Here is a 68,575-nt window from a genome sequence, read left to right on the forward strand (position 1 = left end):
AAATGGTGATGTGATGTGAACCCATGTTGCATAAGGTAGTGGAAAGAACCTCAACCACCAGAAACTGGTGGTGAATGAAACACATGATCTGGGTTTGGAAGAAATAACTCCTCAAGTCGCTTAGGTAGTTGTGATGGGACCCCAGGGGTGGGCTCAGGTAATGAAGAATGTTGCTAAACTCTCTTCCAAGGAGGCCAGACTGTTAATCGGAGGCTCCTGGGTGCAGCAGTCAGGGATGAGTCTGGGTTGACTCAACTCTGGAAGGTGCCAGAATTACCTGGGAAGCTTTTTACTAACACTTGCCCATACCCCACACTAGACCATTTGGTTCCAAATCCTGGAGAGTGTGGAGACACCTGTGCACCATAGGTTTTTAAGTGTCCCCATGTGACTCTGGTGTGCCAACAGGTAGCTAGTTAGTAGAGCTAAACCGCTAACATAAACGGCTCTTTTGTCAAACCAGAACCAGACAGGAGAAGAGAAGTTGTGGGGTGGGTGATGGGGAGCAATAGGAAGTCTCCTTGGGATGTGTGGGGGAGAAGGAACTTCAGAGAAAACACTTTTTTATAAATGAAAATTCAAAAATACAGAAAAGTGGAGAGGACAGTACCATGATGCTATTACCCATTACCAGCTTCATCGGTTTCCAACACTGAGTCCTTCCTATGTAGGGGGTTTTAAGTGTGGGCCACAGGGAGGTGATGGGCCCCAGTGTCCCTGGGAACCTCCTGTAAAGCTCATGCTACTCCCCAGTGACTCTGTGACATTGGATCCTTGGCAGGAACACAGAGAGCCAGCGCCAAGCTCTCAGGGTAGGACAAGCTTTGACAGGAGAGCCAACAGCTGGGACACAAGGACTTTTGTAGTAAGGGGAAAAAAGTTATATTTGAAAAAAAATCCCCACCTATTTGGACTGATGCCTCCTTGACTAATCTCCTTCGTTCTCATGTGTTGGGACAGGACATTGGGGCTTATTCCTAAAAAGATCAAGGAAGCAGGGAGGTAGCCTGGGAACACCCAGAGGGTGGCAGCTGGGCCGGAATGTCTCCAGGAGTCAAGTTCTCTGTGTGCTTCTGTTTTTCATCTGACAAAGCTTCCCTGTGCACCTACCATATGCCCGAAGTTGTGTTCTCGTTATGGGGACACAATGTAAACACAGCAGCAAAAGATGCTTCCCCACTCACAGCTCACTCTCTAGTGCCAGAGATGGACAGTTAAGAGGAAGTAAAATATAAGGTTGGTGCAAAAATAATGTCCGATTTCGAGGTCTGTTTAAAAACTGAAAAAGCCCATGATTATGAAAATATTTATTTGTTAACATAACCTTTGTTTTCTAGAACCTCATTCCATCTGTCAACTAGCTTATAAATGCCATGCTTGTAAAATTCTTTAGGTTTTGAGGCAAAATATGAATCCAACTCATTTTCAACCTCTTCTCTTGATGTCAACCTAAGACCATCAAAATGGTTCTGTAGTCCCTGAAACAAGTGATAATCAGAAGGAGCAAGGTCAGGAGAATATGGAGGATGGAGCGATATTTTCCAACCAAGCTTTTTCAAGAAATTTTTGGTGAGTTGAACTGTGTGAGGACGAGCATTATCGTGATGGAAGATGACACCCTTTCTGTTGACTAAGGAGGGTCGCTTTTGGTTCAAAGCTGCTTTCAAATGACGAAGTTTTTCACAGTAAAGATTAGCAGTAATTGTTCGATTGTTGTCTAACAGTTCGTAATGGACAATTCCTTCCATATCCCACCATACACTCAGCATGATCTTCTTTGGGTGAAGTCCTCCTCTTGGTTGTTGAGCTCTTCTTCCTCCTCGACTGATCCATGATTGGCGGCATTTAATGTTATGGTAAAGGATCCACTTCTCAGCACCTGTAACAAGCCTACCTAAAAACGGTGCCTGAAGGTGTCACGAAAGCAATGATTCACAACAAGCAACAGACTGCTGCAGATTCTCTGGAGACAGTTCGTGTGGGACCCATTTTCCAACTACTGAAACCTTTCCAATCTTTTTCAGTTGGCATAGCACGGTTGTATGGGCTACGTTACATTGTTCTGCAAGTTTCCTAGAGGTAATGGTGGGGTTTCCTGTGACAACAGCTTCCAACACTTCGGAATCAAGTTTTTTTTGACGACCCTCTTTTGGCTCGTTTTTCAAATTGAAATCCCCACTTCGGAAATGGGAAAATCACCTCCTGCAACTTCTTTCAGTCCTGCATCGTCCCCACAGGTGCTCTGAATAGACTTTGCTGCTGTGCTTGCATTGGCGCCTTTATGAAACTCAGAGAGTAAAACGTTTCTAGTGTGGTCTTTAGATGGGACGAACATGGGTGCAAATATTGCGGACGATTATGAACAATACTTCGATAATCTGAAAAAATAAGGTATAAATTAGTCACTGTGACATCAAAAAATTATAAGAAGAGGCACAAATTTAATGAATACTATCTAAAACTTTCTTTGAACAAAGTAGGACATTACTTTTGCACCAACCTCTGTCAGATCACCTTATGTGCTTAAAGCAGAGAAGCAGAGACTGGAGTGGGTGCCAATTGCTAACACTCCAGGCAGAGGGGACAGTAAATGCAAAGGCCTGGGGAGTCAGAGTGCTCCTCCCAGGAACAGCAAATGCTTTGTGTGGCTGGAGCAGAGGGACAGTGGGGGACAGAGCTGGCAGGGGAGGTCAGAAAGGTGGATCTGTGGGGAACTGGTGAGACCAGGCCATCAAAACCTATATAAAGACCTTTATTTTTCCTCTGAATGAGAAGGGGAGTGACTGGCAGGTCTTGAGCTAGAGAATTGAAAGGTCCGGTTTATGGGTTTATAGGACCAACCAGTCTGGCTGTTTGCTGAGTGCAGAACAGTTGTAGGAGTTGAGGACAGAAGCAGGAGAAGGCTGTTGCAGTCATCTCAAATGACAGAGGATGGCAGTTCAGACAAAGGCGGTCATGGGGGCATGGTCAGACGTGGTTAGCTTATGGATGCTTGGAAAGTAGAGCCAACAGGATTTGTTGGCTGAATGTTGGAGCATGAGAGGAGGAGAGATGTCAGGAATGACACCAGTTAGCAGGTGGGCTGGCATTTCCTGGAATGGAAATCCTACAGGAGGGTCATTTTGGAGGGATGGTTGGGAATTCTGTTTTGAACAGGTCAGATTTGAGATGCCTGGGCAACATAAAATGCCAATGTCAAGTCATCCACTGGACACATGAGTCTGGAGGGCAGGGGAGAGGCCTGGCCCAGAGTCGTCCCAGGTGGTCATGAGATCACTAAAGGTGTGATCACAGACGCAGAAGTGGATCAAGGGCTGACCTGGGGTTCTGGTGTATCAGGGATGGAGCCAGACTGTTTCTCCTGGCCTCCTCCGGCCAGTGGTCAGCCCTGGGGTTTGCTTGGAGGGTCCTAGTGCTATTCCTACTATCCATTTGCCACTTTAAATTCTTAGCATTTATCATGCTGATAAAGGTGAAAGCTGAGCTAGCCTCATTTTAGTTGAAAAGAGCAGAAACTCTCAGGTTCACTTGAGCCATGGGGATTGTAGTAAAGCTACAGGCAGGGATTGGAAGGCAGGGATTTTGATCATGCCCCACAGAGTGCAGGTTAACCACTGGAAAACCATTCAGGACCCATCCATGCTTCAGGGACTGAGCTGGTTCATGGCCTGCTCAGCTCAGGGGCCTGATGGTATTCATTCACCTCCTCCTCCTCTCTGCTCCCTTTCTGTCTCCCCGAGGTTTTGGCTTACTCATTGCCCTTGTGCCTCTGCATCATCTTCACATGATCTGATCTTGTTAGGTCTTTCAGCTTTGATGCATTTTATGTCCTAACTCTCTGTCATCCAAATTCAAAGCAGCAGCCCTGATGGGTGATTTGTTTAGTTAATTGCACTCAGCCCTGCTGGGCGGAGCTTTTATACTAGGCTTTCTCATTGGCTGCTGGCCAGCCTATAACTTTGCAGCCTTTGGGTCAGGTGACTTCTACTCCCATCAGCTGTTGCAACAGTTGTGGAGGTGCTATTGGGTACATTATATAAGGGCCACAATAGTAATAGGCAGCAGTGTTGACCAAGGTGGACTCTGAATCAGACAGCCTGGTTCAAACCCAACCTTCACCACTTACTGAAACCTTGGAGCTTATTTAACCTAACTATACTTCTATCTCTACATCTCTAAGTGGAGAATAGTTAACTACATCTTAGGGTTGTGATGATGAGTACATAAGCTAATCAATGAAACACTTATAGCACAATATTTAATCAGGGCTCAAAAAATGTTAATCCTTATTGTCCTGACTACCAATGGGTAGTTCATCTCACTAAGTTAGGTTTTTTTAAGGAATATTCTCATTCAGTTCTTCACAAAATGCTGATGAGATAGGTTGTCTTTTCAGTCCCATCATACAGATGTGGAAAGAAAGGTAAGGAGGTTACCTTGCTTGTCCGAGAACCCTCAGCTAGTAAGAGATGGAGTCAGGATTCAGACACAGGTTTGTCTGGCTCCAGACCGTTGCTCCGAATCACTGTGCTACTAATAGGGCAACCTCTGCGTAAATGCCCACCCTGGGCCACTTCCTCTGTGAGGCTGTGGGCAGGAGCCCCTCAGGAGGTGCAGTACGCTTCCAGCCCCTGCCCCTGCCCACCGGCTCTCCCTGTCCTATAAGGAGATCATGCCTAGTTCCCTAAATGCAAGCTGCTGAAGCAGGGACTGTGTGCCTCACTGACTCTGGTCTGCAAAGGCAATTCCTCTCTTGTCCTATATGGTCAACACCTATATAAGTTAGCAGAGTATGGCTCATTCCTCCCATTTTACAGATGCAGAAACTGAGACTCAACAAAAAGATAGAACCAGGATTTGAACTCAGAGCTCTCTGTCCCTTTCCCCTCCTCCTCCTTCTTCCCTTGCAGGCTAAAACTGATCTGGGAGCCCTGTAAGTCCTTGAACAAGGTAAAGTACAGGCTAGAGAACCTGGGTCAGAACAAAGAAACTCAGAGCTGGAAGGTGCCACATTTAAGGCCAGGAGGTCATTGGGCCTTACTCTGACCACTGCTTAGTAATGTAGCCTGTTCTGCAAAGTCTCATACTCATGGCATGAGCTTCATTCAGGCTTTAAAGGAAACAAAATGACATGCATTCCTGGCGGCAGTTTAATTTCATGAAATATGCCTGTCTGACCCTGGGATCTGGTGCAGGCTTCCCAATTGAAGGAGCACAGGGAGGACAGGTCATCTGCAAGCTCCTGGCTCACATTTGCCTCACCTAACACTCACACACCATGAAGAGCCTTGTCGTACTCCAGGGTGGTTACCAGTAACAGCCTCTGGGCTTCACATGTGGGAACCTCAGCACATCCCTGGAATCTGGCAGATAAGGATTTGAATCTCCACACTCATTATGTGGCTTGGGGCAAGTCACTTAGCCTCTCTGAGCTTCCGTTCTCATGTGTGATTCTCTTTCACGGGGTTACTGTGAGGATGAAGTAAGATATGTTCACATAGTGTTTATTGCAGAGTCTGGTGTGTGGCAAGTACTACTATTGTTATTTTTGTCATTAAAACCAAAAATAAACTTCACACACTTGCTGTTGGCATGGGAATGACTAAAAGAATCACCTTTTAGGAACATAACAAAAAATTAGAAAGGAAGTTTATTTTGGTGATAGTGTGGAGGACACATTAGGAGGGACATGATTAGAGAGAAAACATGTCCATTAGGAATATGTTCGGTTGTTGGTGGCAAAAATCCAACCATGTTGTAGTTGTTCCTTAATATCACTCTCCTCTTCTTCCTTACTCAACAGAATCCTTAAATTTCAGCTGGGCACATGGCAGCTCAGAATCAAGATTATATATTCCCTCTCACATCCTAAGTATGGACATGTGAGTTCTTACTAACAAGAAATATTTTGTGCGACTTCTGAAAAATCTCTTAAAAGGAAGGGTATATACCTTACTCCTCTCCTTCTCCTTGCTGGCTGGAATTTGAGATGTGATGACTGGGTCTCAAGTAGCCATCTTGGGCCATGGGGTGAATTGAAGATGGGTGCTAATTCTTTGACTCCTTCAGGAGGAAAATTCTATTTAGAAGAGTCTATTTCCACTGCACTTGAATCTGGGCTGGGTTGTGACTTCTTGGACCAACAGAGTATAGTAAAAATAATGCTCTGCCAATTTTGGGTCTAGCCCTTAAGAGGACTGGCAGCTTCTGCCATGGCTTCTTGGATCCATGAGCTGACATGGAAAAGGTCAATCACTCTGCTGGAGTGACCACCTGGAGAGGCCCCAAGACTACATGGAGAGGGAGAGGGACCCCTTTGAGCTCAGTGTCACAATCATCTTCACCAAAGCACCAGGCATCCCAGGGTAACCATCTTGATCCTCCAGATGAGCCCAGTAGAATACAACCTAGTGACTAGTCAATGCTTATGGATCAATGAGAAGGATCCTTGTTTAAATTTCTGATCTACAAAATTGTAGAAAATAACAAAATGGCTGTTGTTTTGGGGTAGTTTGCTATATAGGAATAAATAACCAGAACCGAACATAAGGTGGAAGCTGTTTGCTGAGGATGTTGCAACAATTATACCTGCTCTGATCTGGCCACATCCAGATTTCTTGTTACATGATACCTTGGGCTACTGCTCAGGGCCTCAGTTTCCCCACAATTGTTAAATGGAGCATTAGCTCCTGCCCTATTACCTCCCAAAGTACCTGAGAGAACAAAGAATCAAGAAGAGAAAGCCTTTCTTGTGTAATAAAGAGTACTTGTATCCAAAGAGACTGAATGACATGCTCCAGCTGTTATAATATATTTAATGTGTTCATAATGGCTGTGAACTTGTCATGAGACAATTGTAAAAGATTTTGGAATCAGATACATTAGGGCTCAAGGCTCATCTCTGCTACTTTCTAACATGACAAATTGGGTCAGTCACTACATCTCTCCAAGCCTTAGTTTCCTCATCAATAAAACACAGACGACGCTATTTCCCTTGTAGAGTCTGCGTGAAGATTAAATTAAATGAGATTAATCCATCTATGTGATAAATATTAAATATCTCTTATGTGCCTGGCCAGACCCACTCCTGATATTGGTGGGATTTGGGGGCCACTCACCTCTCAGATCTAAATATTTAAAAGCTATAAATCAAGCTAATACATTGTTTTAAAAATGTTCTCTTTCTTGTAAATGAATGTAACTTCAGAACAACCTGGAAGGCCAGGTTCAATTTGGAAAGCTCAGATTCCTCAGACAGCTTCGCTTAAATGTAGAGTCCTGGTGACCAGGAGAGCTGGCCCATCCACCCCTCCCCCAGCCTGTTCCCTTCCCTTCTTATCCTCAGCTCCGCCCACACTGTGAAGATTCCACAGGCCACCTGTCCAATTTCCCTTCACCCGCGTGCTCCACCTTGCCCTTTGTCTACATCCTGGGCCTAGTGTTTTGCCTCCAGAGAACAGGCCCTGAAAGCAGGCCTGGGACCTTTGGGCAGGGAAGTCAGAGATCCTGGGAACCGGAAATATGTCTGGGGGGTAGGGGAACAAAAGCTCTGGTGGGTATGTCCCCTTGGCCTTGTAGGGACATATGCAGCTGGAGGAGTGCCAAAGAGAGGCCCATAAAAGCATGAAACAAGGGCAGGGTCCCCGTTGCCTGGATCTAAGGGTGAGCCTGGTTAGGCCTGTGCTCCTGTGGGGTACATCAGTGAATAAAGCAGATTCCATTCTTGATCCCTGGACAGAAGGGACTCACTCCTTCAGTCTGGGCCTCAGTCTCACCCCAGTCTGTAACAGGAGGACTTAACTGATCTGGCATCTCTGAGTCTGTCTTGGAGACTGAGGGCTGGGACTTGGTGAATGCCAACGTAAGTTTCTTAAAGGCCAAGAGATCAGATGGGAGGGGGCATGTTTAAGACCTGAGTGACAAACTTCCTCCTCCAACCCAAGTCCAGCTCAGCTGAAAAGGCCTCCACCATCTATTCATCCACACAACCACTTCAGATGTCATAATAACAACCTGGCTTCCTATGACACCTGGAATAAAAAGCCCCTTGCCAAGACCTGCAAAGCTGCTTCATCAGCTTCTGTCATCTCCAACCTCCTCGCCCATCTCTCTTGCCATTGTTCACTGAGCTCCAGCGCCCTTTAACTTCCTTGTGTTTATGAAGTACATGGGGTCCACGCCCACCTCTCTGCCTGGATCACCCAACTGGTTGCATGGCTGGATCCTCTTCTCATTCAAGCCTCAGCTTAAACGGCCCCATGACATAGAGATGGTCACAGACACCCTCTTGGGAATAGCTGTCTTCTAGGCCCAGTGCTCTCTTTATAATATCACCATTTTACATTTTTCCTAGCTCAGCCAGAAATGGTAGGTAGAGTGATTAAGAGGCCTCTCTTGGAGCCCAATTGTCTGAGTTCAAATCTGGTCTTCTCCTTCTATTGGACATTGGGTAAATTGTTCAACCTGTTTTTCCATGAATACAGATGCTCCTCAACTTACAGTGGGGTTATACCCTGATAAACTCATCTTAATTTGAAAGTATTGTTAAGTCAAAAATGCATTTAACACATCTCACCTACTGAACATCAGAGCTTTGTCTAGCCTACCTTAAACATGCTCAGAACACTTACATTAGCCTACAGTTGGGCAGTTATGTTGAGTTTCATCTACTTGCTTCTTTTCCCCAGAAGCGGGAGACACTGATGGGCATTTTATAGGCAGGATGGGATGTGAAAACACAATATCCAAAACCGCTGCTAACACGGTAGACTGCAGAGGATCAGTTGTTTAGCCTCATGATCGGGTGGCTAACTGGAAGCAGAGAGTATTATCCCTGGCCTGGAGAAAAAAAATCAAAATTCAAAATCCTAAGTATGGTTTCTACTGAGTGCATATCACTTTCACACGATGGTAAGTGAAACTATCATAAGTTGAAACCATTGTAAGTGGAGATCGTCTGTGTATTATTCAGCTTCTCATGTCTCTTGAATAGATGACTCGACCTCTATTTTTCCATCTGTGAAAGGGGGTGGTAATTATCTGACAGGTTTATTGTTGTGAGATTAAAAGAGCCAACGCACATATTTATAGCATTGAGAACAGAGCCTGGCACAAGCAGTGCATTTGTTTGCCATTATATTAACACTTGTTGTTTGAAATTATCTTGTCTATTTCTTTACTTGTCTCCTTTCTCTCTCTGAAAGGCAAATTCCCACAGCAGCCTCTTTGTCTGCCCTGCGCCAGGCTACCTCCCACGGTGCCTGGGGAAACGAATGCCATTAAGGAGCTAACGCTGGGCTGGGTGAGCCCTTATATACATCTCCCTATGCAGATGGGGAAACTGAGGCAGGGGCGGACTAGCCAGGAGCGAGGGTCTGCATGAACCATCCAGCCTCAAGCCAGGCACCGCCTGTCACAGGCGGGCCCAGAGTCCCCGCTCCAGCGCGGGTTTCCCGCGGCGCCGGGGTTTTTTGTTCCTGCGCATTTGTCTTTCAAGGCTCCCAGCAGAAGCCTCGGAGGCAGCGGCAAAAAGGCCCGCAGCCCGCGGCAGCTGCAGCATCGGCCTCTCGGTCCCCGGCGCGCGAACAAAGGCATTTACATGAAAACAGGAACTTCATTTGCAGAAAGGACCCGTTCCGGGGTGCATGGCGCGCTTCAGCGCCCCACAGCTGTGCGCCCCTCCCGGGACGGGGAAGGCAGCGGAGAGCGGGGGAGAACCGGGCCCCCGAGCGCCCCCGCACACCGCCTCCTCCCCCGGCCTGCGGAAAAGGCCGTCTGGGCTCGCGCTTCTGCCGACTCATCACACTATTTACGGAGGCGTGGGAGCGGAGCCTAAGGACACCAAACTCTCCCGAAGGAGCAGCGGAAGGAGCCGGGCAGTGCTGACTCCCGGCCTCAGGTCCCAGCCTTCTCTTGCGGAGCCAAGGACCCCGGTCTCCTCACTTGCCCAATGCGGGGAGCATGAATGTCACCAGTCCTATCTCCGCAGCTTCCCCAGGGGTGCGTGCCCCGCACGCAGAAGGGGCTCAGTGAATGTGGCCTCTGTTGCCCCTTTCCAGCGCTTTCCCTCAGCCACCCTCTTTTAGAATCCCTCCCAGCAGTCACTGGAGGCAGGATAAGCTAAGTGGTAAGTAAGAGCAGGGGTTCAGGAGCCAGGGAAACCTGGATTCAAATCCTGCGCTGCCTCTTGTCAGCTGTCACTCTGCCTCCCGTCACTCTGCCTCCCGTGGCCTCAGCATCCACATCTGTAAAACGGGGATGAAAGGGTCCATAAGGTGGATAGTTTCCTCAGTGTCGCAAACCAAGTGCTTAATTTATTCTTACAATCACAGATGTGAAACACACTCAAGGAAGGGGCTTTTTCGAGGTTGCAGAGAGGGTCAATGGCAAACCCTCTAGGTCTCCTGAGTGTAAGGATTGTTAGTCTTCAGCAGCTTGAAGGGTGAGTTTCCCAAATAGTTTCGTAGAGCCCGGTAGAGGTGAGGGGCAAGGAGCTAGCACTCATTTCCCCTCTCTTCCCCTATGCTCCCTGCCCTCCTCCCCGAAAATGCACAGTCTCCCCCTGGGGACAGGAGGAATAATAGCTGGCTGCTCCAGTGCCTGGAACGGGGTCCTGGGATGAGGTTTTCTCCCAAGTTGAAACCCTTTATTATTATTTTATTTTAATTTTATTTTTTAGCATGTTTAATACAGAAAGCCCAAACCCTTTCTACAGGAACCCGCCTGCTATTCGGGGCAGACCGAATCTCTCTGCAGTTACTTGCTGGGAAGGAAGCCTCACGCTGCCCTCCAGTGGCAAGAGAGGTTGTTCCACCCCGCGAAGCTGACAAACAAGGGAACCAGAGAAGAGAGCTTCACTTAGCACATGGTTGGGGCTGTCTGGAAGAGGGAGGGAGAAACTACAGTTTATCCCACCCCCCCCCCCGCCCCCCGCCCGTGCCTTGCTATTCAGTGTTCCAGGTGGATCTTGGGAATCATGGGAATAGAGAATAATAGACTGAATTTGAAAGGCACAGCAGTTTTTTCATTCTGCTTTTATTTATTTCTGAATAGATAACATATTTACGTGATTCAAAAGATTAAAAAGATGATAGAGTGAAAAGGAAGGCTTCTTTCCACTCTTGTTCCCAGGCTCCCGGTTCCCCATCCTAGATAGAAGCAGCCCTTGTCACATGCTTCTTGTATATCATCCAGTGGAAAGTCCATGCAAATAAAAATATTTTACAGGATCAGTAGTTTCCTCCATCTACTCTGGTGTATCTCGTTGCTTCACTTGAAAATGTATCATGAAATTTGTTCCATATCGATTCACATTGAGCTGCCTCATTCTTTTGAAGAGCTGCATAATATTCCATTGTACGAACCTCATAATTATTTGATCAGTCTTCTATTGATTAGCCTTTAGGTGGTACCTAATCTTTTGTAATCATAATGTTACAGCAAATAACCTGTATGTACACCGTTATGTCCAGGTGGGAGTGATTCACTTAGCTATTGGTTTATAATGAACAAAAGGCTTTAAACAAAAAGCTTTTGTTATTGCTCATATGAATCACTGGTGGCCCTGCTGATCTGGGCCAGGCTGGGCTCATTTTCCCTTGGCTCCCTGTGTCTGGACCGGAGGGGAGGGCAGCTGGGAGCTGACTTGTCTAGGAAGAATGGGTCAGTCACCTGTCTGGGAGTTGACAGGCTATCTGCTGGGGTAAGAAGGGAGCCTGGGCCATGTCTCTCATCATCCAGCAACATACACGACCTTTTCAAACTCCATGGCTAGCATCATATTTCATCACATTCTGTTGGTCTAAGCTAGGAATGAGCTAGCCCAGATTCAAGAGGTGGGGAAATGGAAAAACCCCTCTCCAAGGGAGGAGTGGCAAAATCATATTGTCAAGGGCATGATGCAGAGGACATGACCTACTGTGGTCATTAAAAAATATATTGTTTTTATTTTTTAACAACTAGATTTATAGAAAAGTTACAAAGACTGTACAGAGGTCCTATATACCCTTGTACCCAGTTTCCCTCATTGTTAATATTTTATATTACTGTGATTCATTTGTCACAACTAAAGAACCAACAGTAATATGTTACTGTTAGCTAACCTCCATACTTTATTCATTAGTTTTTCCTTAATGTCTGTTCTCTGTTCCAGGACCCCATCCAGAATACCACATTGCATTTAGTCATCAGGATCCCATCCAGAATACAGTATATTACATGTAATCATCAGAGCTCCTTAGGCTCCTCTTGACTGTAACAGTTGCTTAATTTCCTTGTTTATGACAACCTTGACAGATGATCCTCACTCCTCAGATAATCAAGTTTTCTGTGGAAGGTTCCTCAATTTAGTTTGTCCAGTGTTTTTCTCATGATTAAACTAGAGTTATGAGTTTTGAGGAAGACCACAGAGGTAAGTGTCATTGCCAACACATTATATCAAGAAGCTACGCCGTCAACATCACTTATCATCATTCATGTTAATCTCAATCACCTAGATAAGATGGTGTTTGCCAGGTTTCTCCAGTGGAATGGTACTCGTTTCCCCCGTTTTCATATTGTTCTCTGTAAAAGGAAGTCACTATGCGTAGCCCACACTCAAGAGATAGAGCGTTGTTCTTTACCTCCTTGAGGGGGCAGTATCTACATCACTTATTTGGGAATTTTTCTGTTATTTGGTTATTCTATCATTTATTATATCAATGTGGACTCATGGATAATTGTTTTTTATTTTGCATCATCATCAAAATGCTATGCTATTTATTTTGTTGCCCAAATTGTTCCAGTTTTGACTATTGGGACAAATGTTGGTTCCTGTGTGTCTTTGTTATATCCTCATCACTTCCTTGCTTTTCTGACACTATACGATGGTCCAAGCTCATCTAATATATTTTCTATCTCAGCCCTAGCATCAGCCATTTCTCCCTCATTTCTCTTATTAGATAGTAGTATTAGAAACCAAGATCTGGGTGCTGGGTATGCTCATTGCTACTGGGGTCCAGTCTCAGTGGACTGAACTAAGAATTATATATATGTACACTAGCCTACATATACACATAACTATAATTATTTCTGTATATATCCATTAATATTTATATGATGCTAAACATGAGTTCATGCTGATGCCTCCAACTCAAATCCACTCACATAGTTCATTTTTCCCCTCTCTCCTTGTTTATCTATCACCTCTCACTTCAACAATGAGAAACTGACTCTTACCATTGACCATCCACTTACTTCATTGTTCAATTCTAGTTCTCATGTGCAGGAGTTTCAGAATTGTCAACCCACAGTCCTTTGAGATGGAACTTTACCAGTTAGAATACAGAGCTTATGGACAGTTCTTTTGGTCTTCAGTCTTACTGTTTCCAGTTCTTTCTAAAGTTATACCCTTCAGTGAGATTATATCATACATGTGTAATATAGTTAGATTCTTTTATAACATCTGCGTACATTAAGATGCATTCTTTGTGCTGTAGAGTTCTATGAGTTTTGACAAATGGGTAGTCATGTTATTTATCACTACAGTGCCATGCAGAATAGTTTCATTGTTTTAAAATATTCAGCGCTTCACCTAGCCAACCATCTCCCTCTCTTCAAATCCATGCCCCCACCCCCGATCTGTTATTTATTTCTTTTTCTTAATTATATAAATGGAATCAAACAATATGAAGCCTTTTGAGGCTGGCTTCTTTCACTCAGCAATTTGCATTTAAGAGGCATTCATGCTGTTGTGTGGATTAATTGCTTGCTCCTTTTGATCGATTGCTGAATAGTATTTTATAGTATGGATGTAACATTGTTTATTCATTCACTTATCAAAGGACATCTTAGTTGCTTCCAGCTTTATTAGGAATATAAAGAAAGCTGTTACAAGTATCTGTGTGCCAGCTTTTGTGTGGACATAGTATTTCTCATCAGTTGGGTAAACACCTAGAAGAATGTTGCAAGGTCATATGGCAAATCTATTATTAGCTTTATAAGAAACTGTCAAACTGTTTTTTCAACAGTTTTTCATTCTCAGCAGCAATGAATAAGAGTTCCTTTTCCCTCTGCATCTTCATCAACACTTGGTATTGCCACTTTTTTTTGGCGTTTGTTCATTTTAATAGGTATGTAGTCATATTTATTTATTTATTAAAAAATTTTTTTGGTTGTCAAATGATCTTTAACTGAAATATTTCCCTTTGCAGTTCTTAACTAGCCGGACATTCCACTGCCCCACTGCTGATGTCATCTACGGTATTATGGGGGTGCCGGCCGGCAACATGGCAGCCCACAGACTGGCCAGTTCCCAGGATCTCTCTAACGGTTCCAGAGAGTTCTCTAGCTAAAGATCAGTGCTGCATCTGTCAGGCAATATTGACAATCTCATTAAAAGTGATACTTCCACTGTGTTTCCTATTTTTTTTTTTTGTTTCTTTCTGTGTCATGGTGGTTCTTTGAGGACTTTGATGATCAGGCAAGAGGCAGGAGGCACTACCTCAATCAGGGCCTTTCTGTTCTGTTTGATGTCATCACCAAACTTTTTTTGGAGACAGGCCCAGGGGGCTGATCTTGGGGGACAGGGCAGACATGGCACCATGTCACCAAGGTACCAACTTCCCTGCCAGTGCACTGCAGGTATAAGACTTTGATCTTGTTGGGGTCAAACTTTGGTGGCATGGTGGAGGCGGCTGGTGTCAGATGAACCCTGATTTGGGGTGACCAAAGAAAGTTGCACCTTCACCTCCTCTGGGCTGAAATGTGAAAGACCGGAAGGGCCTTCAACTACGCCAGATATCAGTAGTTGTTTTTAATTTCCATTTCCCTAATGACAAATGATGTTGAGATTTTTTTTATATGCTAATTTGCCATTTGTATATCTTCTTTGTAGAGGTGTCTTCATATATTTTGCCCACTTTTAAATTGGTTTGTTTGTTTTTCTGTTTTTGAGTTTTAGAAATTCTGTGCATATACTGGCTATAATCTTTTATCAGATATGCCTTTTGCCAATATTTACTCTCATTTTGTGGTCAGTCTCTAACAGTGTTTTTTATAAAACAAAAGTTTAATGAAGTCCAGCTTATCAATTTTTTCTTTTATGGACTGCATTTTTGATAGGGGATCTAAAACTCATCACCAAACCCAAACTCAGGCAGGTTTTTCTCCTACCTTTTCTTCTAGAGTTTCATTGTTTTGTGCTTTACATTAAGGTCTATGAGCTATTTTGAGTTTATTTTAGTTACTTTTCATATAAGATATAAGATCTACATTGAGGATCTTTTTCTTCTTTTTTGTATATGGACATCAAATTGTTCCAGCACTAATTGTTAAAATAGTATCAGCGAAAGATCATTTGACAACCAAAAAATATTTTTTTCTCCATGTAATTTCAATTTTTAAAAATTGACTAAGACTTGTTTTGTGGCCTAACATAGGATATCCTGAAGAATTTTTTTCCATTACAATTCTTAACATATTATAGTATAGTCATTTTAAATTCCATGTCTGTTAATTCCAACATTAGTGTTATATCTGAGTCTGCTTCTGATGAGCGTTTTGTCTCTTATGGCTATATTTGGTCTTGCCTTTTAGCATGTATGGAAGGCTGGATAATGGATCTTGAGATGGGAAGATTATCCTGGATTATCCAGGTGAACTCTAAATGCAACACATGTGTCTTTGTAAGAGGGAGGCAGAAGGAGCTATGACACACAGACAAGACGGTAATGTGACCGTGGGGAAAACAATTGGGGTAGTTCAACCACAAGCCAAGGAATGCTGGCAGCTACCAGAAGAGGCCAGGAGGGAAGAGGAGTGCAGCTCTGTATACACTTTGGTTTCAGCCTAGTGGTACCAACTGATTTTGGATTTCTGACCTCCAGAACAGTAAGAGAATACATTTTTTGTTGTTTTAAGCCACCAAGCTTTGTGGGAATTTGTTACAGTAGCCTAGGGAAACTAATATAGCATGCCTTGTAAATTTTTCTTGAAAGCTGGACATTTTGTATAGGATAATAAATACTGAAAGAAACAGGCCTTTAATGTGAGGATTGATGTTAACCTTGCTAGGAGTTGGACTGCATTTAATGCTTGTTGTAGCTTTTGGTGCCTTGGGCTTCAAATTCCTTTGTATCCTTGTTTTTTCCTCCCATTTTAGCTCTGGAGCTTCGCTTTGTGCTGTCCTCAGAGAGTCCACGTCTTGCACCTCTTTCGGCTGGAATTACTGTTATTATACTGGAGATTTATCAGTGTGGTGGTCCGGTGGGGAAGAGGGAAGGCATTCTCTAATCTTCTAATTACATTTCAGGCTTTTAGTGGGCTTGTCTCTCAGCTCAGGGGTGTGGCTTTTTGGAAGAGTTTCTAGTCCTCCTCCAGGGGTAGAGCTAACCCCTATCTCCTCTTCTGGTCTCTTCCCCAGCTACAATATTCTGCTCAATTTCCTCTTTTGTCTATGGCTTTTATTTTTTCCTGCCCTGGGTGAAATAGGAAGTCTAGAGAGGTTCCAGTTTCTTTTGCCTTAGCTGCCGTGAAGTCTCAGAATTGCCCTCTGGCGATGTCCTATCCATGGGAGTTTAGGGAGAAGGGCTATGCTTAGTCTGTCTCTGCTCAAGGTACACGGGGAGCTCTGTGAGATCCTCCACAGTGGAACTCTGGAGGTTCCTGGAGGAAAAATCTGCAAACATATAAGGTCTTCCCCACTCACCCATGACTGGGGACCCACGGAGCCCCTGACTCTTATGCTAGTCCCCACTCAGCCTTCAGCAATTCATCGGAATTACGTCTTAAGTGTTCCCACCAATTTATGGCACTGCTACAGAGAAGCCAATCTTGGTGTCGTATCTCTTTGGACGCCGCTGACTCCCCCGATTTCTGGATGGCAGTTTGCCTTGCAACCTCAGTTCTCTGATGGATTCAAGGAAAGTCATTGATTTTCAGCCTGTCCAAATTTTTCTTGCTGTAAAAACAGAAATAATGGCTTTCAAGCTCTTTATGTGTTGGAGTTGAAACCAGAAGTCCCTATTGTGACCATTTTTTTATATCAATCTACCACAGCAAGTACGAAATATTAAGGGTCACAAAATCACAGGACTATAATCTTGGAATCATAAAGACTCAGAGTTTTGCAACTGAGAAAGCATAAATTTAAGAATAAAAATTCGCCAGATTGAATTTATTCATGGACTCTCCACTTCTTCCGGGCTGACATGACATGAAATGTTTTTCATTATCTGCCCTGTTCCACCTCCCCAGCCTCACCTTTTCACCACCCAACTCACCTCCCACCCAAATCCTGCTCCCCTCCCTAGAAAATGAACTTGACATCATACTCAGGGTTCCAGCCAAATATTAAACTAATTGAAATTCCCTGATGCACCTCGGACATTGCATAGAACATGGCAAAGCCTCAACAATCTTTTGTTACTCTAATTAATGAATAAAATTATAAAGCTCATATCATAGCATGTAACACATAGAAGTATTAACAGTGGCCAGTCTCCATCATGCACCTGATTTGTGCCTGATACTCTTCTAAGCACTTCATTTTTATTAATTTATTTTCATAACTTTATGTGGTATGGTGGTAGGTATCATTATTATTCCAATTTTAAAGATGAGGAAACTGAGGCATAGAGAGGTTAGCAACTTGCCCACAGTTGCCCAGATGCTAAGTGTCAGAGCTGGTCAAACTCAGGGAAGGAACCTCATCAATGGGTTGTCATAACCATGAAGCTCATACTATTTGCCAGAAGCTCTGCTAATACTAGATGCATTATGTACACAATCTCCAATCTCATGATAATAAACATTTAACACGTGAAGAAACGGAGGCCCAGAAAGATTAGGTGACTTTCCCAGGGTCACACAGCTAGTAAAAGCTGAAGCTAAAGTTCAAGTCAGGTCTGCTTGTTCTAAATTCCACAGTCTCTCTTATTTTCAGCATGGTTTCGAGGCTGTCCAATGAGGAAAGAAATGCTTTAGCCCCCTCATCAAGCCATCAGACTCCTAGTCTTCTTTCAAGACATAGTTCAAGGGTTCCTTCTGCTGTGATGATTTCCCTGCCCTTTCTTCACCCCACCCCAGCTACCCCAGTCAGTCCTTTCCTTGTTGCGACTCCACCCCCAACCCTGACCTCAGATGGTCTTGGGTTCAATCATGACTCTGCTGGGGGACCTTGATGAGCCCCTTGTGTCCCCATTGGAGCCATGATTCTTTTCTCATCTGTAAAATAGTGCTAAGAAAGTACCTCTCTTATAGAGTTGGATGAAATATGCACTATTCTTAGCCAAGTGCTTAGCAAAGCACTTACTACATTGTGTTATAATTACCCGTTTAAATGTCTGTCTCCATCACCTGGCTGGAGGGCAGGAACTGATTCTGATCTATCTCTTCGCCCCTACCACTCAGTACAGTTTTGAATAGGTATTAACTAATGTGAGATAAAAGGATAAAAAATAAATGAATGAATCGCAGACTCCTAATCTCATAATTTCATACATAAAATCTAAAAACGTTGCCTCACATCACTGCAAAGCTGGAAGGATCTTAGAAATCAATTTCCCAAGGCTTTCAATCTTTTTGACAAACACCCACAGTTAGTAACACACTTTATGTTGCCCTGCAGTGCATGTGTTGTGTGCGTGCATGCACACGCGTGCGCACACACACACACACACACACACACTCTGAAAGTTTCAAAAAATGGCATTTTCCCTCACTATGTGGGATAAACCTAGATCTCTTGTTTTTTCTTTCTCCTCTCCTATCTTTTCCATTAAAAAAAAATGCTGGTTTGGTTTTATTAAATTGATTTCATGACCCATGATTGTGTTGGGACCTACGGTTTGAAAAACACATCAGTGGTCAAGCTGCTCAGCCAGAATCTTTCTCCAGCATCCTGGCAAGAGGCCTATACCTGCAAGCCTGGGAAGGAAAGCTTCCCCCTCAAGAGGCAAGAGGTTTCATTACTGAACAGCATTAATTGTTAGAAAGCCCTTCTTTCTCTTAAGCCGAAACACGCCGCCCTGTGACTTCCCCATTGTGGCCTCTCTGGCTGCCTGTTATCAAGCTTACCTCACTTCACTGTGTTCCACTTTCTCCCCCCTGCTCCCACACGCGAGCCCACCTAAGTGCACAGAGCCACTCTCTGGGCCTTGATCTTCACCCTTCACCTCCTGTTATTGCGCTTGTTTGCTTTCGTAGGGTGAGGGGCACTGGAGCCAATCCATCCGTAGTGGCTGAAGTCTTCAACTCCTGAAACAGGGAGGTTTGCTAGTGCTGAGTGGATATCAAAGTCTGGAGGTGTGATGCTAGTGCTAGTGATATCAGGGACCCAGGTGCCACAGAGGGGTCCATCAAGGGTCCTCCGTCCTGAGGGGCCCCCTGCCCACCCTCCCTGCCAGGCTGTCAAGTCATGCCTGCTACCTCTGCAGGAGTTTGCCTCCTTCACCGAGGAAGGCCAAAAGCAGGGGGCAGCACAGACCACATAATTAGCTTTGCCTGGTGCAAACTGAGAATGCATGGCCTCTTGTTCAAAAATCATTAAGTATTTTAAGACAGTGACAGCAGAGCCGTCAAGCAAGCATGTGTCATTTTGAATGAGGGTCTTTGCAACTGCAGGGGTCATATACCCACGATGCCCACCCTGGCACTTTGCAGGAAGCAGGCTTAGCAGAGTGTGTGTGACTGAAGCCTGGGCCCAGGTTGGGTCCCCAAGTGCAGGATATGAACCCAGGCCCATGAATATTCAAGGAAGAGGGTCCTTAGTGATCACCTGGCCCAAAACTTTCCATGTTCAGTTGTAGAATCCTCGGCCCAGAGAGGTGGCCCAATGTCATCCTGCACATAGTTGTCAGCCTCAGATCACATCCCAGCCTTGGGACCCTCCCTCTGTTTCCTCTCCACACTTTCCTGAGTCTTTAGAAACCTTCCACAGGCTGACAGCTTGCAAATGTCTATCTCTCCCCACCATTCCTATCTTTCCCCCAAGCTTCAGACTCTGTGTCTAGCTGTCTACAGCTGCAGTGGCCTCTTTGTTCTTCTCCCCTGCTTCCTCACTGACCCTCTTCCAAAGCCGCCCCCCACACCCCCACCCCCCACCCCCGGCAGCCACCAGAGTGCAAATTTTTAATTTGCGAATTGGACCCTGCCACACCCCTGTTTTCAGCCCACGGATGCATTGCACACAAATTGCAATCTAACCACTTCCTCCCTCCCCTGTTCCAGCCTATAAGATCTGGCCCTGTTGTTTCTGCCATGACTGCCAACTCCCTCTCCCTATGCTGCCCCCACAGTGACCTTGCTGTTACTCAGCCCACCCAGCTGTCCCCTACCCTGAGTGCTGGATCCCTTCTCTGGAGCACTCTTCCCAAGATCTCCCAGGCTCCCTCCTCCATTCAGGGCTCTGCTCACATGCCCCTCCCCCGACAGGTCTTCCTGAGCAGCCCTGACTTCTTGACTTTCCTTTGTACCAGTTAACCCTTCCTGAAATTATGTTGCATATTTGTTTCTTTATTTTCCGCCCTCCCCGCTAGAAAGTAAAATAGCTTATGTAGCTTCCTTGATGGCGAGGACCTGCCTTGCTCACCACTCAATGGCTCGGTGCCTTGAATGGTGCCCGGCATACACTGATGCTCTCTCAAGAGCTATTGTAGGAATAAATGAGCAGATGATGAAATGAATTCATTCAGCAAACATGTTCAGAGGCTTTTCTGTGTCAGGTGCTGAGGACTCAGACATGGAGCAAGTGGACAAGCAAGGGTCCCTACCCTCAAGGAGTTTGGTCACTATTTTAGGGAAAGACCGAAATTTTGAGGAGCAGCAGGTTGACAGGAGTGGCTTGTCCAAGTTGAGTATGAGCCCCATCTAAGAAGATGGGGTGAGGGTGAAAGATAATGGGTCCTTGCAGCAAGGGGTTGGATTTTAGATGGCAATTTATCATTTAGGGGTCTTGCCAGCCCGCACCACCTAGAAAGTCATGTTGGAGGAGTTAACAGGTGGAAGAAGTATGAAGTGGGGCTACATTTCTTAGGATGAATACTTACATTTATTTAGCTCCATTTTTATGCTTAGGACTTAAACTCTAACATGCATAAGAGTCAAATGGTCACAGGTAGATATCACTCGTCTCCTGCTGCAGATGAGGAAACTGAGGCTCAGGTTTGACCCAGGGCTGCTGGCTGGGCAACCACTTCATTGAACTCTGCACACTTTGCAGGATTGTCAGCCTGAACTGGTTTTACATCGATGTCCCTTTTCTGAGCAGCCTGGACCTCTCCGTCCCTCTCAGTCATTAGGCCAGGGCTCAGGCCCAAACACATGATGAGGCCTCTTGGATCCCCAGACACATAAGAGGTTGCTCTTACAGACTGGGTGAGATTCACTTCCGGCTGGCAATGGAATCAGGAAGAACACTGGCTTGGTGCCATTCACAGAAAACCAAGCCTCGCCCAGCAGGCATGTGGCCCAGCCTACGTGAGCCCTGTGGGTACTCACACCACCTCCCAGAGGATTCCAATCTCCCCACTTCTCAGTGAGCTTTCTAGCCTCACACGACAGGGGACTACGGCTACCTACCCCCTGCAGCCCCACCCTGGGGTCACCAGCCTCCCCCTTCCATGTAAATGGTGTGACTGAAGTTGCAGGGGCCCTTGAAGACCCAGTCACTGCCTCCAGGAAGCCTTTGAGAAGGCTTTCTCATTGGTAGTGCATCCTCCTTTTCCTCACCCCCATAGCACCCCATACTCCTTCTTGTTTATTTCAAACATCCCTTTATCCATCCAACCCACAAACATTCACTGAGCACATGCTATGCTCCTGAACAAGAACATGGTCCCTGCTCTCACAGAGCTGACTGTCTAATCAGGGATATTATACACTAATTTCCAATTAAAATTAAATTGCAGCTGTGAGCATTGCTATGCAAGAGAAGTACCTGAACCTACAGGGGGCATTGGGCAGGAAAACTTCCCTGAGGAAGGAGCACTTTACCCAGGACCACGCTGTCCGGTGGGGCAGCCCCTAACCACAGGTGGCTACTGAAATGTGGCTAGAGCCACAGAGGAACTGAATTTTGAATTTTATTTAATTTTAAGTACTTGAAATTAAAAATTTAAAACGCAAGCAGTATAAAAAATACATGTGCGTTTTGTTCTTAAACACAACTGTATGATTCTGGTGAGCTACATTTCACTTTAACTGCTGAAAATGTCAAAGACGAAAGAGAAAAATAAGGTAAGCTATCATAATATATTTATATTGTTTACATGTTGAAAATGATACAATTTCAGATACTGGGTTAAATAAAACATATTAGTTAAAATTAATATCACTTGGTTCTTTTTGCTCTTTCAATGTGGATACCAGAAAATCTAAAACTCTCTACATGGCTCACCCTGTGTTTCTAGAGACAGAGTTTGACTAAGAGCAGAAAGTCCTCTGGGAGGAGTTAACAGGTGGGAGAAGTGTGAAGGGAATGGATGGGGGAGTCCCATTTATTTCTTAGGATAAAAACACATTTATTTAGCTCCACTGTTATGCTTAGTACTTTAGACAAGGGGTCCCCAAACTATTTGGCACCAGGGACTGGTTTCTTGGAAGATGGGAGTTGGGGGGGTGGGTCAAGGGAAGTGGGGTAGACAGGAGGCAGAGCTCAGGTGAGCTTCCCTCAAAGCCTGGTTCCTAACAGGTCACAGAAGGCTGCCGGTGAAGGGGTTGGGGACCCCTGCTTTAGACCTTCTATGCATAAGACTCAAATAGTCACAGGTAAATATCATCAGCCTCTTGCTACAGATGAGGAAACTGAGGTCCAGTTTTGACCAAGGTTCTTGGCTGGTGTGACCACTTCATTGAACTGTCTGCATTTTGCAGGGTACTCAGCTCTGTCAAATTTCTCCTGACTGCCCCTCTCTGTCTCTTATGGCAGAGCCTACCTTTCTGGACACTTGCAGAAAGGTGCTCTGTAATTGTTGCATGAATGGATGAATCATTTTCTTGAACTTTTATGAAAAAGCTATTCTGTGTCAGGCTCTGTTCAAAGCCCAGTCTGAACTAGTTGGTGCCTCAGTGTAGTGGTCACGTGACACCCTCCTTCCTGCACCCCAGCTAGCACCACTCCCCCGACTCCACCAAATCCCTGCTGAGGAGTCTAGAAGGGTGGAGACTAAATGGTCTTCTATTCCTCCTCCTTTGTCTGACTTGTGTTCCTGTGTGTGTGCCTGTGTGCATGCATGTGTGGTTGTGTGCACATGTGCGTGTGTGCATGATCCCATCCAGCTCCACAGCTCCGGCCCCTGGATTCACGCAGCAGACTACTGCTTATGGGGCCTCTTGAGTGGGCTGCTGACAGGATGCTCTGAGTTTGGCCACAATCCTCAATGGTGGGGCTCTCCGAGAGCCTCAGCCCCCTGCAGTTCTGTGTGGGGGAAGTTCAGGCTGCTCCCCTGCCCCCTGCCTCTGCCATTTCAGTTCCCTTTTCTCCTGCTCAGGGCAGCAAGTCCACTGCCTGCTTCAGGAGACCCTTGGAGGAGAAGCTGACCTCCTTCTCCTACAACCCCCACTCCCCAGATTGCTAGGAGTTATCTTCTTGGGGTACCTTGCTTGGCTGAAGTAGCACCAGGCTTGTGAGGGGAGAGATTTCCTAAGTCTCCCTCCGCCCCCACTTTCCTCCGCTACCCCCACAGTTAGCCAAGTGTACAGAGCGTGGGACAGGTGGGATGGCTGGCGGAGGGCAGGGCAGTGTGCAGGTTGGATTTTGTTCCTTCTCCGTCAGTCCTAAGTACATATCTGGCCCCAAAAGTTCATTCATTATTACCAAGTACCTACTATGTGTCCAGCATGGTGCTGGGTGCCGGTTACTCATTACTGGAGTGTTTGAAAGGCAGCAATCCTTATGGCCAATCATTTTTCATGGGAAAACAGAGAAAAAAATCAACAGTATGTATGTTCAGGTTAGTCATTGGGAAGCCAAACAGAGTAAAAGTGTTTGGGGAGGGTCAAGGGCAAGCAAGGGGAGAAGCCAGGAAAATGGTCATTGTGTTTAACATGCACCTTCCCAAAACCTGGAGCCTCGTAGGCAATTCTGGGCAACGGGACAAGTCTTGGCTGACACTATGAACTGAGGGAGGTGACAAGGCAGAGTTTCAGGTTCCCAGTCTATGATGTACATTTGTTTTATTTGGTTTTGTATATCTAGGCTCATTCTAGCACTCTTTCCCAGGCCACCTCGCATTCATTCTCTGTCCCGAGATATTGCTGGGCCAGGGCCACAGCAGGCCCTTGATCACACCTCCAGGAGGAAAAGGCTCACCTCCTCCAAGGGAGCTTTGTAGCAGAAGCCTGAGGGGATCCAGTGGCTTCCTGCCCTGGCTGGCAGGGCATAAGAGATGGCCAGCACCCAGGCCCAAGGCAGCAGCAGGCACCTACACAGCTGGAGACCTCAGACCTGAGGGTTTGGGGTTTGGAAGGAAGCCTGGACCACAGCACCCACTTCTCTCACTGTGTGTGGTTCACACTGCTGCTCCAGGCAGGGGGTGGGTGGGTGTGTGGGAGGTGCGGGGCCTTCCCAGGCTGTCAGGAGACCAGGCAGTGGCTCCTGGGCTCACGTAGAGCTGCATCTGGGCGTTGGTGCCTGGCGCAGACCAGGGACACTCTGAGCCTGCTGCCATGACTGCCACACTTGAGCAGGCCCTGGGCTCCCTCCTGCCCACTCTTCTGCTGGGACTCACAGGTGAGTTCTGAGTGCTTTCTGCAGGAATCCTGGCATCAGGCAGGGAAGCCACCATGTTTTGAGGGGTGGGAAAGGGGACTGAGACCCAGAGGACCTAGCCGAGCTGTGTTCTTGCACCTTTTCCTCAATGTGGACCTTGTGTGAAAAAGAGGTGATGGGAGCTTTGGCGGGGGTCAGAAGGTGAAAGAGGACCCCACCTCCCACCCAGTTTCTTTGATGTTGGCTGTGGCCTGGGTGGCTGCCAGGTCTAAGTCAGAGAGGGTGTGAGGGTGGTAAAGACAGAGGGAGGGAGGAGTCCCTGAGTGATGGAGCCGATGGCACTGTGGAAAGAGTGCTGGCCTCGCAGTTAGACATGCATAATATACCTCTTTAGCCACTAGTAGGCTGTGTGATCTTGAGCAAGTCACGCAACCTCTCTGAGCTCTATTTCTTCTGAGAAATGGAGACAATAATACCAGCATTTCTCATTTGGAATGTGGATGAGGATGAGGGCACACACCTGGAAGTATTTTCTAAACCATAGGATGCTGGTGTGGATGGGGTGATAATTATCATCAGGGTTTACTCAGAAGAGAGCACTCTGCAGAAGGTAACAGAGCTCATTGCTAAGAAGACATGCTCCTATGGTCCCCAGAGCTGCCTTTCATCACCCATCACCCTGTGCTGTCATTGCTGTTTTTTTTGCAAACTACCCCTGCCCCCCAAACTACACACACCTGACTAAATGCTCCCAGGGGCAAGGATCCTGTCTGACCCACCTCCGTGTCTTCAGCACCCAACTCATGTACTGGATCAGAGCAGGGGCTCAGGGGCTCCAGCTCTCAGACTGTCCTGAAGGGGAGGGGAGCGTGGAGCCCTGCCATTGTCCTGGGGTGACTTTAGGAGACAGATCCTAGGTTAGAAGCCAAAGTACTTTGTCATAGTCCTGGTTTTGTGAGGATGGAAGAAGCTGCCTCAGGTGGAAAGAGCTCCCACCACTGGAGGTGAGCAAGCAGAGGATGGATGCCCCCTGAAGCAGGTCCACTGTTTGCCTCAGGGGACACCTGGCAGAGGAGGAGGAGGAGGAGAAGGAGGAGGAGGGATAGCCTGTGGTGTTGCTTGACTTCACACTCACATCCACAGTGGAAATCTGGATGCCTCGCCACACCTCTCCCATCCCCCCTCAAAACCTAGGACCACCATCCACCCCGATGCTCAAGAGAAAAACCTGGGAGTCACTTTTCCATAATTCATTGTGTCTCTCATCTCCCACCCAGCCCATCAGCAAGTCCTGTTGGCTCTATCCTCCAAGTGTCTCGGGTGTCTGTATTTCTCAGAACCCCATGCCAGGCACCGTCACCTCCCCCGAGGTCTGCAGCAGCCTCCTCGCTGGCCTCTCTGCTCCCAGATGCCACTGTCCTGTCCATTCTCCACACAGCAACTGCAGTTACCTTCTCAAACATGTCAACGAGACCACCTGGGCCCTCTGCTTAAACTCTCCCATGGCTTCCCATCACACTGGGAACAGGATCAGAGCATCACCTTCTCCACGTCCCACAGGGCTTCCCCATTCACACCTCTTTGTCCACATGTGGCAGTCCTACAGATCCCTCAGGTTTCAAGCCCACCAAGCTATTCCTGCCCGAGGTATTCTTACCTGCTCCTCCCACTTTCTAGAATTTTCTTTCCATGCCCCTTCTCATGGCTGGCTCCTATTCATTCCTCAGTTCTAGCTCAAAATGTCACCTCTGCCAGGACTCCCCCTACCACCATTTTAGAATAATTCCTCCCAGCATTTTCTATTTCTGGACTCTTTGGGTGTCCCTGAAGCCATTGAGCCCCAGTTGCAATTATATATTTGCTTGTTTACATGTTATCATCCATTTATATCATCCCCGAGGCTGGAACCAGACACAATGCACAGTAGGTCTACAGGGCCTGACAACACAGGCGCCTTCTGGTAGGCTGTTGAGTGCTGGAACCAACCTGCTCTCAGTGTGCAGACAAGTGCTCTTTTTCCTAGTTGGGCAGCCCTTGATCACACTGGTGGGCCCACCTCAGAGAGCAACCCCTGGAAGTCAGGTGTCTTTCAACTGCACTGCTGGCCCCTTCAGCTCCCCGGATGTCAACGTCACCTGGATGAAGGACAGAGATGAGCACCCGGCCTCAGCTCATCAGGTGCCCAATAACAAAGGCAATTACTCTGTCACCAGTAAGGTGTGGGTGACACTGATGTGCCAAGACATCTTGTCAGAGATCACCTGTGAAGTCAGCCACATGGACCTGGCAGAACCCCTGCATATGACCATGAACCTCTCCCAAGTGCTCCGAGGTGAGTGGGCAATAGGATGGGTAACATCATTTGCTTTGGCAGTGCCGGCTTCCAGAGCCTTCCACCGGAAGCCACAAGTCACTAATGGGAAACCGAAATTCCTCATTGCCACAGCTGATTATGAAGTATAGTCTTTAAAGGTACAGGCTCCAGACCATCTGGGTTCAATCCTCTGCACCACTTTACAGCTTGTGTGATGTTAAGTAAGTTACTTAACCTCTTTGTGCCTCAATTTCCTCTTAGAATAGAAATAAACAGAAGACCTACTTCATAGGTTTTATATGAGGATTAAATGACTTATTTCTTATAAAGCACTTAGAATAGTGCCCGGCACACAGTAAGTTGTTTATAACTGTTTGGCATTATTATCAGGTCCTACTTTACATTCCAAACATACTTGTTCTATTAATATTCTTATTATCTGTTAATTTTAAATATTTATTATTCATTCAATAAATGAATATTGACTATGGGCCAGGTACTGTTCTAGGTGCTAAGGATACAGAAGTAAGTAAAATTAAGTCCCTATCCTCATGGGCATTTATTTTAGTGATTCTTAAAGTTATATTTCATGATATGAAATATTTCAAACATTCAGAAAATAATATTTCACCCATGTACCCCTACCCATGTTTAATGACTATTAACCTTTGACTCCATTTGCCTTACATTGAATACACAGGAAAAAAAGAATTCTTTAAAAAAAAATGATGAAAGACTGAGCTCATCTGGTGCCTGATTTCCAGGAGAGAGAAACATACAAGGCTGGCACGCTGGTATAATTTCAACAGATGTATCTTTCTCTTCCTCCGTCCAGTTGTCCCTGCCGTGAAGATCACCACCAAGCCCTCCGAGGCATACAGCCCCTACCAGAGAGTGAATCTCACCTGCCACGTGAGCCACTTCTATCCCTCCCACCTGCACCTCACCTGGATGGAGAACAGGCACAGGGTCCACACCGTGTTGTCCCCACAGGTCATGAGCAACTCAGACGGGACCTACTCTTTGGAGCATGTGTGGCAGGCTGAGGCCAAGCCCGAGGGGAGCGAGTTTGCCTGCTGGGTGGTCCAGGACGATCAGCCCCCAGTCCAGGCCAGCATCACTCTGCGGGCTCAGGCACACCGGGGGAGGAAAGGTGGGTGTAGCCCGCAGCCCAGCCCCTCTGGGAGCAAGGCTGAGAGGGTCAAGCGTGAAAACACCGGCCAGGGGCTCAGGGCAGCACCGGGGGAACGTGCAGGACGGAAGGACGCCCTGGGCTGGTGATAAAACTCTCAGGCATCCACCCCCAAATCCCATTCCTCCCTCCCTCTCCCACACCCTCGCCAGGAGGAGTGGGACCTCCCCTCCCCAGTTCCACACGCTCTCCCCTTCAAAGTTCTTTGCTTTAGCTCTTGACTACGGGAAACAGCAGAGATTTGAGTGCTGGGTGCCCAAGTCCCTTCTAGGAAGGCTTTTAATTAAGACTGGTTCAGCCGGAAGTTTCTGGACGTCAATTTTCATGCGAGGCCCAACAGGGTGGCTGCAGGTGTGACATTCTCGTTCTTTTTTTACTCAGTTCGCTTTCTCCTTTCTCCGCCTCTTTTCCCTCCTTCTCATCTACCTCACCCTTTGTGGCCGCAGATGATTTTCTCCACGAGAGGGCGCTGCCGGCTAGCAGTTCAGACCCAGAGAAGCTAGCTCCAGCGTCCGGACTTCATCAGCTTAGGACAATGATAGATGATAGATGGCCGGGAGGGGGTGGGCAATGAAGGTGGGCGTGGAGAGAAGGGAGGATTATGATTGGCCAGGCCTGAGCCAAGCCCTGAGCGTGGACTGACCGCTCTCCAGAGCCCCAAGGAGTGGGGAAGGACTGCTCCCCCAAGGAAGTGTGAGGTTCTGCGCCAGCCACCACAGCCATGCCCTAGTGTTGGCTGTCTAGTGGAAAAAATCCAAACCGGTCCTTTCCAATCAGAAGCAAGTCACGTTATTTGTTCATTGACTCACTTATTTATCGACTCGCTCTGAGTTTTCCCCTCTGTCTTATTCTTCTCCTTTGCCTGCATGCAGTGTAGCTGACCTGCTGCTGCAAGGTTAACCCTCTGAGAGCAGCACTTTGATTCCACTTCTCCCTGTGCAGCTGTTTCAAGCGTCCTGCTGTCTGAAGATGGGAAGGGCAGCCTCCTTTCCTGGCATTTGGTGTGAACTAAGCTTTGCAGCTACACCTCCCCAATCTGACCCAGAAAACACTCCGTGAGCACTCCATCCCTCACGCACTCCCAGCTGTGCCTCTGTTCCTGTTGGGCTGACACCTGCAGAGCACTCATTGTGCACCAGGTGTCCTCACGTGCCCCATGTGAGCAGAGACAGCCAGGAAAGGCAGCAAAGGGACCAAGGAGTCTCAAGGATCTCAGAGCTGAAATTAAAAAGCAAGGCTGTCTCTTCATGGGTTCAATGTACTTTTCCGTATTTTTGTCTCCCATCCTGCCTGGAAACACAACTCCTAGTTATCTCAAGTCTCTTCTCAAATTGACTTTAATTGCTCCGTTTCTGATTTGCATTTCTTCCTCAATGGTCCTATCTGCCCACATCTGTTCAGTTCTCACTATTGCCTCTTAAACCAGTGAGTCTCCTGCAACCCCCTGATCGGGGTTTGTCTGTTGACACCTCCCTTCCATGGTGAGACTCCCAACCCTTAGAGCAAATGCTGGCTCCTACATTTGGAGGTGGCCGAATCTGGAGTCCAGTGGATCAGTGTCACTTCACAGGGCTGCCATTGGCCATCTGTGCCCGGGGGCAAAGCACTGCCCTTCCTGAGCTCAGTCTCCTCACCTGTGCAATGACAACTATTGCGCATGTTGAGGATTTCTTTCCTGACTTCTGCTGCACCATGGGGCACACAGTGGGTACTCGCTGATGCATGGCTTGCAATCTCCATGGTGCCCATACCAGAGCTGGGCTAAAAGTAGAAAAATATTGAAGTTATTGTGAGTATATAATGACAGACCCCTTACTGAGAGATTAAGATGTGCCACATATTCTACGCTTACTTAATTTATTCAGTAACTCTGCAAATTGAGAATCACCCCCATTTTGCAGATGAGGAAGCTGAGGTTTAGAGTTGAGTTGCTCAGGCTCACCCAGTGGAGGACTTGGGAATGCAAATTTGGGTTGAGTGTGATCACAAAGCCTGTGCTCCTAACCACTTCTCTGTGCCACCTGCTTTCATATGACCTGGCCTTGAGCAGTGAGGTACCTTTCTCTTCCCAGGGACTGAGGGCAGAGCCCAGTGGTGGTCATTGTCACAGAAATGTGCAGGCAGACTGCAGGGCTGAAAACTTTGGCTCTGCCACTGACTAGCTATGGGCCCTGGGCAAGCTACCTAGCCTGTCTAGGCCTCAGTTTCCTCATCTGTGAAGTGGGGAGAGTCATAGCTCCCAGCTCCTATGATGTTGGGGAGAACTTGGTGAGTTAGGCAGAGCTCATCAGCAGGGTCGTGTGACACGGGTGTGGCTGTGAGATGCGGGTGGCCCTCGGCCTTCTTACACACTGCTGGGGTCCCCTGTAGTTTCATCGTCTGGCTTCTGATATTGGCTTCAGAAATGAACTCCTTTCAGAATGTAACCTTTAAGTCCTATGGGCAAGGAGCAAGGAGGCTTCTTTATAGAGATGCTGATGGTTGTTCTCACTGGGGTTTGGGCGCCTTTGCATCCTCTTACAGGAGGGGTGTCTCCTTGCAGGTGGCAGCACCCAGTCTTACATCTTGCAAGGCCCCCTTCACCGATCTGTGCCGGGCACAAGCATCCACTTGACGTACATGTCCTCTGGGTTCCCTACACAGCAGGTCACGGTGACCTGGCTTAAAAACAACCACACGCTGCTAAGTGCCCAGACCAGCGTCCATCACAGTGGCAACACCTACAACGTGACCAGCAATGTGCTCGTCCCCCTGCAGGCGAATGACGTGCTCTCCCACGTCTACTGCCTTGTCCAGCACAAGTCGAGACCTACCTTCCAGAAAACCATCAGCCTGGAGAAGTACCTCCGTGGTAAGGAGTTTCCTTTTGTAAAGCTGGGTCATTGGGTTGTGGACATCTCTGAGCCTCAGTTTCCTCATCTGAAAAATGACACACCCTGCACTTGCTTATGGCAAGGGTTAAGCTCAATGATAACTATCAAGTACTGAACACATGCCTTGCTCTTATTAACCACGCAGAAGTGGCAATTGTTGTTCTTGTTATTTTTTATTATTTTTACTACTCAAATCTCAGAACTCATTTTTCTCATCTGTAAAATGGAGACAAAATATTTTCCAAGAATCAATTATAAATTTAATTAAATTATTATTTTATGTGAAGAGGCTGTAAAGGGCTTGGAGACATCTACATTTAAGGGACTATGATATCTTCTGATCATTATTCATAGTTGGATAAGGGTCTAATTTTTCATCTGATATTTTTTGTTGATTTTCCTGGCCTGAATCAGTTTTTTTTTCAAGATTTCATTTACTTATTTTTAGAGAGAGGGGAAGGGAGAAGGAAACAGAGGGAGAGAAACTTCAGTGTGTGGTTGATTCTTGTGTGCCCCCAACCAAGGACCTGGCCCACAACCCAGGCATATGCTCTGACTGGGAATTGAACCCAGGACCCTTTTTTCACAGATTGGCACTCAACCCACTGAGCCACACTGGCGAGGGCTCAATGCTTGACAAGTGTGTAAATTAAGTGAGGTCGTAATATATCATGCCTGGAGGAACTCTTAGTAATTGTCTCATTATTAACGACAATTCCAAAGCCTAGAGAAGGCAAGTGAGTGGTCCAAGGTGACACAGGAGTAAAATTACGTACTTACAGGTATGCAGGACTTTAAAGAGTACAAAACATTTTCCTTTTTATTTTTGTGCTATCACCATGGAAGTAAACACCTTCTGCAATACATAGATAAAACTATCAGTCGTAATGACTCCAATGAGCATAACACGTGGTCAGAAAGCGCATTCGTGTGGGTTGACTAACAATGTGTACAGCTGCCCTACACTGTCCCATTCATGGTTCACAGAAGGAAACTGATATTCAAAGAAGTGAAGGCTTCCTGAGTTTGTAAAGATGGTGGGTGAGCAGAATTTGACATGAATTCTGGCTTCTGACTGACTCTGCTGCTTACCACCTGTGGAATCTCCTGCCAGTTACTTAAATTCTCTCAGCCTCAGTATCTTTGCCCGCAAAGTAGAAAAATTAGAATTCAGGTATCCTCCTTACCTGAGTATTTATTATATAAGTCCCTAGAGTTAGGACAATGTGTACAGAAGCAAAAATCATAAAAAATGCAGGTATTCACAAACGAATTGATTACTTGTAAAACAAGGCCTCACTCAAGATCGTTCCTTCCTCAGCAGTACGTGTATCCCAGTTTGGGTTTCCTGTGGTGGAAATGTTGTTTTGTGGGTGCATTTATCTGGGTTCCCCTGAAAGCAGAGCCTGAAACCAGGATCTGGGTGCAGATGGAACAAGGGATGGTGATAGCGAGGCAGGGAAGGGGGAGATACTGACCTGCATGTCCCTATGGATGACTGAGGCTCAGTGCCGCTGGAGGCTCTCTAAGGGACTGTGCTGATTATTTTTTAAGATGGTCCCACAAAGGAGGAGAGGAGGCTGAGGTGAGCCTGCATGAGCGGGGTGGCATTTCCTGGTTATGGAGGAATATTCAGGCCAGGAATCAGGGAGGCGTTTTAGGCTTTTGAGATGGGAAGTGGGACAACCCAGCACCACTGCCATGTGCTGAGACAGTCAGCTGGCTGGCAGAGACCATGTGGAACCCAGAAGCCCTCTGCTCTAGGAGGTGGGTCTTGCCTTGATTGAAGTGTGGAAAACATCAGACCCCACTGTGCACATAGAATCCACATCCATCGCAAAGTGAAATTAGGGGTCTGGAAAAAGTTGTTATTTCAAAAAACTGACACAAACAGTGTTGGGGAACGTCTGAGACCATAGGCAAAGACTCTGCATGGCTAAAGATGGAAGAAAAAGAAAAACAAATCGATGGTCCTAATGATTCTGTGGGTACTTCAGAAGAGAACACTTAGGAAAAGAGGCCCCTGTGAAAACTGATAGAACACTCAAATAATTTTTCAAAATTTCTTATTAATGATTGTGCTGTGAGTGTGAAATTTAAAATGAAGGATTTGTTGACTATAGTATATGATTCTGGGGAAAAAATCATGCCAACTTCACTACGCTCCCAACAGTTATTCCTTCTAAGAGTTGGTGCAGAATTTTGATTATATTCTATACTTAATTTAAAATACAAATTAATAAAATTATTTTTATAATTGAAATGTTTTTCAAGATGAAGTTTCAACCAATTCTTTTTGAACAATTTCTATAAAAATTGGGCACTAGTTTGCATAGGTTCCTTCTCAATTGCTCTTTGTTTTGTTTTCTGATACCAAGTGGATCCCTGTGTCTATCTCATTTGGTTTTGTGAGGGTTAAATGAGATGCCCACGGCCTCAAACCCTGCTGTTCAGTGATGGAAGCAGTAATCTTCAGCTGTGCCCGGGTATCTCTCCTCCCTTCACTGTCATGGACATCGGATAGCTGGGAGAACTTGCTGGCAGCTGGAAGGGGCCATCTGAGCGTCTTCATTTTTTATTGGTCTTTGCCACCATCTAGAGCCCATGACACACTTGCTTGGTGGTACCTTACCCTGAACTGTTCTCCATAGATACCAGGCCAGTTATCAGACCTTCACCATCCTGGGTTTCCCCTTCTCAAAGTCCTGCTCTTTGGTTGGTATAAAGTCCTGCATGTGTGCTAAAGGGGAAAGACAGAGTACCTTGTGACTTTCAGGGATGATGCTTCACTTATTATCATCATCATTGATAGAATTTAATAGGTCTGAATGGGTTGAGTATGAAGAAAGAATACTTTGGGGTCAGATACCCTTAGTTCATTCAAATTACACAGCATAAGGAGTTACTCCCTCTACCCTAGAGCAAGACTGAAGTCTGTCTTAACTATCCCTATAGAGCTAATCTTTTCTTAGACAATTTCGTAATTTAAGAGTCTTGAAAACAGGGGGAGTGACTTACACAAGATATGGTGTCAGTGTGGGGTCAGAATCTGGATCTAGCATCCCTTGGTGTAGTGTTAGAACTACACCATGCTGTGTAGTATGACTTGTACTGAGATATTTCATGTTTTATAGTACTTAAAAATCTCCAAATTCTCCAATTTTTCTCATTATTAATATATTCTACTGCATAGCTGAAAATCTAGTTGAAAGAAGTCTGGAACTTGTTAGATCAAAATTTCAGAAGCCAGCTTTAAAGTTTGAGTGTGAGAATAACATAATGACATAATGGTAAAGCATACTGTCTCTGACGTAATCCCAGCCATTTGTGAAACCTTGTGCAGTTGTGATAGGCACGTTGCTTAACTTCTTCAAACACATATTTCCTCCTATGTAAAACCTTAGCATTTTTGAATCATAAAGATTCAGAGTGTATGAATCTTCAAATCTTCAAATCTTCAAATCTAGTCAAAGATTAGTCATAGATTCTTAAGTGGAATTCAGACTTGATATTTTCACTTTTAATGACCAAAATGGAAAGTAAAGGAGAAAATATGACTTCATCTTCCCCACTCATCCATCCATCAGTCCATCCAAGCACACACTCACTCATGCATTCACTCTCATTCATCACGCGTTTACTTATGCACGCATCTGTTAACCAATACCTGCATCCTCCTCTGTGACGGGCCCTGTGCAGGTGACCTGTCCTCAAAGAGCTCTCAGACTCCCACAGTGGATTTCCTACAGTAATTGTCTGCTTTCTCTTGGCTGTGTCAGTTCCCCCTGCAGTGTCAGTATCCCAGGCTTCACCCACCTCAGACTTGGTGGCCATTACCTGCCACGTGCAGAGATTCTACCCACAGAGTGTGCATCTCACCTGGATGGAGAACTGTGATACGTTAAAAGGAGCTGAGCAACCCACAACCAAGAAGAATAGGGATGGGACCTACAGCGTGGAAAGCTTGCAGCTGGTAAACGCATCAATACAGGGATCTGAGCGGGTGCTCACCTGTATGGTGCATCATGACTCATGGCCTCCTATCTCGGCCAATCTCATACTGTCCTCAGCAGTCCATACCACATACAAGTCCATTGGAAACCGAGGTAAGCTCACCTCTTCTATGAGCAGCTGGGTCCCCTCTGTGTCCTGAGTGGGTTCCAAAAGGCATTGGGGAGGTCCGTGCATAGTTGTTAAAGGCTTGTCCCACTTGAGAGTCTATAATTCCTTGAATAAACAGAATGGTTTCTGGCCTGTGGCTTCCTTTAGATGTGGCCATCTTGAAAGTTTTTTTTTTTTTTTTAATTTCTGAGGAAAGAAGTATCTTACAGCTCAACCTCTTCAAAAATTCCCAAGAGTTCAGCTTAAAATGCTCACTTACTGGTGATTGTGAGATGGTCTTTGGCAATACTTTCTTATTAAACAGTGTCTTTGTGTTGTATGAAGAGACTTGTCCATAACCATATATAACCACATAAGCAAGTCTTTATGACTTGCTTGAACAACCTTACCCTGTGGACCCCATGATGTCTGCTCTAATGACAGAGCTGGCCTTTGCACTTAGTTTTTGTACAGGTACTTGACCTCTCCGTGCTTCAGTTTACTCATCTGTAGATAAGTCTAATGTGGTGTAGATGGGTCATAAAGTCCCTGTGAGGATACAATTAATTAATATATGTAAATTATACATTTACGTCTACAGTAAATGTCAGCTACTATTATTATTTGAATTCCAACAAAATATTTTAAAACTTAGTTCACAGTAATTATAGCTTTGTAAACTCAAGGAACTGAGTTAATTTTCCTCTCAGAGCCTCGGTTTATTCATCTATAAAATGGTGCTAAGGATATTAGCCTCCTAAGATTTTATTAAAGATTGATTTAAATGACTACAACACCTTGAAGACACCAAGCTTTGCGCTGTGGAGGTTTGTACCTCTAGATACTGGCACATTAGTTGGTGCATGGCAGATGTTCAAAATCAATATTTGTTGAGTCAAATTCAAGGTGACACTAAATGGTCAAGATCATCACTTATTTCCAAGAGGAAGCTGAGTGTAGAAAGAACATGAACTTGGAATCAGATAGAATTGGGTGCAATTAGTGGTTCTCAAGCTCCCTGGCAACATGATATTAAAGAAGGTATTTAAACTCACAGAGCCCCGGTTGATGTTTCCTTCTGCCCGTTGGTATTTAGGTCCACAGACATCTGCCATTATTTTTGTGGCTTTCCTCCTGGGTCTCAAGCTGCTGATGGTGATAAGTTTCACAGTCACCTACATCTTCAGGTCATGGAAGCTGTAACAGGTAAATTGGGGGCAGGCCTCAGTCCTTAGGGACAGAGGTCAGGGCCATTGTCAAGGGCTGGCAAGAGGAGTCCAGGGCATGCCCACAAAATCACATGGTCCCCACAAGGGTGAACCAACCCACAAGAAAGTTTGTGAACACTCATTTCCTCCAAATGTTTCTTGGAATTCTAATGGCTTTTAACTCTCAAGCACTTTGTAATAATGCCCAGGAGCTTGAAGGTTTTCAAATTAAGATCCTTGGAACCTTAGAGGTGGGGGGGGGGTCTAAAGTGTACAGGTGGGATGAAGGTCAAAGCTTTGAGACCCAAATTCCAAAGAGTCCCCCATAAACTATGATATATTTTAGGGTTTTTTTAGGTATATGTTATTGATTATGCTATTACAGTTGTCCCAAGTTTTTTCCCTTTTGCTTCCTCCTTCCAGCACCCCATTCCCTCCAGTAATGCCCCCCACCCCTTAGTTTATGACCATGGGTCATGCATATAAGTTCTTTGGCTTCTCCATTTCCTTTACTATTCTTAACATCTCCATGTCTATTTTGTACCTATCAATTATGCTTCTTAATCCCTGTACCTTTTCCTCCATCCTCTCCCTTTCCCCTCCTTGCTGATAACTCTCCAACTGATCTCCATATCTATGATCCTGTTACCGTTCTAGTTGTTTGCTTAGTTTGTTTTTTAGATTCAGTTGTTGATAGTTGTGAATTTGTTGTCATTTTACTGTTCATAGTTTTGATCTTCCTTTTCTTAAGTCCCTTTAACATTTTGTGTAATAAGGGCTTGATGATGATAAACTCCTTTAGTTTTACCTAGCCTGGGAAACACTTTATCTGCCCTTCCATTCTAAAGGATAGCTTTTTTGGATAGAGTAATCTTGGTTGTAGGTCCTTGCTTTTCATCACTTTGAATATTTCTTGCCAGCCCCTTCTTGCCTGCAAAGTTTATTTTGAGAAATCAACTGATAGTCTCATGGGAACTTCTTTATAGATAACTCTCTGCTTTTCTCTTGCTGCTTTTAAGATTCTCTCTTTATCTATAAGCTTTGGCATTTTAATGATGATGTGTCTTGGTATGATCCTCTTTGGATCCAACTTGTCTGGGACTCTCTGTGCTTCCTAGACCTGTATGTCTATTTCCGTTCTCGAATTAGGGATATTTTCCTCCATTATTTTTACAAATAAGTTTTCAATTTCTTGCTCTTTCTCTCCTTCTGTCAGCCATATGATTTGGATGTTGGCACTTTTGGAGATGTACCGGAGTCTTCTTAAGCTTGCCTTGTGTTTTTTTTTTAATTTTCCTTTCTTCATTTTGTTCTTATTGAACGTTTATTTCTTCCTTTTGTTCCAAATCACTGATTTGAATCTCAGCTTCCTTCCCACCAATGTTGGTTCCTTGCATAATTTTCTCCTTTCACTTTGTATAACCTACACTTCTTCCTTTATTTTGTGGCTGTATGCAATCATTTCTCTAAGCATCCTATCACCAGTGTTTTGAACTCTGCATTTGATAGGTTGGCTACTTCTTTTCACTTAGTTCTCTTTCTGGAGTTTTGATCTGTTCTTTCATTTAGGCCATACTTCTTTGTCTCCTCAATTTCACAGCCTCCCTGTGTTTGCTTCTGTGTATTAGGCAGAGCTGCTGCACCTGTTACAGTGTAAGGGGTAGAACCTTAGGTATTATTCAGTGTGGGGCGACACATTTTACCACTTTGTGGCACTGTATGTGGGGGAGGGGTCAGAGAGGGAACAATGTCACTAGCTTGGCACTTGCTCCTTTTCTAGTCCTTCATTCACTTCCCATATATGACCGGCATTCCTCTAGCTGTTGCCCCGGTGATGGTTCCCAGAGTGAGTGGGCTTGCATGTATTTTAAGACTGTGGAGGCCCTATAAATAGACTCTCCTGAGAGACAGGAAGTTTGTTCCACTGCCCCAACCTCCTGCCAGAAGCTATGAGGCTTTATTTTCTCAGAACTGGAACTGTGAGTTGTGTAGTCTAGCCTGGGGCTGGGTTCACTCCCCAGGTTTCCCTCCTGGATTTTATCTGCCACACATGAATGTGGGACTGCTAGTTCTGCCACCTGCAGCCACAGCCATAGCCACTGCCTCTTTACCACCTCACCTCTGCCACACCACATCCGCTCCATCCTGGGTCCCTGACTCTGCTCCTCTTACCTGTCTGGGTGAATATTTCTTCTTTAAATCTTTGATTTTTGGACTTCCGTATAGTTAATTTTCTGGCAGTTATTGTTTCTTGTTTTGAGGTAGTTATTATCCTTCTTATGGTTGTGTGAGGAGGCAAAGTGTGTCTACTTATGCTTCCATCTTGGGCAGAAGCCCTATATATTTTGGTTTTTATATAACATATCTTTCTAAAGACTAAGAAAGTATTGGCAAAATCAACCAACAGAACCTCTGTGAGGGACTTGAAGGAACAGACTGGTGGTAAAGATGAATGTGGGTATGGAAGGGAATTCAGATTTCAGAAAGAAGTGTTTGGGTGTTGTAGTTTTTAGAGCTTTCCTCTCTGATCTACACCATGAACACAGGCCAAGCAGAAGGCCTGTCACTTAACAGATGCTCAGTAAATATTTGTGAAATGGATGAATAAATGATTTTTATGCAGCTCTTCACTGCACTGTGATACATAGCCTTCTACCGTCTCCAAGGGGCTCCATTGAAGAGAAGAAGCTGCAAGGACCTGCATGTCACCCAAGACCCTGGCCTTCACTCTGCCAGCCCCACCTGCACCATGAACATGCTCCCTCCACACACCCTCTTGATGTTCCTTCTCTCTGATAATAAATCTGAATAAAGGATGGACTTTGGTCATGGAGACTCGGGGATGTCTGGTTGCTGATGCATATAGAGATTCAGTCTGGCCCTGCTTCCACCCAAAACAGAACCAAGCAGATAAGAAGAATACTCTTCCATCCTCCTCTGATAATGAACAACTCTTAATATTCAAAGCAGATTTTACTTTTATCCAGAGATTTTACAATATGATTTTATTTTAATACATAGATATTTGAATCACTTAGTCGAATAAACATTTTACTCTTCTGAAATATATAAAGAATATTAAAGGTATCCATAAATCCAACATCTATCTTTGCAGAATATTAACATTTGCCATTATATTTTCTGTTCCTTTTGAAAACTGTCCTAAATTGTGTGTTTATCATTATATAGAATGATTTTATACTTTTACAACATGTGTGTAAATCCTTAAGGAAAATTTAATATTACTTTGAATGCTTTAAATTTTATATAAAGGCTATTGTATTATATACAACATCTGGAACTTAATTTTTTATGTTTAACACTGTTTTGTGTGTTTGAATAGTGTTGATATATATAACTCCATTTTATTAATTTTCTACTGCTCTACAGTTTTGTATTGTAAGAATATGCTACAGCTTATCTTTAAATGGAAGTGATGTTTTGTTTGTGCAACTTTGCAACAAACATCATATCTTTGCTTCTTGGCACATATGGGAGAGTCCCTCTTGCTCCCCTAGTGTGACCCACAAAGAAGTGGTGTTGGTATCACTTGGGACCTTTTGTTACACAAAAAAAGTTTTCAATTTTTGATCAAGTTTTGCTCTTTTCTTTTGTGCTTTTGACCTAACCATATTTTTCTGGTGCATGGGTCGATGTGCATTATAGGTAGTAGGGATCTTTTTTTTTTCCAATTACAGTCGATGTTAAATATTATTTTATTAGTTTTCAGGTGTACATCATAGTGGTTAAACATTTATACAATTGACAAAGTAATCCCCTCAATAATTCTGGTACCCACCTGGCATCATACATAATTATTATAATATTATTGACTATATTATATTCCCTATGCTGTACTTCACATCCCTGTGACCGTTTTGTAACTATTAATTTATACTTCTCAATTCCTTCAATTTTTTCACCCAGCCCCCAACCCCCCTTTCATTTGGCAACCATCAGTTTGTTCTTTTGCTTCCACCAGGATAATTACCCAGCACTCACTGATCCACACTGCCACCTTTGCCATACATTATGGTTCCATAAATATGTGGTTCTTTGTATGAGCCCTCTCTTCCATTAAATATTCGTCTCTTGGCCAGAACTACTGCCTTGATTAGGATAGCTTTATAATAATTTTGATACCTCTTTTGGGAAAATCTCCTCATCTTTCCTTTTGGGGCTATTCTTTTTTTTTTTTTTTTTTTCAGATTTAATGTGTTTTATTGATTAAATTATTACATTTGTGCCAATTTCCCTTCCCTCTGCTCCCCTCCACCCGGTGGCCCCCCTCCCTCCAGTTGTCCCCCCCTTTTAGATTATGTCCATTAGTTGTGCATACAGTTCCTCCCAACCTCTCTCCGTCTATTCCATTCCCTCCTACCTTGATCCCCAATTCCTATATCATCTCCCTCCCTTTCCCCATTCCCCCTCCCTGTTGACCTCCCCCCAATATGCTTCCCGTACCCACAGTTCCTCTTCCCCTCTCGTTGCCTATTTAGTTTGCCTTTGTTTCATCTCCCTAGCTTCTGTTTTTTTTTAAACCAGTCCCTTTAACATCTCATATAACAGTGGTTTGGATCTAATGAACTCTTTCAGTTTTATTTTGTCCTGGAAACACTTTCTCTGTCCTTCTATTCTGAATGACAATTTCGCTGGATAGAGTATTCGTGGTTGTAGGTTTTGGATTTTCATTACTTTGAATATTTCTTGCCAGTCTCTTCTTGCCTGTAGGGTTTCCCTTGAGAAGTCAGCTGATAGTCTAATTGGGACCCCTTTGTACATAATTCTTTTCTTCTCTCTTGCTGCTTTTAAGATTCTCTCTTTATCTTTAATTTTTGACATTTTGATTATAATGTGTCTTGGAGTGGTTCTGGTTCTCCCTGGGTCCAGTTTCTTGGGAACTCTCCTTGCTTCCTGGACCTGCAGGTCTATTCCCTTTCCCAAGTCTGGGAAGTTCTCCTTTATTATATTTTCACTCAATTTTTCAAGTTCTAGTTCATCTTCCTCATTCTCTGGCAAACCAATGATTCTTATGTTGGGCCTTTTATAACTGTCCCAGAGGTTTCTGATCCTTTCGTTGTTGCTTCCCATTACCTCTCGCTGCATTGGTTGACTGCTTGTTCCTTCTCCATATTCCAGTTTGTTGAAATGAACTCTGGATTTTATTTCCTTTCCTTCTGTCTCGTATACTGTTTTGTTCCTTTCGTTATGAAAGTTTTTCGCTTCTTTCATATCTTTTTCCTGCTCTTTTGTGAATTCTGTAAGCCACCTGATAACAATGGCCCAGAACTGAGCCTCTGACAGGTTTCTTATCTGTTCATCTGTCAGGTTCTCTATCTGCTGCCTGGTGAGTTGTGTTACCGGTATTTCTAAAGTTGCCTGCCTCATTTTGACAGATGCTTTTTGTTTTCTTGGGCCGGCTGTCGGGGGCAGTGCCTGTGTACGCGTCACAAATTAGCGACCGGCGCCTGCCTGTCCGCGACCTATTTCGCAGCCCTGTGGTGCTTTCTTTGGGGGCGGGGGTCCAAGATGGATTCACACAGTTATTCAGCTAGGAGACCGGGATCCGTCCTCCCGCCCCCCTGGGCCTCACTGTTCAAGGCGATGCGGCGGCCGCTCTCCCCAGCGCCGGAGTCGCGCACCGCCAGGGGCTTGGCCACCGGGACTCCTCGCCGCCCGCCCCTCCGGGTGCCACCGCAAACAGCACTGCCCACTTTAACTCTTACCTGCCCAAATGGCACCGCTGGCTTATAACTTCATATGTTGGACTTCCGTGTAGTTTTATTTTCTGGAATTTCTAGTTATCCTTTGTTTTGAAGTAGTTGTATTCCTCTATAGTTGTAGAGGGAGACCTAGCGTGTCCGTCTAAGCCTCCATCTTGGCCGGAAGTCTTTTTTGGGGGGCTATTCTTGATCCAAATGCATTTTAGAATGACTTTGTCAAGTTTCACAAAAAAATCTCTTTAGAATAATTGTATAATTACATTGAATTTGTATATTTATTCATGCAAATTGAGTTCTCCCATTCATGAACATAATATACCTCTATTTATTGAGGTTTTCTTTTAAGACTTTCAATACACTATTTCACATGTTTTCCCCCCAACAATGTTCTTATGACTATCTGATTAGAGCTATCTTTAACACTTTCTAGTCTATAAAAACTTTTTAAATCATTATAATTGTTTTGAATGATCTTTTACTATCTTTTAGGATGGTAATTGATTTTGTCATCAATCTATAAAGAACAGCTTATAAAAAGTTCTACTAGTGCTGATAGTATGGGCATTCCTTTTATTTTATTTTTAAAATTTAATTTTACTTTTTATCACTTTTATTGTTATTCTATTACATTTGTCCCAATATTTCCCCCTTTGCCCTCCTCTGCCCATGCCACCCCCTGCCCCACAGTCAATTCCCACACTGTTGTCCTTGTCTGTGGGTCATTCCTACATGTTCTTTTTTATGTGTAACTCTTACAACATTAATCCAATTATCTAGAAGTAGTTTCTACCTTTATCAAAGTTACATATGTACACAGTTAAAAAGTCAACTAGTTCTCTAAATTCTACATGGGAAACCTGATATCTCCCTAACTTCCCACCATTTTCTGCCTCTCAAAAGCAACTCTTCTCAGCCTTTTAACTGAGTATTTTAGATTTTGTTGCCACACCTCATATAGCATGCTTTTATCTCACTTCTCAAGTTCTCACCTTTAAGCATTAATGGACTTCCCACGTAGAACAACAGGGACATAAGGTTCTGACCTCACACCACACATGCACACTTTCTATTCCCCATCACCCTGATGTCATTATATCATAATTTTGGATAACTGAATAGTCAGGGTCTATATTATAATGACCATGAGACTGGCATTTACAGCTGACTCTTGTAACATTTCCTGCTTTGCTATGTTGATTCCTCGTGTGTATGTATGTGTAACCACCACCATGACCCCCAGGATACAGAGCAATTCCATGACCACAGAGGTCTCCCTGTGCTAGCCCTTTACAGTGACCCCATCCCTATCACACCTAACCTCTGCAAATACCAGTCTGCTCTCCACTGTGTCATTTCCAGAATGTGATAACTGTGGAATCATACAGTATGTGCCATTTTGCAATTGACTTTGTTCATCCAACATAATGCCCTCGAGAAACTCACAAATTGTTTGTGAGTAAATAATTTATTCCTATTTATTTCTGAGTAGTATTAATACTTTCTGTATGGATGCATCACAGTTTATTTAACTATTCATTTATTCTAAGACATTTTCGTTGTTTCTAGTTTTTTGTTATTACTTAGAAAGCCGCTGTAAATATCTTGCACAGATTTTTGTGTGGACATAAGATTTCATTTCTCTGTAACAAACACCTGGGGGTGTCATTGCTAGGCATATAACCTACTGCCTCTCCCGAAAGAAGTCAGGATACTATTCCTTTTGTTGGATGGAGGCACATACAGGTTCTGAGGTCCACATAACACTCGCATTTGGGCTAAGCTTTACCAGTTGCATCAATCAGGGGTTGGGATAGGGAGTCATTCAGGAGAAGACCTGGTTGCATCCTCAAGTGAAACAGGCTCTGGTGAACCGACTTCCTCCCTCCAGCTGGGCAGCTCTTGGTGAGGCTGGTGCGGCTGAGGCCAGAGGCCAGCTACGTCCTAGGATCCTCAAATTGAGGTTCTGGCCCATGGCCCACAACCACAGACTTCTTGTCTTGGGCCCCCAAGTGAGGCATCATCACGAAGATTTCAGATGGGGTGAGGAGCCCACTGAAGGGCAGATGCCCCAGGCAGCAGGAAGCTCTGTTTTCTGTAAGGCTGCCCACGTCTCTCTGAGAACATAAGTAACTGTTCACCCCGTGGCTGCCTCCTCTGCCTGGTTTTACCTCATGATCTAGAAGCAGTAACTGTCTTGAATCTAGTAGCAAGCTATTGTGTCTCAGCCATTTCACCCAGTCCTGGGCACTTCCTCTTATATCACAAGAGGCAGGGCTTCTCTTCTCTCACAGAGCAGAGTCCGGGTTCCCCCAGCACACATAGGACAGAGCAGTCTCCAAGGCCTCCAGGATGCCTGTTCCTGCCTCCTGGCCCCACCCTTCTTGCTTGCTGTTGATGCTGCTGAGTCTCACAGGTGAGCACTTTTGGTGGGTAGAATCCCCTTTCCCTGCCCCTGACCCTTCTCGGAATTTTTAGAGCCTCAGATAAAAACAGAATGCGTCACCCAGTGCTTTCACAGAAGGCCTGAGAGCATGAAATCAGGGATCGGGGCTTTTTCTCCGTGAGTCCATCTCCTGATCCTGGGTACCAGAGACATCCAAACAGATGATGCTTCAAACCACAACAGCGATCACCTTGTGCATATTAAAATCAATAATCCTCATAACATCCCTGTGTGAGAACTTGGACTATTTGCAGATAAGGAAACTGAGGCAGAGAGAGTAACTTTTCCAGTGTCATCTATGTGAGACAGTGTTTCAGCCAGATTAAAATCCAGGCCAAGCTGCTCCAGAGGTCATTCTTTTAACCATGTTATACAGCTTCTCAGTGGGAGCTGATTGCAGAAAATTCAGAAAACACAGAGAATTACCTGATGAATGGTCATCTCCCATCAGGCCACCCAGAGATCTGTTAATGATGTGTTGCATGGTTCCTATGTGCCAAGTATGTTACTGAGCATTTATATAATTGATTATAATTTCATTTAATCCTCTCATAACAACCTGTGTAATAGCATGTGAGGCTGTACTCTATATACATTTTTGATGCATGTATCTCTGTGTGTGTTGTGTGTATATGTGTATAAGTGGGTGTGAGGGAGGGCACACAAACACAAAAGATTTTTGAAAAGCTTTTTCTTATTTTCTTCAAATTGTTTTTCAGTCTACACAAAATGTACATGAACAGATGTTTAGTTCTCTCTGTCTCTCAAACACCATCTCCGTTTCCTACTTCTCTAAACTTACCCCTTACCTTCCTCAAACTTTTAAGACCAGCAAGCTTCTCTCTTGGTAAATTGAGTAGAATTTTGTGCGCTATAATCTTGGCGCCTCTCTTCCATGATTGATGGGGGTGAGAAGGGAAGAAGGAGATAAAAGATACAGAGTCTCCTTCCTGTATGACCTATATCTGTAATTATATTTCTATCCCTATTTATATCCTCTAACGTTGGTTGAAGCATGAAGGCTCCATGAAGTATAATGAGTAATACCTTTTCAATTTCTTGAATATGTACCATGCGCAGATACTGTTGGAAGTTCCCATGCCTGTTATCTCATGTGAGCATCATTTCTGAGATAGATCCTCTTGTCACTGCTAACTATAGAAAAGAGAAGCCCAGAGAGGGTCAAGGTCACTCAATGGTAAATGGTAGAGCTATTGTTTGAACCCACACAGTCTGATCCTAGAGCTCATGGATTTCCCCATTACCCCACATCCTTCCCATGAGATTTCTGGCACTTGGGCCAATGGGTGTGGGGAAGGGTGGGTGTTGGAGGAGAGGTATTGTGGCTTCCTGCTCCTGGGTTCTATTGCATCCTTCACATGCATAACATGCTATTGTTTTTCACCAAGTCATCTAGTTGGAAAAATCAGTTTCTGACATAATTTCTACAGATTTACCCACTTAAAATGGGCTTCAGGTTTCAGAGGGGAGTCTGACTGGGAATTCACACATAAAATACAAATAGTTATTGGATACTTACAATGTACCAGGAACATTATAGAAACATGAGGTGTGTTGGTGAATAAGAGAAAAGTAGCTGCCCTCATGGAGTTTATATCCCAGTGGAGGAATGACAGTAAACAATAGACATATTAAGAATAACTAATATAGAATATCAGAAGGTGATAAGGGTTAAGGGGAAGCTTGAGTATTGTTAAATAGGAGAATTGGGAGCATCTGTAAGATGGGATGTATTTTTAAATAGTGAAGTCTATGTGTGCATTACTGAGAATGGAAAGTTTGAGCAAATATGAAACGAAGTTTGGGACCCTGGCCAGGTGGTGTGGTTGGTTGGAGCATCATCCCATTCACCAAAATATTGTGCATTCGATTCCCAGTCAGGGCACATACCTCAGTCATGGGGTCGATCATTGGTTGGGGCACATACAGGTGGCAACCAATTGATGTTTCGATGTTTCTGTCCCACATTGATGTTTCTCTTGCTCTCTCTCCAACCTCTCTTGAAAAGAAAAAAGAAAAAAACATCAGTAAACATATTCTTGTGTGAAGATTTAAAAGAAAAACAAAAAGGAGGTTAGGAGTGAGCCAGGTGAAGAGTGTTTCTGTCAGGGAATAGCATGTGCAAAGTCCATAGAGCAGAAACTTCCTGCTGTATTCAAATATTTACATTTTTGAGTGAAAAGGTTGCTTTTGCAAGGTTTTAAGGAAAGAAGTGACATAATCTGACATAAGGTTTAAATTATCATAGCATTTTGTATATGGTAAACGAGATTTCATATGGTAAAGGAGATTTTGGAGAAGTCATTAAGTTAAGACTCTCTATGGAAATATTCCAGATTATCAGGTTGGGCATAATATAACCAACCCCAAAGTTTCTTATGAAAAGGTGGTAAGAAAATCAGAGTTAGAGACGAGCAGGTGACAATGGAAGCAAGCAGCGGGAGTTACAGGAAGATAGGAATCATGGCAAAGGCATGTGGGCAGCCTCCAGCATTTGGAAAGGCAGGCAACAGAGCCTCCAGATGAAATGCAGCTTGGCTGACACCTTGAACTTAGTCCAATAACACCAACTTTCTTTGGTTTCTGACCCCCAGAACTAGAAAACGATTAATTTCTGTTGTTTTAAGCCCCTGAGATTTTTGTATTTCCTTACATCAGCCTAGGAAACAATATAACATGATTATGCTATAGGAAAAAAAACTCAGAAGCTTGAAACATTGTTTTACATCTTACTTGAATGACATGTTCATTGTGTGTTGGGAGTTCTGCACGTCACTGTCACTCAGGTGCCCAGGCCAATGGAGCAGCCCCCACCATGACACGTGCATCTCTGTAGAAGAGGGTTCTTACAGTTAAATGCATATCCAACAAAATACATTCATCACCTCTGCTCACAACTCGGTGGCCCAGAGAAATCTCATGGTTGCTCGCTGAAACGTTCCAGAAGCACGACACTCCATGAGAGCAGAGTAGACAGCCAGAAGTATTTAGGGAAGCGTGACATTTCCAGAGATGGCTCAGCCTTTAATCCACTCTTTTTAAAAAGTTCAATATTAATCACTTTATCATTATAATAACAAGACAAATAACTTTTTTTTTCATATCACCATTATATTAACATTAGGATAACAATGCTTCCTCTATTATAAACGCTACTTGATTTTTTAAAAAACATACAATATTTCCTATGCTTAAAGTATTTGGGCATGCTTGTGTAAATAAAAAATTATAAAATATTCCAAAATATTTTACTAAGAAAAGTATCTAATTTTATACAATTTACACACAACACTCAATTTTAAAAATGGAAACAATGAAATTACTTCACTTCTTAATATTAAACAATAGCAACTAACTCCCCAAGACATGCTCTACAACCTTGTAATAGATCTTGTCATGAATATGATGGTCTTGCATTTTATGGATTATGTTCCCACTTTAAGTGCTACTTACTAAAATGAAAACAGGCAAAGACAATAACCTGGCAGCTCATTTAAAAAGGAATACAAACAGCCATATAACAATACTGATATATCACCTTATTTCTAAGGAAAAAAATAGAAATTAAAAAATAAGGTAACAGGGGAAAAATTGGGACAACTGTAATAGAACAACAATAAAAAAAGAAATTAAGAAAAATAAGGTACCATTTTTTATTTATATTGGCAAAGATTAAATTTTAAAGAAAAGGATCGTCGTCGTCGTCGGCAGCCGTCCGTCTCAAGAGACGATGGTGTAGCTTCTTAAGAGTCTATCTGCACCGCCGAGAATGGCTGCGCAGTCCGACTCGGGAGTGACACGGTATCTGTCTCCTCCCGTGTTGAATCGACATCTTGTGATGACGCTGAAGCTACAGAGCCTGGGCAGGGTAATATGGAGGGCCAGCTGTTGCCCATGCAGCAGACCCCCCCTCTCTTCGCAGCTGAAGTGTCCAAGGGAAAGATGGAGTCAATACAGCTTGGCTTCAGGTGCGCCGCAGGAGTTGCCGGTGTTGACTACAACGTCAAACCGCCTTAGGGACTCCGGCTCCGGATTTTCTGTCGGGGTTTACTCCCTTAGCCTTTCCCCTGAAGAGGTATGCCGCAAAGGCAGCGGAGGTTTTTTGGAGTCAGAGTTTCCTTCTCTGATGTGCCCTGACTGGAAGATCGAACCAGCGACACTTAGCTCGCAGGCCGACGCTCAATCCACTGAGCCAAACCAGCCAGGGTGATAAAGAAAAGGATAACACCTACAGTTTACCAGGGAGTATGCAGGTGCTGGAGTGAAAGTGTGATCACACATATAAAACTAACGGGCAGTGTAAGTTGCACAGCCTTTTTGGAGAGCCATCAGGCAATACTTATCAAAGTTCTAAAAAAGTTTAATCCCTTTGAACAAATTATTCCAGAACCTTTCTTAAGGGCATAATTAAGCATATATCTCAAAATGTAGTCACAAAAATATTCCTTGCACCACTGCTTACAGTAACGTCTGCAATCAAAATGCCTAACACAGGGACAATGAGTAAGCTGCGGCACACAGTGGGCTCCCCTCGATGCCCCTCTCCCAGCCTCCCTCAGCTTCTTCCTTCCCCAGAGTCAACCTCCCACAGACTCTGATTGGCTTTCTCAGTGACCTGCTCTAAGTACCGGGAAACTGAGGAGAAATCTTCTGGGGACTCACAGGAAATGGACTCCTCCTGACAGACCGGGATCTGAGAGGAGAAACAGCCTTTCCTGACTTTGAGATGCAGCTTCATGAAGATGTGAAGCTGAAGCGACAGCAGCAGCTCTCAGGACCACGAGACAAGCCTAAGGCCCAACAAACGGAGGCTGAGGCAGAAAGTGTCCTTATGACTCCTCTGATCTGTGTGCTGTGGGAGGTCATAAATGTCCTTGGTTACTTAAGTCAATTATATTGGATGCTTACCTCTGGTAAAAGTGTCCTAACTGATATTAGCCCTACAATGGAACACGTCAGAGCCAGTGCAGGTTATGCCACAGATGTATTTATGAACAGTATATCTGCTGTTAAGAGAAAAAAAATTAAAAAATAATATGTTACCATTTCGTATTAAAAAGCAAATATATTAATATGGATTCATTTGCCAGGAAAAAAGTTTTAGAAATACTTATCTCTGATATCAAGTCTCAATGACAGACACTTAAATATTCCCTAAATGAATATTTGCATTTTCTGTTTTTTTTTCTACAACAAGCATGTACACACATGTCAGAGATATTGGGGGTTCAGCACCAGACCTCTGAAATAAAGATAGTCATAATCCTTTTGCTGGTGGACTGTCTTGTGGCCTTTTATTTGTAAAATACGGTACACCTGTGAAGCACAATAAAGCAAAGTGCAATAAAATGGGGTGTGCCTCTGTCACTAAGACTCTGCCACCCTTTTCGGTTTCTTCTGTCAATTCAATGTGATTCTGGGGAGGAAGAAAAGGTAAATGTAATCTACTACACTATCTTGAACTGCGAGTACACATATTTAATAGGAAAAGTTGTGTTTTTCCTTTTCAAACTGTTTTGTGAAATAAAATTTGATAGTGTCAGGAATTTATTTTTTAGTAAATACAGAATATTACAAACAGTTTCATTTCTCTCTGTTATCACATCATGTACCATTTCATATTGGAATCTCTGCTGTGAAACAAAAACATTCACAAAGTGAAGGCCCTTCAGGGGTCACAGGACCAGCAGGTGATATAAGTATCTGTAGGGAAAAACAGATAGCTTCCCCTGGGGTGGCTTAGAATCATCTGGAGATGAAACATTCTGATGTCTAGACCCATTCGGCTGCCTGAGACATAGTATAAAAAAAACGGTGCTCATCTATTTTGCTTTCCTCAAACACCCATTCTTTTTCTTGTTCTCCATTCAGAAACAAACTTGTTGTCTTATAAACCTGGCCAATATCCAGGTTTAGTGGGGAAATATCAAATTCAAGTTGTTGCAATTCAAATTCTAGTTTAACGCCTATGAATTTTATGAGGGTTTCTTTCAGCGCCCAATTCCTGCAAAACATAACCAGCTGAGTCCATTCATCCTAAAGCTTCTGACTGTTTCTCATTCTTTGTTGGTAAACTTTCTTTCCGTAATATAAAAGGGTTCAGAAAGTAAACCACGACCTGGAAAAGTAGTGTTCATTCTATGAATTCCAACTTGTAATTCAGGTTCAGCAGCAAGTGCAGCACCGTCCTTTTTATGACAGATGTTAAAGTTGAAATTGGGGTAAGGATTCAATGAGTCTTTTACAATTAATTTCCTCATCATTACAAGGCCAGCCGTGGCTGCCTTAGCATCCCGGGCACAGACGGGCTGATCGACGTGCTCCTCCTCAGGCTGGATCGATCACATCGCTAGCAGCCACGTGGTGGCTCAGCTGGGCAACCAAGCGTTACCCTCCGTTGACACCCTCCATTGCTGACACCAAGAAGAACCACTTGGCGGGGAAAAATTTAAATCCACTCTTTGCTACATAACTTTAACCTCTGTGTGCCTCAGTTTCCTCATTTGTAATAGGCCCTCACATTACAGGCTTGTGAGGGTTACATGTATGACACATGCCATGTACTGAGCTCAAGGCCTGCTCAGGGTGTGCACTCAGTGAAAGAAAGCTGTTGTTGATAAACACGTGACAAGACGTACACGCTCACACATGGATGAATAAGTAACAGCTTTGTGTTTCCCTCCAGGAGGGGCAGGTGAGGAGCAGCTGCAGGTGATCCAGCCTGAGAAGGCAGTGGCAGTGGCAGCCGGGGAGACGGCCACTCTGAGATGCACTGTGACATCTATGCTCCCCGTGGGGCCTGTCATGTGGTTCAGGGGGACAGGGCCAGGCCGGGAGTTAATCTTCAGTTTCAGAGAAGGCCACTTCCCCCGAGTAACAAGTGTTGCAGACACCACGAAGAGAAACAACACGAACTTTTCCATCCGCATCAGTAACATCACCCCAGCGGACACCGGTACCTACTACTGTGTGAAGTTCCGGAGAGGAACCACTGACACGGAGGTCAGGTCTGGCCCAGGCACTCAGCTCACCGTGAGCGGTGAGTACAGTGCGGGATCCTTTGTCCCTGCTGTGTGACAACAGGTCCAAAAGAACGATCTTTGTTCTTTGAGCAGCACTAGGAGTCAGATGTGGTGGTGGGTGCTTATAGTCATGACCTGATTCAGGGTCTGATTTTGCCCTTCTGCAGATCAGGGAGGTTGAGGCTCAGGCCCCAAGGCTGGGAAATGGTGGGAAGAGTCTGGAACCCCTGTATGCCAGCCCTTGCCTCCTCCAATCCTGTCCAGCCCTTTGGTTCCAGGGACGAGGGAACTGAAAGTCTGAGTGGCTTGCCCATCACAAGGACAGACCTCACCCCTGCCTCCACAGCATGCTCCCCTCAATGTGGCCAAGGCTCCCCCTTACTCACACTTATTGAGCACCTGCTGTGAGCCAGGCTCTGCTCTGGGTGCTGTGAATGCTGCAGTGAACTAAGCAGGCAAAGGCTCTTCTCTCACGAAGCTTCGTTCTCTTCCCTCCAGTTGGGAGAACCCCATGCAGGGCCGGGAGGGGAGGACGTGTTCCATCCTCAGAGGCATCACATGAGAAGAAACTCCTAAGAGGCACAGACGCCCTGTTTCCTCTGACAGCCCTGGTGGGGGGAGGTGCCCAGATGTTGGGTGGTCACTGTGGGTCTGTCTGATAACCCTGCTTTATTACAGGGATCCAGTAACACTGTCACTTAGGCTCTGAACAGAGTGTTGTCACACTGTCCCTCACGCTGGGAGAAGGTTCCCCATGTGGGTGACTTAGGTGTCATCCTGTTGATGAAGCAAAAATTCTTATTGAGGGTGTTTGCCAGAGGCCCAGGGTCCTAAGTCCTGGAATGTCTGCACACAAAGGACATTTAGACCATCAGTCTGACCCCCCACCACCACCTCCACCCCTTCACAGATGAGAACCTGTGGCCTTGCTCACAGTCACATGATCAGTGAGTGAGGGGATCATTTCAAAACCCAATCTGATTCCTGGCAGGTTCCTTACTGCCCTGTCCTAGGACCCTTTCCATGGAAGACCTGGCGCACAGTAGGTGCTGAGTAAATGGTAATTTCACCAAACCACTGAACAAAGAGCCTGCATAGTCCTTTCATAGTGTTCTCTAAGGTTCACATGCCCCCCACATTCAGACCCTGAAGCCCAAGGTGATTGAAATCCTCTCCCAACCCTCATCCTCATCACCCCAAATCAAGCATCCACATCAGCACCTGGAGCTTCCCCTTGGTCCACAGCTGCCTAACCCTCCAGCCTATGGAGACAGCATCACTCTCTGACAGTCTATTGATGGATACAGGTTGTGTCCAACCTCTGGCTATTAAGATAGTGATGCAGAGGTAGCCTTGTTCATGTGTCACTTGCTCAAGATGGAGATGCTGCTGGAGATGGAATTGCTGGGTCAGAGTGTATGTGCATTTTAATTTGTGTGGATATTGCCAGATCTCTCTCCTAGATGTGGTTGCAATGGGGTCTCCACACAACCCCTAGACATAGGCAGGGAAGGTGGCTCATCCCAAATTTTCAGATGTTCCAAAAGTTCCCAATGGTGTGTCCCTTGCCTAGGAAATTACAGATCATCAGTGGCTCCATCTCAGACCTGCTGCCTCCTGGTAGAGTGCTCGCTCCTATTCCCCAAGCTGCCTGCCCAGAGGACACCTTGAATGAGAAAGCGGGGAGCTGGGAGCTGACAGTAGGGCCCATGTCTTCCTCATGGCATTTACTTTATAACCGGTGCTGTGAGGGAGGGGCTGTCTGTTGCCCCTTTGCTAGATGAGGACACTGATGCTCAGAGAGGGGCCTGAACTCAGAGGAAGGGGAACTGAGATGTGAACCCCAAGCAGCATAAATCACAGCCCCTGCTCCCCGCTCCACCCCACTGTGCTTGTCAATGTGTGGGGAGGCTCCACCCTCTTCTTTAAAATCATGTATTGTTCTGTTCTTCAGCAAAACCATGTTTACAAAGGTCCTGTGGGAGAGGCAGGTCTAGCTTTACAACTGAGATGAGACAGATACTTAAATACCCCATGATGTCCTGAAATTACTCTAAATGGCACGACTCAGCATATAAAACACTCATGTGTAGTTTTCCCATAGGTGGTGGTGTTTTTCCTTCACTGAGAACCTGCATGAGAGCCTAGGGTTAGTGGTCTGGATGGAGTAGAGAGGGGTCACAGCACCCCCAGCAACACTGTACCCCCCTTCTGTCCCCACACACTAGATGAGGAGAAGAAGGCATTTCCTAGAGCGTCCTGGAGCCCCAGGGGAGTAAGAGTTCATATTCTAGCCCCAGTTGACAGGAACCCATTCTTCCATTTATTGCTATGAAGTCACCAGATTTCGGCAACTGGAGGCCACTCCTCCCTGGAGTGGGTGGCATTCAGTGTCAGCTCCTGCAGGTGGGCGCTTGCTCTGTTGATGATCATGAATACTTGGGAGGCCACAGGAGTCCCCTCTGAGACATATTGGGAGAGGTCACAGAACTTTCTTTTCTCTCAGCCTCCGTTTTATCATCTGTAAAGTGAATATTCATGGACATTTTTTAGGAAAGTGGAAAGGACTTCAGGTGCTTTCTCTGAATTGCCCAGCACAGAGTGGCACCCCCAAATAAGGTGTTATGTCAGTGTTGTGACCCCATTAACTTTGCTGGGCCGCAGGTCCTCATTTGCAGAAAGTTTCTACTATATGTTAATAATAAAATATTAATCAAATCATTCATTAAACCAATAATGATAACAATCAAATCAACCTTTACAGAAAGTTATGAGGTGAATCTGGGGAGAAGAGACCCACGTTGAGCTATGGTCTTCTCACGCCACAGCTGTGTGCTCTTGGAAAATCTCTGTTTCTCTTAAGTCCTCAGTTTCCCCACTTGATAAAATATGACAATCACGGCTCCTGTACAGTGGTCTGCAAGGATTGGAGGTCAGCTATAAACAGTTAGTACAAATTATGAGACTGGTCAGGAACTCTGTTCCTGTGCCCAGACTGGAGGGAAATCACCCGGGGAGAAAGGCTGACTTTGAACTCAGGCCTGAAGTTACTTGTTGACCAGGCTCTCACTCAGAGTTCACCTGTCGGGACTATAGTGTCCTGCTCTGTAAGATGAGGTCAATGACATGCCCTCCAAGCATCATTAGAAGGATAAAAAATAATATATGTGAAGGTTCTGAATCATGTCACATGCTTATCATTAGTGCCGTGATCACAATCATGTTCATTGTTTATTTTCTCCTTTTAAAGCCAAACCCTCTCCCCCTGTGGTATCAGCCCTCATGAGGACGGCCACACCTGGGCAGACAGTGAGCTTCATCTGCAAGTCCCACGGCTTCTTCCCCAGGGACATCACCCTGAAATGGTTCAAAGATGGGAATGTGCTCTCGGCCTCCCAGACCACCGTGGACCCAGAGGGAGACAGCCCTTCCTACAGCATCTCCAGCACAGCCAAGGTGGTGCTGGCCCCGAGGGATGTTCGCTCCCAGGTCATCTGCCAGGTGGACCATGTCACCCTGCAGGGGAGCCCTCCTCTTCGTCAGACTGCCAACCTGTCTGAGACCATCCGAGGTAGACGTCCCTCATAGTCACTCCGAGCCCACACCCAGCTCCTGTCCTCCAAGACTGTTCCTCCTCCTACTCTTTGCTCCAGAGTTTGGTTTCCTGGAATCTAAACCTGACAGTCCTTCCTATTACCAGGCACCTGGATGTGCCTGTCACTCACCCCTGTTTAATGGCAGCTGCCAGGTGAACACCTACCACTGTACTTGGTAGTTTCATCTCCTTTCCCAATAGCAACTCCAAAAACCGAGCACCTACTATAAGAAAAGCCACTATGCGCTTGGTGTATTCATTAATTTTGCGACAGTTACTGTGTTCCAACTGCATGCTGGTCTGTACTTGTTGATTTCACTCATATTACCCTAATAGGAGCTACCAGCTCTTGAGCACCTACTGTGTGCAGCACAATGTGCTCAGTGATTTATTCCTATGCAAAGAGAACCCTGAGTTCCGAGCACCTGCTGCACACCTCGCACTGTCCTGAATGACCCCCTGCTGTAATGGGGGGCCTAAGTTATGGGCCCTCCTCTGTGACCTGTGTGTTCCATGAGGTCAGAGCTTCTGCCCTGTGCTGTTTCAGTTCCACCCACCTTGGAGGTCACCCAACACATGGTGTCAGAGAACCAGGTGAATGTCACCTGCCAGGTGAAGAACTTCTACCCCCAGAGCCTACAGCTGACCTGGTTGAAGAACGGAAAAATGTCCCGAACAGAAACGGCCTCATCCCACCTAGAGAACAAGGCTGGGACCTTCAGCTGGAGGAGCTGGATCCTGGTGAATCTATCTGCCCGCAGGGAGGATGTGGTGCTCACGTGTCTGGTGGAGCACGACGGGCAGCCGGCTGTCACCAGAAACCTCACCCTGGAGGCCTCTGCTCAACGGAAGGACCAGAGCACAGAGGGATCCTCTGGTGAGGCCTCCACTCCAACTGACCCAGCTCTGTTTAACATTTTTTAATGTTATAAGTATTTATTCATGCTTATTATAAAATAACCTGGAAGTCTATAGACAGAAAGTAGAATTTTGAAATGAGCTCCCCTTCCCTAAATCCCACACTCCATAGTCACCACTGGTAAAGGCTGGTACAAATCTTTATTGATCTGATATAAATATACATTAAAGAGAGAAAGAGGGAGGAATGAAGACCATGTGTTCACAGTGTCCTGCTTCTTGACTTTCTTCACCCAACAGTCCCTGCACAGGTTCAACGTCTGTCAGCCCCTCTCTCCCCTTTGCTCTTTCTAAGCTCTGCCTGGTCTCCCTGGCTGCCATTGCGAGCCTGCCCCACAGGGAAGGGGCCGGACTTCAGGATGTGTGTGGCCTTTCTCAAGTATAATCGGTGCTGCAATAAATATCCTTGTGCATATTCTGTTATGTGTGCAGCTATCTCTGCAGGACAGTTTTCCAAAGAGTATTTCTAGGCCCAAGTGCATGCTCATTACAATGATGGTAATGCTGCCTCTCTCCTGGGACAGTAAAAGGTGTCAGGGTGTCATTTTCTCAGCCCCCTCCCAATGTATTGTCATGTCACTCTCTTCTTTCTTCAATGGTAGCACCTAGTTTGTGTTTCCGTGCCACTGTGGAAGGTTCCATCACCTGTCATTAGCATGGCTATACTTTCTACATAGCAGACCCTTTGAGTGGATTAGAATAGAGGCCATTTCTTTCCTCCATGAATCCTCCAAGGTAACAGGGAGCACTAAAGAAGTTCTGGGGCCTTGCCAGAGTGTCCCTTTGATGTCACTGATGCCTGATTTTCATAGGATGAGCAATGCACTCAGAGACGGGTTGTGTGGACAGCTCTTGGGCTCTGTCACAGACTTGCTGGGTGACCCTGGACAAGTCAGTGCTTCTCTGTGGACCTCTTTCTGGGCCTCTCTGCTTACTCATGGAAGTATTGAAGGAGATGAGCTTTGTGATCCTAGCTTTGAGTTTCAGCTGCTGGGAACCATGGCAATGCAACTTCAGGCCCTGGCACACAGCCTAGCACATAGTAGGCACTCAGGAAATACTTTTAGGAAGAATGAGAGTGTCATCATATTTGGTTGGTTAGTTACTGAGTTATCCTCAGAGCTCTTCAACATATAAAGATTATTCCTGGCCTCAGTGACATAAGAGGAAGCCAGTGTGTGGAGGTTTAAATGACTTACTCAAGGTCACACAACTAGGGGCATTGACTTGAGCCCATGTTTCTGCAGCTCAGAGCCTTCCTCCAACTGCCCACGGTGCCCTAGTGTAGGATTCCCTCCTTGTGCCCTCGGGCCAGCCATGTCCTTGTCTTCATTTCAAGTGTCCTGGGGTCAGAGCCCCTATGCCCATGTCCTGGGCACTAATCAGTAGACAGTCCCTGAGCAGTCTCCAGAATCCATTGGTCACATGCATGTCTGCCACTCCTCACTGTCCCCATCGTAACTCAAGAGTGTCAGATGGACCTGTTCCACAAAGGTGGCCACCATGGTTCACTCAGATGAAGAAGTATGTATTTCTGTTCCTCGGGACTGATATTCATGCCCATGTCCTGCAGCCTAGATTCCACTATGGCTTCAGCACCTAACAGTTTCCCTCCTGGCACCTTGGCATGGTTCAAGAGCTACCACTGTTGACCCATGTGGAGACAGGTGTGCAGAACCATGAACATGCCCATGTGGCTTGAAAAATTCGAGAAGACTCACCTAGGTGTTCTCAGTTAATGACGCCCGTCTAGTGGTCAAAGCAGGCCGTGGGTTGTAATTCTCATTGATATTAATTTGTTGATTTTAATTTGCGTGCATGAAACCTCTATTTTGTTCTGTCCCTAGGTAATAGTAACAGCTTGAATAATGTCTTCATTGTGGTGGGCGTGGTGTGTGCCTTGCTGGTGGTGGCCCCGCTGATCTCTGCCCTCTACCTCCATCAGAAGAAAAGTGAGTGGATTCTCTGCTTCCTCCCCCAAAGTTTGCTCCTGGTCTGTCATTTCCAGAGGGAGAGGCCACAGGAATGCTTTGCAGTTCTCTCACTGTGAATTCTGTCCTCATTCCACTCAAATTCCCTGTTTAAATTTGTTCCTGTAACTCTGAGAGGTTGGACTTGTCTTCATTCAAAAGACAAGGTCCTCCCTACCTCTCTGAGCCTCAGTTTCCTCATCAGAATGAACATAGTACTTACTAACTGCCCCATAGGTGTGAGAGGACCAAGTCAGTTAATCAGGTGCCTCCCTTACATATCATTGAGTACACATTCTCCCTACCTGTTCCCTCAGGAAAGACAACCCTGGCAAGATAAGAAGGGGTGGCTGAGGATGAGGAACATTTATAACCTGATTTCTGCCTTGAGCTTGAGACCTGAGCCGGATTTAAGAGATTCATAGCTTTGATGGGTGCAGGTAGCATCAGATGGAGTAAGTGGGGAACCCTGGGAATGGTCTTCCCTAATGGCTCCCCCTGTCCCTTGCTTTTCAGAACCATTGCAATCCATTCAATTCCTCATAGCTGGCCTCCTAGGCATCAAGGTGCTGCTGCTGGTTGGGGTCTCTGTCACCTATAGCCACATGATGTAGACAGCCTGAATGTAAGTTGCTGGGCAGGGAAGGCAGGGAAGACAAGTCAAAGTCTGTCCCAGAAGGGCCAGGAGGAACCAGCCAGCAGATTACACATGGTCAGGGACAACGGGGATGGGTGGGGCGGGTGGATAAAGAGAAAGTGACACACCTTCAATACCTTCAGGAGTTTAAGAGTTCCCTCTCAAAGGGTCCCACCCCCCTGGGAGTGGGTGGGGTCCTTTAGGAGGTGGCCTGACTCAAGAGTTTTAGAGAATTTCCACACATTCCTAGGGCTTTTGTAGGAGTGGGTAGAGGAAGATGATGAGGTGCTGATGTGGGTGGTCCCCTTGGAGACCACCTCTTGGTAATTTGATCGCTGGGGTTTCTTGGGACAAAACAATCCACATTTTAGAGTATTGCTGAGAAGTCTCAGATCAGTTGTTCTCAGGGCTGTTTCCGTTCTGACCCTCCATGTGACGGAGTGGAAGGAATGGAGAGGGACAGTCAGAACCTGGGGTGGAAGGCTGAGGTGGCACAGCACTATCTCAAGGACTATTTGAGTCGGTCATAATAAACAGAGAGGTAAAGTGGGTGGAGGGAGATGAGGGGAGCTAGGGAAGATAATGAGCATCACTGGCATAACAGGCCCAGGAGAAGATGTCGGAGAGCGTAGAAGTTGGGGTAATGGCTTCAGAGTGATGGGGAAGCTGTGGACAACTGACCACATAACTTGTGCATTTAAGGGTGGCTGGGCATAGAAGACACCAGAAAAAGGATGATGTCACTAGAATGGGAGAGGGAAGACAAAAATCAAGGAAAAAATAGGGTACGGATGATGAAGGGTTTGGGGGTGATGGAAGGTAAGATGGGTTTGGCTGAGAGCTCTAGCATCAGGGCAATAGGTGCTTTACAGGAATGGAGGTCTGAAGAGCACAGGATGGACCGAGGAGAGCAACGTATATGTTTAAACAGTCATTTGGGCAGGAAATTGAGGTCTCTTGGGTGGTCAGAGCTCACTGGCTGAGTCACAATAGGGGAAAGAGATGAAGCTGTAGAGATGCCGGTGTAGAAATAAAGACTGGGGAAGGCAGATTAAAGGTCACTATTTTTTTTTCCATTTAGTAGTTCTGATTTGTATTTGATTCACAATAATCTCATATATATATAAAATATCCCTAGCAGTCTCTTTATTTAGGTATGCAGATGAGCACATTAAAATTTTAGTGAATACTGAGCTATCCTTTTTGTCTCTTCTAGTGGGACGTTAGTTCCAAAGTGTGACCACGAAAGGGTTACTTGGAAATAGAAGAAAATGAATCTTACTAACAACCAGACTGGACCTGGAAGTGAATTTTCACCCGCAGACTTGTTACAGAACCCCTGGGCTGCTCCAGTTGAAAACAAACCCACGGGATCTTTAGTTAGGGGCCCGATTGCCCGCCGCCAAAATTATAACTCTCAATACCAGAGTTTGGTGAAAAGAAAAAGAATTGTTTATTTAACAGTTATATAGATTTAGTTATTTGCGGATTTCTGTTATTTAGTCTTATGCTCTTTGAAACACCTATAAACACATATCCTTGCCTCCCCCCTTCCAAACCAGGCTAGTTTTAGGAAAGTCAGAGAAACCGTTTCCCTACTTTCCAAACACAGTTCAGCTTTACCAGCAGCTGCCAATCATTCAATCTGATTGGGGAGGTCCTTTCTGTGCTGTGGTGCCCTCCAGCTCTCAATGCAGAACCACCTGGATTCTCAGCCTCCTTGCAAACTGCCTTCTTCCTGCAAACCGTGTGGATCTTCTCTCCTTCTCAAAACTGCATGGCAAGAGCCTCTTAAAGCAGCCTAGAGACCCCTTCTCCAAGCCACATGGAGAAGGCCCCTTCACCAAGCCACGTAGAGGGAGCACACGAGAGCGAGAGCGAGAGAGCCCGAGAGCTAGAGTGAGAGCCCGAGTCAGAGCGCCAGAGCGAGAGCGCGAGCCAGAGAGAGTCAGAGAGCGAGAGTCTGAGAGAGTCTGAGAGAGTCTCAGAGTGAGAGCACGAGCCTGCCAGAGAGAGTCTGAGCGCCAGAGTGAGAGAGTCAGAGTGCCAGAGCGAGAGCCAGAGCGCCAGTGAGAGCCAGAGCCCGAACGAGAGCTTGAGAGAGTCCGCAGCTGCTTATATATCCCTGACTGCGTCATCTGACGCAGTGGGCATTGCAAACAGTTCTGACCATTCACAGACCCTTAGGTAGGCTCTGTGTGCTTTCCATACCGTCCCCTGGTTCAAGACTCCTCCCATCTGCCTGAGGCTTTGGATGCATTAAATCCATTTGCATAAGAAAGACAGTAGCCACCAGCCTCAGGCATGTGGAAGCATTTGAAAAGCTGCTTACTTCTCCCCATCCCCCAGCAGCAAACTCTGGGGATTTTTGGACTCCCCTGTTTCTGTAACAGGCTGAGGATAAGAGCCCATGTGTGCTGCCACATTGACTTCGACCTTGTTAGGCACTAAAAAGAGATCCCATAAAGCCTACTGTAGAATGTTGTTTTAAGCTGTTAAATATTATTTCATGGCAGTGATAAAAAGCAGTTATACAGAGAAAAAAAGTTTGATCATGATACAAAAAATTATAAATATGAAAGTGTAAAATATTTAAACAATAAAATAACACAAATGATCTCTTCATTACCACAAAATAGGTAAGAATTTGATGTCCAGAAACAAACATTTTCATCAGTTGAAGTGTATTTTCCTTCTTATGCAATATGAGAGTGTACTTAATCTTGCTATTAAAATTTTATTTTACACACATACACACACACACACGAAAGAATCCAGAATATGTTACCACAAAGTATGACTCATTCACATCAAAAATATTTTGAGTTGAAAGCAATTAAGAAGCAGTAAAGACAGAAAAAACTCCCTCTCTGCTGCCTACAGGCACAAAAGTGAATTTTTCTTTTTCTGGTATCAAACTCTTATCAGCCTATACATGATACCAAAAAAATCTGGAAACATATCTGTTAAACTAACATTATCTCCAGGAATACCCAGCGACCCCTACAGCAAGCTCCTTTATTTTATTAATGCTTCACAAATTTACTCTTTATTAAAATGGTATAAAATTTACCAATATGGTCACTTGCTCAGATCTTCATTCTTTAGTAAAGAAGGCTATGTAGATGTAAAAATTTAATAAAATTTGTACTCTTCTCCTGTTAATCTGTCTATGTCTATTTAATCCTTAGACCTAGCCAGAGATCCAAGATGGGTAGAGAATTTTCTTTCCCTGAAAAAAGCATTAAAATAGTCTGTACTTGAGCCCTGACTGGTGTGGCTCAGTTGGTTGGGTGTCCCATGAAGTGAAAGGTCACAGGTTCAATTCCTGGTCAAGGCATATGCCTGGGTTGTAGGTTCGGTCCCTGATTGGGCACATTCAAGAGGCAGCCAATCGATGTTTCTATACCTCTCTTTTTCCCTCCTTCCCCCCATCTCTAAAAACAAACAAACAAATAAATAATCAATCTGTACTTAAGTCAATAGTCACAAATATCATATCAGACTTACTATCAATCAAATTGCCTTTTAAATAAATTGTAATAAAAGTTCATGTTTTCATACCACTAGAAGTAGATGTGCTGCGTGCCTAAAGCATAACTTGGAAGATGATTATGAATAAAATACCCTATTGAAACACTGCCTGTTTATACATTGACCGAGTCAAAGGTGTCAGTGTCCTGGTATCACGCACATCGTGGACCATGGACTGTTTATTTGTGCATACATGTTTATTTGGGTGGTTCTAGGGCGTGAGGTTGTGTACCAGAATGATTAAACATTCTCACTGTGGATAGATAACTGCAAAAATGGTTCTTGCAAATGCATTTAAAGTCCCAAATTCCACCATATTTAACTTTACTGTGTTTAACTTTAGACCACTTTTCTCACCTGTCACCTCGGTGTTTTCCCCAATAACACAGAGGCCTAACAGCTCAGACACTTCACCCCTCTCCTTGTCTATCATTCATCCGTGCCCACAATATACCAGCACACCCTGCCCTCGCTTGACCAGACTTCACCCTTCTTCATAACTCACCATAGCACCTCCACCCTTAGAGATCCCTCCAAATGCTGGACATGAGCACTTCTGACCCTTAATGCCCACCCCTGCCCCAACCAGGGTCAAATACAAATCCTGCAGTCACATGCTCCTCCCTTCACCAGCATCGACTCCCATCTCAACCAAACCCACTTATCAAAGAGTTCAGACAAGCTGGGAGTGAATATGCAGCAGAAATCAGTCCTCCCTCTTACGGGAATTGTTACTTGCAGGCTTTTTTACACCCTCAGCAGATTATGCCTTTTCCTTTTGCCAAAACTTTCACACCTGCACACATGGGGGACCTCTCGAGGACCTGAGTCCAGCACTCCCAACAATGCAGACCCAAGAACAGACAGGGGATCTGGAACTGGCCACCCAGAATCACCACGTGTAATGTAAATACACATGGCACCAACCAGTTCCTCCTCTGGAGTGGCCCCTGTGATGTCCCCTGAACCTGATTTTATACTTCAGTCCTAACATGGCAGGTTCAGAGCTCACTGGCCTCAGAATTATTATCTAGGAGATGGTCCCTCTGCCTAATGAGGCTTCCAAACTCAGAGACAAACTTTTGACAAACTTTTCATTTTGATGCTGTCAAAAATGACTCTCAGACCAAGAATTCACCTTGCCCTAGCCTCCCATGCCTGTGAGCACCTAGTAGATGCTCAACTGATACTGCTTTAATGAGTAAATGAACGTTATTTCCCAAACACAGCCATTTCATAGACACGACTGCATTCCCTGTTTCCTCTTAACTAGCACATAGTGGGCAGAGAATGTCACCTTTCAAGAAACCATTAGTGGTCTTCACTGGAAACAAGCAGTACTTGTGTTGATAGGTTTGGGTGTAAGGGACCCAGGTGTTCTTGCTTCCTCTAGCTTCGTACTTCTAGAAATGAGGTCTTGGGGCAACAATCTTCCTGGTTGTTAAAAATGTAAATTAACAAGGCTTACCTAAGACCCGTGGAGTCAAAATCTCTCAGCGTGGGGCCCCAGAATTTTATGGGATCCTCAAAGGGTTTGTAGGTACATGCAATTTTGATGAGCAATGTTTAGCCAAATTGTTCTCAGCCTGACTTCCCTTTAGGATTCTGTGTGTGGCTTTTAGAAATACTATCTCCTGCATCACATTCCCCAAGTTTCTGCTAATTAGTCTTTGGCAAAGCCCCACGGCAATGATGCCTTAACAAAGTGGCCCAGGTTATTATTCCATGAGGCCAAAATTTACCACTGGGAGGAGCTCATGGACATTTCTGAGGATTGAATACAGGGTCTGATCCATGGGGAAGCCTCCATGGACAGGCCTGCTTTGCCTAGGTTTGGATAGGGAAATGCTAGTCCATCCCACTTTTCCAGTGTTGCAACAGAATTTGTAGGTGTCTCTAGGAGGCAAGGGTACACATAAATGAGGAGAGGGGAAACTCACATGTTGGCCTCCAAATAGAAAGTCTGTATGCACATAGATTTTCTCGGCCCCGAGAAGCAATGAAAGTAGAGTGAACCACACAGGCTGTTGCTGGCCATGGTGAGACCTTTGGCTTCCATTCCACGTGAGATGATTACGGGAGCTAAAGGAGAATCCTTAAGAGTATTTAAAGCACGATCAGAGTGGAGCAGATGTTCCTCTATGACCACGAGAAAGAAATCCATGCTTCTCAAAATTATTTCCATTGAAGTAAATCTTCCCAAACTAGATTTTAAGGCCTGGCTTTCTCCTTGACATTTGGACTTCTCAACTGTGTCATCTGCTCTATTCTGCCCCACCCACCTGAGTGTATAGTGCTGTCTCCTCTGTCTTTCCACTCCAGGACTTTTTTCTTTGCTCACAGAGAGACCAGGTCAAGCTTAAGGAAAACAGTACCAGTTTATTAAAAAATGGTACATAACTCTTGCTGGGGATTCTCCCACTTCCAATCCAGGACTGTGCTCAGGTGATAGGAAAGAACATTATAGAAGGTTATACAAAATTTTTTCCCAAACATTGTTTTCTGATGGACTCATAAAAATAAATTAGGAAGCACTTTCCTATTTTCACATCCTTAAGTCTACATCACAGTACTACTATTGAATTTTAAAAGTTAGGGATAAATTAGAGTTTAAGATGCAGACAACAGTATTTTATGGCATTAAATTTCTATAATTATCCCTAATCTAAAGTGGAAGATGCAGATCACCTCACCTAAGGAGATGGCTAAGGTAAAGAGGAAACATCAAAAGATTTTCTTCTTCACACCAACGAACCCCAAATTGTTTTTTTTTTTTTTAAGAGGGTCATAAAAACAGTCATGTAAGGCAGAAACTCCTGAAACACATTTACGATATAAAGAAAGTAAACCCTGTGTGTGGATTAGGAATTCTGGAAAAAAGCTCTTCTCAGGCAAGAACATCAGGTTCCTGCAGTTCTCTAACATCACATCCCTGGACAAACCCCACTGTGAGGTCCAGGCATTCCCACCCCTCTTGAGAGACGTCTAGGGCCACATCCCTGAATGTCAACAGTTTCTGAAATAATACACACATATACCAAGTGGCCACAGGCAGAGCTTAAAATGTAACATAATGTGAAGGCACAGTAAAGAAAATTTGTTCTGATTGAGATGTGTGACCTGAAATATACAATTAGATATTTTTCAACACAGTACTACTCTCTAATAATTATTTTCTCTAACTCAAAAAAAGGAAATGATAAAGATTTAAAAACCCACTACAATTTAGAAAAAATAAAATACATAATTAAGGCATCCACACAGGCATATATAATTTTAAGATTATATAGCCCCTATGGGAAACTTATGGTGAGTTTGAAGTGTATTTCTCAAATTTTAATGCGTACAACAATGAAATGGACACCCTGTAAAAATACAGGTTCTGATTCAGGAGTTCTGAGTTGTTAGCTGAGTTTCTGCATTTCCAAAAGGCTAGTGCCTCAGGTCAAAGGGCTACATTTCTTATATCAAAGAGGCAAAACTGCATAAGAATTAATTCATAAATGGCTTTGAACTGAGGGTCTCAAGGCAATTACTATATAATAGCAACAATGGCTGAACAATTTTTTTACCTTTAACTATAGTACTATACATTATTCTATCAATTTTTCATAAATTAGTGCATAAAACAAGAGACATAATCTATGAAAGCAGTATGTTCTTATGCTTCTTTTATAAAATATTTGTCCTATACCCAGTAGATGGTAGACCCTGAGACTGAACATAGTTAATCTGATCTAAAATTTATCTAAAAGGAATGCACATATAAAGCCAACACACAGAGACAATCTTCAAGGACTGATCATAGCAGATTTGGTAACTAAGAAGAGTCATGAAAGCAAGAAGGTGCCACCACAGATTTCACCTATTAACTTCCACATTTTATGCATGTATCCATATGCTTAAAAATTGACTAGATACATGGCAAAACAGAGAAATTTCAGTGTCACTAGAATTAAGAAATATTTTCAGCTGAATAAACTTATAAATCTTTGTGGGTGAAGATTTTTGTGTCTTTTAAAAACACCACACGTGCAAATGTACACAATGACATAAGCTAATGTAAAAATATTGTTTCTGAATATTTCATGGACAATTTTTATTTAACCTCTCATCTCTGTTATATTTTGAAATTTTATCACTTGAACACCTGTTATATGCTTTTGACTTTATTTTTTTAAAAAGTCAACAATGTCATAACCAAGTGTGATCTGACATAATTCAGAATAAAATGCCTGACTTGGAACTTTCACGTGCAAAAACCAGTATCTCTAATAAACAGAGAGGAAACCTTCATTTTCCAAAGCAAACTCAGGAAAAGAAAAAAGTTTCCAGATTAAATGTCATGGTTTATACACAATATTCAGTAAATCTTCTATAATCTTCATGAATGATGGAAAAAATATTAATATTATAAATGAGGAATCTTGTCAAACCTGGGCCCATTGTTCTGTTTTGTTTCTGTTTCCCTATCACTGATTTACAACAAAAAAATACCCATGAGCAGTAAAAGCTGAAAAGAGATGATGGGACAAATAGAGAAAGGATGGATTAGCAGTTCAAAGAGTTTTTCAATGTTGTGTTTATATTTACTTTTTTGTTATTAGACTTAATTGTTTAACTTTATAAGTAACTGCCAGTTTTCCACTCCCAACAGCAATATGAAAATTCTAATTCCGCACAAAGAGAACAAGACAGGATGCAGGCAGAGACTGGCAGGACCCAGAGCACACGTCTTGAGTAGGATCACTATGTGGAGTGCCCTGGCATTCTTGAGCTAGATCCAGACTGTTGAATTCAAAGGGAAATCAGCAAGGTTTTGGTAAACTCTTCAGAAACCTTATATAAGGGGCTTAGAAAATGAAGGCCCCAAGGTGCATGAAAGACTAGTCCTAAAAAGCTGCTCGAGAAGTCCTATCAAAGTCTTACATTTACCTGTGACACTGGAAGCTGGTGTCTAGTGTGTGTGCTAGGGGGCATGGGAGTTCAGTTCAAGGCTCCTTCGCTACACAAAATAAATGTCAATGCAGCAACATCATGAAATATTTTAGCAAAACTCTCAAAAATACTCTCGCTAGATCTTTATTATAACCATCATAATGTCCCAGTAGGTACACTAGAAAGAAAAAATATATATTAATATTGAAAAAATCTTTATACATTATATAAGGTTTAGGGCACCTAATGATGTCACTGCACTGCATTACAAATCGTTACCTGCAACCTTGAATAGGTGGGAAACATTAACACTGATGGCGTGTTAACACCTCACTTATTACACATCAGTTAACATTTAAGTTCACTCAGCTTTATCAATAAAAGCATATTAGCTCACACACAGTCCAAAGTATTACAAACCCACTGAATTATACCATTTGTCAAAATACACATTACAAGCATTCACAGTATGATGTGATTTGAAATATAAATCATGTTAATACATTTATTACAAAAATATACAAATAATATCATACTAAAAGATTCAGTGTTGGTAATTACATTTTTCCAAATATCTATCTCCTTCATATTTTGAATCATACTAAAAAGTAACTTAACTTTCCTAATTGGAGTCACTAAAATAAGTATTCTGATTTAAAGTAATGTTTTAAAACTGTTATTAACATACTGTTTTCTACTGTGAATTCTGATATTCTAGATTTTACTTTTGAATAGATACTTGCCCACATTTTTTTACAACTTTAACTTTCAAGGATAAATTCTGTGGGGTTTTCTGAAGTGTGTATTATGGAGAAAGGTCTTCCTTCATTTACTACAAATGTAGGACTTCTCTCCAGTATGCATTCTCTGATGTTTGATAAGGCTGTATGTTCAGCTAAAGGGTTTGCCACATTCTTTCAAGTTTAAGGTTTCCTTCCAGTACAAATTCTCATGTGTCAGTTAAGATGTAAATACTGAATAAAGGCTTTGCTGCATTGTTTACATTTGAAGGGCTTCTCTCCAGTATGAATTCACTGAAGTGAGGCTTGAGCAGTGGTTAAAGGTTTTTGCTCTGTGGTTACCCTCAGGTAATCATTATAAAACCATTTTATGGGGCACCGGAAGAAGCTGTGAGATTCTCAGGTGTTTACTTTTAAAGGGTCCACAATGGACTTAGGACTTAATGCAGACTCACTCTCTCTGGGCTCCAGTACTGGGGCATCAGCTTGCAGGGCACCAGTGATACATGGGGAGAAACTGAAGTGCCCAGGATCAGGGTGAGTGTCAAGGGACAGTTTCCTCCCACACAAAACGCCAGAGGCCAGGCAGCAGCCATTGTTCCTTTTCTGAGCCCTCCCCCATTAGAGCCACAGAGTGGGCAGCACCATATCTGAGACTTCA

The 68,575-nt window shown here is 44.5% G+C and overlaps 2 protein-coding genes and 1 pseudogene across 2 annotated transcripts; 2 read left to right on the plus strand and 1 right to left on the minus strand.

Moving 5' to 3' along the window:
* Positions 1–24,621: 24,621 nt before the first annotated feature.
* On the plus strand, positions 24,622–39,296 carry LOC150003341 (tyrosine-protein phosphatase non-receptor type substrate 1-like). Its single transcript, XM_090285241.1, has 7 exons — positions 24,622–24,706; positions 26,709–27,017; positions 27,835–28,152; positions 30,734–31,042; positions 34,844–35,170; positions 36,262–36,371; positions 38,997–39,296. The coding sequence occupies exons 1-6, from the start codon at positions 24,643–24,645 to the stop codon at positions 36,366–36,368; spliced, it is 1,434 nt and encodes a 477-aa protein (XP_090141367.1). The 5' UTR covers positions 24,622–24,642; the 3' UTR covers positions 36,369–36,371; positions 38,997–39,296.
* Positions 39,297–44,376: 5,080 nt separating this feature from the next.
* Positions 44,377–60,022, plus strand: LOC150003342 (signal-regulatory protein beta-1-like). Its single transcript, XM_090285242.1, has 7 exons — positions 44,377–44,509; positions 51,246–51,599; positions 54,833–55,153; positions 55,725–56,054; positions 57,943–58,047; positions 58,582–58,690; positions 59,919–60,022. Exons 1-6 carry the CDS (start codon positions 44,446–44,448, stop codon positions 58,677–58,679), a joined length of 1,272 nt encoding a protein of 423 aa, XP_090141368.1. The 5' UTR covers positions 44,377–44,445; the 3' UTR covers positions 58,680–58,690; positions 59,919–60,022.
* Positions 50,165–51,210, minus strand: LOC150003343 (L-aminoadipate-semialdehyde dehydrogenase-phosphopantetheinyl transferase pseudogene; annotated as a pseudogene).
* Positions 60,023–68,575: the final 8,553 nt, after the last annotated feature.

The sequence above is a fragment of the Furipterus horrens genome, unplaced genomic scaffold, assembly GCF_987537825.1.
Source record: "Furipterus horrens unplaced genomic scaffold, mFurHor1.1.pri manual_scaffold_8, whole genome shotgun sequence".
Classification (NCBI taxonomy): Eukaryota; Metazoa; Chordata; class Mammalia; order Chiroptera; family Furipteridae; genus Furipterus; species Furipterus horrens.

Excerpts from the sequence above, each read along its gene's own strand:
- LOC150003341 (XM_090285241.1), top strand. The coding sequence starts at position 24,643 with ATGACTGCCACACTTGAGCAGGCCCTGGGCTCCCTCCTGCCCACTCTT. Across the intron at positions 27,018-27,834 it reads CCTCTCCCAAGTGCTCCGAG|TTGTCCCTGCCGTGAAGATC; the intron begins GTGAGTGGGCAA and ends TCCTCCGTCCAG. Across the intron at positions 31,043-34,843 it reads CCTGGAGAAGTACCTCCGTG|TTCCCCCTGCAGTGTCAGTA; the intron begins GTAAGGAGTTTC and ends TGGCTGTGTCAG.
- LOC150003342 (XM_090285242.1), top strand. The coding sequence starts at position 44,446 with ATGCCTGTTCCTGCCTCCTGGCCCCACCCTTCTTGCTTGCTGTTGATG. Across the intron at positions 44,510-51,245 it reads GATGCTGCTGAGTCTCACAG|GAGGGGCAGGTGAGGAGCAG; the intron begins GTGAGCACTTTT and ends GTTTCCCTCCAG. Across the intron at positions 58,048-58,581 it reads CTACCTCCATCAGAAGAAAA|AACCATTGCAATCCATTCAA; the intron begins GTGAGTGGATTC and ends CTTGCTTTTCAG.